This window comes from Neoarius graeffei, chromosome 20, assembly GCF_027579695.1.
Source record: "Neoarius graeffei isolate fNeoGra1 chromosome 20, fNeoGra1.pri, whole genome shotgun sequence".
In the NCBI taxonomy this organism is placed as follows: Eukaryota; Metazoa; Chordata; class Actinopteri; order Siluriformes; family Ariidae; genus Neoarius; species Neoarius graeffei.
The window spans coordinates 58699316-58760263 of NC_083588.1; the positions used below are offsets into that span (position 1 = coordinate 58699316).

The 60948-nt window shown below is 41.9% G+C and overlaps 1 protein-coding gene across 2 annotated transcripts; it reads left to right on the plus strand.

Annotated features, from left to right (window-relative positions):
- Positions 1-5672: 5672 nt before the first annotated feature.
- Positions 5673-60446, plus strand: tubg1 (tubulin, gamma 1). 2 transcript variants are annotated; one of them, XM_060902075.1, is made up of 11 exons: positions 5673-5824; positions 12112-12224; positions 12999-13166; positions 13273-13341; positions 17637-17716; positions 20507-20633; positions 30683-30769; positions 51666-51815; positions 57588-57740; positions 57941-58102; positions 59168-60446. In XM_060902075.1, exons 1-11 carry the CDS (start codon positions 5776-5778, stop codon positions 59363-59365), a joined length of 1356 nt encoding a protein of 451 aa, XP_060758058.1. In that variant the 5' UTR covers positions 5673-5775; the 3' UTR covers positions 59366-60446. The 2 variants fall into 2 exon arrangements, with proteins under 2 accessions (XP_060758058.1, XP_060758057.1); XM_060902074.1 differs by lacking the exon at positions 5673-5824 and adding an exon at positions 9634-11678.
- The last annotated feature ends 502 nt before the right edge of the window (positions 60447-60948 follow it).

Consider the following 60948-nt stretch of genomic DNA (forward strand, 5'->3'; position numbering starts at 1 on the left):
GGAGGCGTCCCGCACGCGACGTCACGAAAACCAATGTTTGCCGGGAAATCCAAATGCCAAGTTTTTTTCAGAGGCGGACCAATTCACCTCAAATGGCTTGATTTCAACTGAATTTTTCTGGTATTGCGCAAGGTAAAAAGAAATTGCACAAAATGCAAAATGTGACAGATATTTGACCTAAGTTTAATATAAAATAGGAGAATTACATTGATCCTGCTCCTGAATTTACCCGTGATATGCACTTTAACATCTTTCAGGATTGATCCCGGATATTTCTCTCGTCTCAGATGCCGATCCAATGCTACCTGCATTACTTTAAGAGAGTCTGGTTCGGAGTTTTCCCCATTTTCTTTCCTCACTTCTGCATAAAACTGCGATAGCACCTTGTCTAACTCACAGCATTCATACGCCACTAGAGAGTCATTTATTTGTCTTTCTGCGGCCCATTTCTTCAACACGGAAAGCCAAAAAATTTGTACTTTTTTTGGTATTTTCATTTTTACTTGCAGCTTTCAATTGGTTTATCATTTCTTCGTCAAATATAGCGAAACGCGGCATTGCTGAGTCAGCAGTCTCAGCCATTTTGTTGACAAAATTTGCTCATTTTTGTAACCGTAACCAAGCGATGAACTAGCCAATAGCATTTCAGAAACGACCCCGTGTTAAGGAAAAAAAGCCCTCCTTGACTGACCAATCAGAATTGAGTAATTTGGCCCTATGTATAATAAATTAATTTAGCACCACGTGGCCCTAAATTCTCTGCTATTTTTTCTTGCTTCACCGTGACACAATACAAGATACTACATCATGCATCACATAGTGGTGGGCTTTCCCTGTTCCCGCAAAGCATTCTTGGATACAGTTTTGAAACAGGAGAGAAAATGGAGCTCGTGAGTGTGCGAAACGTGAAAGACCGACTACAGTAATGGAAAGAAAGCGAGAAGAAAAGATGTTACGTTATCTACGAAGGAAAGGAAACGCAGGACCAAACTAATAAATATCGGCGCTCAGCGAGCACCTCGGTGTGATCAGCTGTTCGGGGGGCGGCACGATGGTGTAGTGGTTAGCACTGTCGCCTCACAGCAAGAAGGTCCGGGTTCGAGCCCCGTGGCCGGCGAGGGCCTTTCTGTGTGGAGTTTGCATGTTCTCCCCATGTCTGCGTGGGTTTTCTCCGGGTGCTCCGGTTTCCCCCACAGTCCAAAGACATGCAGGTTAGGTTAACTGGTGACTCTAAATTGACCGTAGGTGTGAATGTGAGTGTGAATGGTTGTCTGTGTCTATGTGTCAGCCCTGTGATGACCTGGCGACTTGTCCAGGGTGGACCCCGCCTTTCGCCCGTAGTCAGCTGGGATAGGCTCCAGCTTGCCTGCGACCCTGTAGAACAGGATAAAGCGGCTACAGATAATGGATGGATGGATGGATGGATGGATGATGTAACAGTCAGTGCACGGTCAAAGGTAAACCTGTAGATGGCAGCAATGCAACACTGGATGCCAGCTGCCGTAAAACCCAAAAGAAGGAGAAGAACAAGAAGAAGATGGCGCCAAAAGGTAAACCTGCGCATGCGCACACGGACTGCTTCTGTCTGCTTGACTGCACGAAGCGAGCAATTTCATGCACGTTATTTGCTCAGGAACCAAATTAAATAACTAAATAACAGAATGGCCTTTTTTTTTAAAAAAATATATAGATATTACAGAAATAAACATCTATCACAATGACCAAATTTCAGAGGGAACTAAATTTCACCGGTTTTATTAAATTAAAAGGCTGTCTACTTTTAAGGCCCATCTATTCATACTTGCAACAGCCCATTAAAAAAGGTCCCCAGTTATTTTGGCTCAGCTATTCTATTAGAATTTATTAATCTATTGTAAAGTGTATTGGAAAACATCATCGTTGTTGTAATGGGATGCAACATCATTCCCTGTTACAGATGGGAGCCCAGGAATTAAAGCTAGATGGCCTTTCGATTTCATAAAATTGGTGAAATTTATTTCCCTCTGAAATGTGGTCATTGTGATACATGTTTATTTCTGTAATATCTCACAAAATATCAGGCCATTCTGTAGCTGGGAAGTTATTTAATTTGAGGGGATTAAAGCAAATAATGTGCATGAAATCACCCGCTTCGCGCAGTCAAGCAGACAGAGGAAGTCCGTGCGTGTGCGCATGCGCAGGTTTACCTTTGAGCGTGCACTGACAGTTCCATCATTCTGTCGCTAAACGAACAGCTGATCACACCGAGGTGCTCGCTGAGCACCGATATTTATTAGTTTGGTCCTGCGTTTCCTTTCCTTCGTATAGAACATAACGTCTGTTCTTCTCGCTTTCTTTCTGTTACTGTAGTCAGTCTTTCACGTTTCATTCGCACACTCACGAGCTCCATTTTTCTCTCCTGTTTTAAATTTCTATCCTCCAGTGCTTTGTGCAAAACGGGAAAAGCCCACCACGTGATATGACGTACTTTTTTTAAAATGGGTCATGTCGAAGCAGACGGGAATGGTGGAGAATTTAGAGACATGCACCCCTAAATTCATGAATTGTTATTAAAAACAGAAAAGGTAATAAAATTCGAGGTATATGATTCATGTTCAGTAGCTTTCGGTCCACTAAACAAAAATCGCTGGGTTTCAAGGAAAATAATTTTTATAACTTAAACTGGAAAAATCTGAAAGGCAGTCTACCTTTAAATAAATGCAATTTAAATTTTTGTTTTTAATTGTAGGTATTGTACTTAAAAAACTGTATGGATGTGCCAGAACCCAACATAAAACCATGCATGCAGGGCGTTCTCAGTCAAAAGTTTGGATTGATGATCCAAAAGTAGAGTCTGGTTGATTAACACAAGAACTTATTGCCATGTTTGTGTACAGCAAACAAGCAAGTTATTAAAACCAAGAAGTAAAGAAGTGGATATGAAACCGCTCAATGGGATAGAGCTATACACGTTAACAAAGAAGGATTTTTTTTCTACAAGTTGGAAAATTATCCATCCGTTGAGTTCCCCGACATCTCAAACTATCTGGTGCTGCAGACATCGTTCTACACGGATACACAGATGAAAACCTGGAAGAGCATGGAGGAGAACAACTTGTTATATGTGGCTAGATAGATAGATAGATAGATAGATAGATAGATAGATAGATAGATAGATAGATAGATAGATAGATAGATAGAGTGCCTTGCAAAAGTATTCATACCCCTTGAACTTTTTCACATTTTTCCACCTTCTAACCACGAACTTAAAAGTTTTTATTGAGATTTTATGTGATAGACCAACACAGAGTAGCACATAATTGTGAAGTGAAACGAAAATGATAAATGGTCTTCAAAATTTTAAATAAATAAAAATGCGATGTGCATTAGTATTCAGCCCCCCTGCGTCAATACTTTGTAGAGCCACCTTCTGCTGCAATTACAGCTGCAAGTCTTTTGTGGTATGTCTCTACCAGCTTTGCACATCTAGACACTGAAATTTTTGCCCATTCTTCTTTGCAAAATAGCTCAAGCTCAGCCAGATTGGATGGAGAGCGTCTGTGAACAGCAATTTTCAAGTCTTGCCACAGATGCTCAATGGAATTTAGGTCTGGACTTTGACTGGGCCATTCTAACACATGAATATTCTTTGATCTAAACCATTCCATTGTAGCTCTGGCTGTATGTTTAGGGTCACTGTCTTGCTGGAAGGTGAATCTCCTTCCCAGTCTCAAGTCTTTTGCAGCCTCCAACAGGTTTTCTTCCAGGATTGCCCTGTATTTAGCTCCATCCATCTTCCCATCAACTCTGACCAGCTTCCCTGTCCCTGCTGAAGAAAAGCATCCCCATAGCATGATGCTGCCACCACCATGTTTCACAGTGGGGATGGTGTGTGCAGGGTGATGAGCAGTGTTAGTTTTCCGCCACACATAGCGCTTTGCATTTAGGCCAAAAAGTTCAACTTTGATCTCATCTGACCAAAGCACCTTCTTCCACATGTTTGCTGTGTCCCCTACATGGCTTCTTATGCCTGTCTTTCAACAATGGCTTTCTTCTTGCCACTCTTCCAAAAAGGCCAGATTTGTGGAGTGTACGACTTATAGTTGTCCTGTGCACAGATTCTCCCACCTGAGCTGTGGATTTCTGCAGCTCCTCCAGAGTGATCATGGGCCTCTCGGCTGCTTCTCTGACCAGTGCTCTCCTTGCTCGCTCTGTCAGTTTAGGTGGACGGCCATGTCTTGGTAGGTCTGCAGTTGTGCCATACTTTTTCCATTTTTGAATGATGGATTGAACAGTGCTTCTTGAGATGTTCAGAGCTTGGGATATTTTTTTTATAACCTAACCCTGCTTTAAACTTCTCCAGAACTTTATCCCTGACCTGTCTGGTGAGTTCTTTGGTCTTCATGATGCTGTTTGTTCTTCAGTGTTCTCTAACAAACCACTGAGGCCTTCACAGAACAAGTGTATTTATGCTGAGAGTAAATTACACACAGTAGGACTCTATTAACTAATGAGATGACTTCTGAAGGCAATTGATTGCACTGGATTGTATTTAGAGGTATCAGAGTACAGGGGGCTGAATACTAATGCACACCAGATTATTCAGATTTTTATTTGTTTAAAATTTTGAAGACCATTTACCATTTTTGTTTCACTTCACAATTATGTGCTACTCTGTGTTGGTCTATCACATAAAATCTCAATAAAAAACTTTTAAGTTCGTGGTTGTAAGGTGGAAAAATGTGACAAAGTTCAAGGGGTATGAATACTTTTGCAAGGCACGATAGATAGATAGATAGATAGATAGATAGATAGATAGATAGATAGATAGAAAAGATGGCAGACAAACAAAGATAGATAGATAGATAGATAGATAGATAGATAGATCGATCTAGTGTAAACTTAGTTTATGGAAGACATTTATGAAATATATATATATGAGTGATTCCACGCTTATGGGTACTGAAATGGGGACATGAACTTATTCACCTAAAACCATTTCTTTTTTTACCATCAGGTCACAAAACATGTAATCTTTAATGAATGATATGTTAAAAGATAACTTTAATTTTCTGAGATGTAATAAAAACATATTTATATGCCAAAGTCAAGCCTATGAGTTCCAAAATGATGTCTGTTACATTACTTCTGTTACGATTGTCCATCTCGCGTCTGTCACAAATTAATTACAATCTAGCTCTATACCATGTTAATCTTATTGAAAGAATGTGTATGTTTATTCTACTACACATGTTTATTAATTATATTTGCTAAAACATCACCTTCCTATGTTTCAAAAAGTAATTCTACATTGTTAAAATTGAGAATATATATGTCCACAACACTTCTGTTACGTTCCGACTTTGGCATATAAATATGTTTTTATTACATCTCAGAAAATTAAAGTTATCTTTTAACATATCATTCATTAAAGATTACATGTTTTGTGACCTGATGGTAAAAAAATAAATGGTTTTAGGTGAATTTTTAAAAATAAGTTAATGTCCCCATTTCAGTACCCATAAGCGTGGAATCACTCATATATATATATATATATATATATATATATATATATATATATATAATTTTTTTACTGAACATAATGGCCTCCATGGCAACGTAACAGTCGCTGCGCATGCGCAGTAAGCACTAAAAAAGTGGCAGTTGTACTTTGGCGCATGCGCAGTGGGTTCCACCGTTATGCGGTATTTTGTGTGTTGAAGCGGGAAGGTTCAGTGGCGGAGCTGACGGCGCCTCTCTAAACATTATTCCACAGGATTTACCCACAAACACAGCATGCCTCGGGAGATTATCACGCTGCAGCTGGGCCAGTGTGGGAACCAGAGTAAGATCAACAGCACAGAGCGGTTCGGTCAGATCACTTCAGTTAGTCAGCTAGCATTACCGGTCCTAGCGGTGTTAGCATAGCACAGCAGAATACAACTCAAGTGTACTGACTCTGTATGGTTTAAATCAGCTGCTGTGAAGTCACTGACACTGAGTTCTGATTTTTGCATCCCTATACAGAGGAGTGTAAACGGCTTAGCTTTCAGTTAGCTTAGCAACTTCGAAGAATCTCTAACCAGTAGTCTGGCGCATGCGCAGTTAAGGCTACTGTTTACATGCACAATTTCTTATTAGGCAAATATAACATGCAAACAAAACAATGAGCATCTCAGTTCTGTATTTTACTCAAAATAGATAAAATAATCCCTCTATTAATGCTGAGAGCTTTACTGTATCGCGTTCTTTAATATGAAATCAGTTTGACTGATTTGTTTTTGAACCAAATGGCAGAATTAAACAGGACGTTCAGTAAGAAATGGAGACATCTTCAACTCTGAAGCCTATAAAATGTTTGTTTATTTTAATAAATAAACAATATAAATGGTATATTTTTTTGCAAAGGATTGCAAATTAGTTGTCGTGTACACATGGAGTACAAAATAATGGTGTAAAGTTAATTTCAAATAAAGTTAAAACTGTTTAGTAGGAAGTAGTGTAGTATAGTATTGGGTGTCTGTTGATGCCATCTGCAGTCTCCGCTGTTGTCGGAGCCTCCTCTCCCCCTTCCTCGGCTTCCCCAACGACGGCCTTGGTGGTGGACCACCGGCCGGCATGGTCTGAGGCCGCCGTCTGCGGGGTTGAAGTCACCTGCCTTCAGGTCGCGCTTGCACACGTCCTTGTAGCGTAGTGCGGGTCGTCCTGTGGGTCTGGAGCCTGTGGCCAGCTCACCATACAGCATGTCCTTTGGGATGCGGCTGACGTGGCCTAGCCAGCGCAAGCATCTCTGCATCAGCATGGCAAACATGCTGGGCATCCCTGCCTTGGCCAGGACATCGGCGTTGGTGACACGGTCCTGCCAGGTGATGCCCAGAAGTCTTCTGAGACAGCGCATGTGGAAGGCGTTCAGTCTGCGTTCTTGGCAGGAGTAAAGGGTCCATGCTTCGCTTCCATACAGGAGAGTGCTCAGCACGCAGGCCTGATACACTCTCGTTTTGGTGTTGGTCGTGAGCATGGTGCACTACGTTCACACTGCAAGGCTTAATGCTCAATTCTGATTTTTTTGTGAAATCCGATTTTTTTTTGTGAGGTCGTTCACATTAACAAATATATGCGACTTGTATGTGATCCTCAGTATGAACGAAAAGCGACCTAAAAGTGTTCCGCATGCGCATTGCAGGATACAACGACGTCACACGCAGTGAGCATGGCCAGTGTTTACGGAAGTAACCTAAAGTTTCCTGTGTATGACAGTAGCCAGCATGGAGTACCTGGCGATGATGCAGTTGTTGTTGCAACGGAAGAGGGCAAGGGTTTTGTCTCGGGCGTTCTGCGGGGTAGTGACTGCAACCTCCGTTCAAAGGAACATCAAAGCCGTGTTGTAACTTTTTTTGAGAGACCCCGCCGCCTACTTCAGCGCAGAATAGTGACGTTTGTGGCTTGTTGATGACGTGTAAGTCGGATGAATGCGACCTGGCGGTTCAGACTGAAGTCGCATATGAAAAGATCGGATAGGAATCGGAATTAGGACCACATATCCAAACGGCCTGGGTCGGATTTGAAAAAATCGGATCTGTGTCGTTCATATTGTCAATAAAAGATCGGATACAGGTCACATATGGGCGAAAAAATCAGATTTGAGTCACTTCAGCCTGCAGTGTGAACGTAGTGGTGGTGTCCCAGACTCTCTTCGCAAGACGGGCCATTGCTGTTACTGCTTTGCCGATCCGCACGCTCAGCTCGGTGTCGAGAGAGAGGTTGCTGGAGATGGTGGAGCCCAGATAGGTGAACCTATCCACCACTTTGAGGGTGTGGTTGCCGATGGTGATATGGGGAGCTCTGCTGACGTCCTGGCCCATGATGTTGGTCTTCTTCAGGCTTATAGTGAGCCCGAACTCATTGCAGGCGTCTGCGAAGCGGGTGATGAGTCACTGTAGCGCTTCTGCGGTGAAGGCGGCATCGTCTGCGAAGATGAGGACCTTCCGCACCTTCGTCTTTGCTCGGAGGCATGCCGGGTTGAAGAGGCCCCCGTCACTCCTGGTGTGGAGGAAGATGCCGTCTTCGGACTGTCGGAAGGCGTGGCACAACAGCAGGGAGAAGAACACGCCAAAGAGCTAACTAGCTAGTCATTAGATATTAGTGTTAAAAAAAAATCCCTTCCAGTCATTATCGAATTCTCATTCTATTGATATTTTGAAACGAAGACTGGCGTGAATAGTATTTTTCCAGCTTCGATTATTTGCTGCGGTTTTAAGAATACACGTTCTTGAGTATTGAAATAATTTATGTTTCATAATTGGTAGTAACGAGTATGTTTGTAACAACAGCTCAGAATCTATTCCGTAGGTGATCGTGGTGAATTAGTCGTGTGTACAGAGTATAGTTTTCAAAATTAAGCGTGTCTTCATGTGTTAAATAATACTTTTCTTTTTGATTAGTTTCATAAGCTTGTGTACGCAGCGAGACGAGACACTTAAGTCGATATGACTTCAGTGTCGTTATAAACGCTGTAGCTGGCGAACATCGTCTAATTCCTATCTGACTGAACTGGGAACTCGGTTAAATAGAAGAATAATCGTGAAGTCAATCTTTTTGTGTGTCTGGGTCACGATACGCTCCTAGTGAATTAAAATGCCAAGCAGCACAAATTCTTCTTTCGGTAATTCCACTCGGATGAGCTTTTGTTGTGATGGCAGTCATTTAAAATGCCTAAATACGCTGACTTGACTAGTTTTTAGAGGAACGTTTGATATTAAACCGTCCTCCTTTGGATCTGATTCTGTGTGACGTGCATATAAACAGAGATTGTATACGGCCTGGCCAGTTGACGGAGAAGCTTTAATCGGATTGGTGGAAAATATTTACCTGTGTTAATGTCGTAGGTCGCGTTTACCGACAATTGTCCGTCATTGACGGATTTTTTTTTTTAGCTATGACGGAAAAATCTGAAGGCCGTCGGTCATTTTGACGGATGTTTACCGTTACCATTACCAATAACAATAATAGCCTAATAATAAAACATAATGAAACACACAATTGAAATGATTGGCAAGTTGTGGCAGAGTTTTCTTACATACAGTATACGTAGTCTTCACTGCCGTCACTTTCAATCTGAGCCGACGTTGCGGCAGTCTTGATGTTCAGTGCATAGGCTGCTCATGTATAGACCCTTTTCAGTCACGTGACCTTCGTAAACGCGACCACCATTTTGGACATGTAGTGGACTTCGGCTCGAATCAGTTTGAATGCGAGGAAGGCGACAAACGAAAAACATAAAAGAAAAAGGAGCGAGATGCAGAAAACACCTTCACTATCCAGCGACGTAGGGCATTTACAGGGCGAGCAGAGGGAGAGGTATTTGCAAAAATTGAGGTTAGCAGGCTTAGAGAACGACGTTGACCTGCTTCCACCAGGATTGTTCACTGACGTACGCTCCGGCTTGCTCCCCCTCAAATTAAGCAGCGTGCTCCGGCTTGCTCCCGGAGTGCTCCGGCCGAGGTTCCGGAGCTCCGGAACCTCGGCCGGAGCACTCCGGGAGCAAGCCGGAGCGCGCTGCTTAATTTGAGGGGGAGCAAGCCGGAGCGCGCTCCGGAACCTCAGACGTCGGCTCCGGCAGCTATTTACACTGGATCGGGTGTAAATAGCTGCCGGATCATAATTACAGTAAACTAGTAAATCCAGTAAAGGAAAAACTTGAGACTGAAAGGTTTTAACAGTCATCCAAATGACTGAACGTAAGCATTGCTACAGTAACATACCAGCTATGATGTTGTTGACATTAGCTAGTCAACAATAGCTACTACAGAAGAACAAAGAGGTTACAATGGGTTATTTTAGCCTATTTGGTTACACACTCGCCGCCACAGAATGTTAACAGCAATGTAATGCCTTTTCTGGCTAATTTTATTCGTCTTACCTCCAACAAAGTGGTCACTACACAAGCGTTGGTATGCCAAGGGCTGCCAATCTTTCCCGTTAATGGCCGCTGTCCATCTTCTCCGTCGGGATCCGATAAAATGATAACCCTTGCCTTGTTTGTTGACGGTTACTACATCCAGGTGCACAACAATATAGTGGCATGATGGAAGTCTTGCTGAAAGTAAAAACTTTCTTTGCTGCCGTTCCTCAATGTTGGCTGTGGTAAACTACTGGTAGTACACGTCCAAAATGGCGGCCGCGTTTGTCGTGACGTCACGTGAAAAGGGTCCATCCCCCCATCGCGCTCCTGACCGCGCTCTGACTTTTCTAACCACTAGCACAGTGAGCTGTGTTAATGTTTCCCTTCTCTGCAGAAGACACGTCATTTTTGCGATTAAAAAAAGAGATGCATTGGGTTGTTTGTGTCGTTTCCCTGCCTGTACGATAGCGCTCATTTAGGCTGGTTGTTTTCTTGTTTTTAAAATGAAACAAATGTCGATTTATTGTATTCTTCCCCAGCAAGCTTAGGAACATCACTGCTCGAATATCTGCTAAACTATCATTTTAATGAGAGCACGGGTAGACAAACTAACATTTAAACATAACTTCGTTTTATTTAAGACCTTCCGTGTCAGGTTCCAGGCTCCGCCGAGCCGAGGCTCTTGCCGGCTTCTGATCACTTCCCTGGGAGAAATGTTTCCCGACTTCAGAACTTTGGCTGAAGTGGTGCTGGTTATTCCAGTCTCCAGTGTCGCAGCAGAGCGCGGGTTCAGCCTTCAGAATAAAATTAAAACGTCAATGAGAAGTCGTCTGTCCGAGGCAAAGACGCAAAATTTAATGACAATTGCCTCGGCAGCAGTCTCCATTGACGACTTGGATTATGCACAAGCGAGCTGCCAATTTAAATCCATGCGGGCCAGAAGGAAGGTTTGAGCTCACGCAAACAAGTCAAATTAGATTGTCACTTAAATCGTTGTAGTGGACTGTTCATATTTTAACTGCAATTGTCTTGCTACGTTGTAAAATAACATTGTTCATATGCTCGTTAAGGCACAACAGCCGCAATGTTTTTAGCGGAGGGAAAATGGGTTCACAAGTGACCGAACGTCAGAATCTCTGTTCATCTTTTTGCATCATAAATACATAAATAAATGATTAAATAATACAAGCTTGTTCTGTGAATTAATTTTTAAATGAAAATGAGTCCATGAAAAAACAAGTTATTTAAATATATAGCATTTATAGCCTATATACATTGTCATTTAAAAGTTAAAATAAAATGACAGATAATAATGGACAATGACGGAATTTTTACGACCCTGTCCGTCAAAATGACGGACAATGAAAAAGTCTAACGCAACCACTGGTTAACAGTGATAGGAATAACGGTGTTAGAAATAAACGGCGTTACTAACGGCGTTACTTTTTTTAGTAACGAGTAATCTAACTAATTACTTTTTACATCGTTATAACGCCGTTCCCGTTACTTACAATAAAATACTATGCGTTACTTTATTAAAGCTGTTCTCATCTGGCACGCTGCTCGCTCAGGCTTTCTTGCTTTCTTTACTCTGCTTTAGTGTGGGGCGGGGAGACGCGAGACAACGGCACAGTAAGCCAATCAGAGTAGATTTGGACAACATACGTAGGTAGGCCACGCCTACTGCACTACTGTGCGCTCTTTCAATCAGAAGACACAGCGATGGCGAGCGGTCAGCCCAACACTGCGCTTTCACACTGGAAATACAGCCATTACTTTTCATTACTTGAAATAAAAGGCAAGAGTGTTTACGTGCAATGCACATTATGTCGAGGAACAAAGCGTTTGTCCTCGTCAGTGGCCAGTAATTAGTAACATTAATTTTAATAACTACAAAAATATATTACATTTGATAGATGTCTTATCTCACATTGTCCCACAAAAATATTAATATAGTGTAGATAACATTACTAATTGGTGCTGTTAAGTGTCCATTTCAGTCATTAAACACATTTAACATTCACTTTTATTATGATTACACTAATTGAATTTGATTTTTTTGAGGGGTAACAAAATGTAACGGAATAATTACTTTCCCTGGTAATTAGTTACTTTTATGACAAAGTAACTCCGTTACTAACTCAGTTACTTTTTGGGAAAAGTAACTAGTAACTATAACTAATTACTTTTTGAAAGTAACGTGCCCAACACTGCTGGTTAATGTGTTACAGTTGGTTTTGAGTTCTGGAAGCAGCTGTGTGCTGAGCATGGCATCAGCCCAGAGGGCATCGTGGAGGAATTTGCCACCGAGGGCACGGACCGGAAAGATGTGTTCTTCTACCAGGTAACAAAATTCACACAGAGGTTTCAAATCTCTAGTTCGGATTATGAGTTTCATCGGCATGTTTCTGTACACTATCTGGTCAAAAGTATATGGAGCAGGAAAACGCTGGAGATGGTGTGCTAGTGGGCCAGCAGATGGCGCTGGACTCCAAGTGTTCACCAGGTAAAACGTAGACGCATGATCTATCACAACCCAGGGGTGACAGCGGCATGGGAATCAAACTTAAAGGTTCTGACTGCAAAGTTGAATTCTGGGCAAAATGTTCTAATTCTATCGCTGTTGGAGTTGCGAGACGTTTCGCTGCCGCACACACACTGTGTATCCTGCGTGAAAACGTTTTGCCGAGATAAGAATGCGTCCCGCGTTTTACGATTCCGGAGATTGCCGAAGCAAGCGAGCAACAATATCACGTGACCACCGTCGGGCGTGTCTGTTTGACCTAGATAAGGGAAACTTGAATCCTTCTAAGTCCTGGATTTACCTTTCATCCTCGTTACACGAGCCGGTGAGATATTTGCGTATTTAAATACAATCGGAATAAATACTTGGGTCAATAAAACCGCAGTCCGATTCTAGCGTCCTGACAAGCTACAACATGTGAGGAAAATAATTTCTCCATGCTGTACATGTAGATGAGACGATTTCTTTCTGAAGATTCTTGACCACGCCATTTCCGTGATCTGAAATGAAATTAAATGAAATGATTTCGACCCAAGGGATTTAACGGAAATAAGGTTTCTAAAGCTTTTCTCTGTGCCGCGTCTCCCCCTGCAGGCGGACGACGAGCACTACATCCCCCGAGCCGTGCTCCTGGACCTGGAACCTCGAGTCATCCATACCATCCTGAACTCACCCTACGCTAACCTGTACAACCCCGAGAACATCTACCTGTCGGAGCACGGAGGAGGAGCAGGAAATAACTGGGCCAGCGGCTTCTCTCAGGTTTGAGAACCTCATCTCGCACTGCACTTTAATTAGTCGTGTGTGCATGTCCTGGATAAGCACTTAAGTTTAGCGTCGAAAGATTTTTTTTGTTTGTTTGTTTCAGGGGGAGAAGATTCACGAAGACATCTTTGACATCATTGATCGAGAAGCAGATGGCAGTGACAGTCTGGAGGTGAGGTTCTTGGTGTGTTGGTGGGAAAAGCACACACGTGCGTGATTTTTATTTTATTCATAAGCATCAGTTTTAAAATGATTTTAGGAAGGAAAGAAATTTTCGGAATTAGTTTGTCAGCATGTTGGCTAGGTTGATTGATTTTGTTTTATGCAACATGCAATATTAAGCCAATAGTGAATGAGCATTATTTCTAATAATAATAGTATCGAGTTTGCTGAATTTTTTTCTTTCATGTCGTTTCACATTCAGATGAACGAGCACTTTTGTTTCGCTCCAACACTTCTAAAACAATCAATGAAACCTTCACTACATCATCATCGAGAGTTCGCTTGTTCGAATCTTGATGCAACAACCGTCCAATCAGAATACATACCTGCAAACTCGTCACCTTTCGGCGAAATTTGCCGTTTTGATCCCAAAATAGGTCACTTGTGTGAATCGTGTAGATCCGAAGAGTTTTTTTGGGGGGGCGCGCGAGGCTACGTTGCCGAACATTTGGTTTCAAAGTACTACTACTTCAAAGTACTACGACTACTTTTCTCCTCACACCCACATTCAGACCATTTCCGCCTTCTTCATACTTCAGACGTCTCTCTGATTGGATGACATTCCAACGAGCCAATAGAGATCTTGCAGTCACGTGACCGGAAAGTACACAACCGCCATCTTGTCGGTCAAAAACACCGCTGAATACTGCTGCACTCGTGTACAGAATGGATCAGTTTCAACCGACGGACTACACGGCTCATTTTTCTAATGAACAGATAACTAGATATATGTCTAAAATAAACGATCTACAGATTTGTGACCCTTATGGCTTACCGGACGGAGTTTTCACGACCGGATTTTGAACTGCCAGCGGAATACCCGGACGTGTATGATTACCTCATCAACTTTCCCCTCGCTGTTCAGTGGTGAAGCGCTGCGTGCTTATAAACTTCTGCACAGTTATCTTTCCAGAAATTCAGGATCTGTCAGCGACTCAGACGTAGCATCTTGTAAACAAGAAAATGATCCTCACTGGATGGGTATAATTACCTCATTAACTTTCCCTCGCTGTTCAGTGGTGAAGCACTGCGTGCCTATAAATCTCTGGACAGTTATCTTTACAGAAATTCAGGATTTGTCAGCGACTCAGATGTAGCATCTTGTAAACAAGAATCCTCATTGGATGGGTAAGTCACTTAAGTATTGAGTATAGCACTGACCAGCCGATTATAGAATAGAATAAGGTAATTCCAGCTGTTATTCCAAATCGTCCGTCTTGCTTACATGGATCTGGCGTTGGAGAGGTAGAGGCTTGGCAGTGGAGATTTGAGTGGCTGTTTTCTGAGCTTAGTCAACAGGCCGGCTCTGCCTGCAGCCTCGCTTTTTGCTTCCGCTCCCGGCGCCACCTCCTTCGCTTTGCTTCCGATAACAATCCACGGAGACCCCGCTGGTCTCGCTATCTCGTCCGGAATGTTTTTTTTTTTTCTCGTCCGGAATGTTGTGCATGTGATGGAAATCGCTACAAACCGTCGTTTTCTGCTGGAAACCAATGTCCAGTAAGTCCATACGGTTGTAGTGGATATTGAAGTCCGGTGCAGACGAACAACACGCAAAAATACACACAAAAAACATAAAAAACGTGCACAGGTAGGGAGAGCTTGTAGCCGCAGCTGTTGTAGTAGAATTGTATATAGTAGGGTTTTCCAGAAGAAAAGGTAGAAGTAAAAGTAGAACCAGAAGTAGAAGTAGAAGGCGGAATATGGCGTTTGACCGACAAGATGGTGTCTGTCACAATCTGGATCGGCTGTGACGTCACATGCAAGTGCTCCATAGTCTTACAGAATGCTGGACAGTATCTGCCAATTGTAACTGAATAGAGGCGGGGTTTTCTTGAATACGGGTGTGTATAGGAGGATGGCAGAGATCATCCAAACGCAATGCAGAACGGGACAGAGTCTTGAAAACAGCTCACAGAATCATATTTTCTGATTTTTTCCGGAACTCTATATTACATCTGGAGACGGAAAAACATTTTTAGTATGCGGAGAAAGCTGTGTTACGATGAGTGCGATTTAAAGAGGCTTTAGGGTGGTTTTTTTTGGTACCTGTGATTTGCTGGTTTGTGAGTCGCGTTTTTATGACGCAAGGGGCGGGGCTGTTACGTTTGAACTGAACGCGCGACACGGAAGATGTTTCTGTGGGCTGAAACAAAACAGAAAAAAATGTCAAATCAGTTTGAATAAAGTCTTTTTTTTGTTGAACATAAGGATCTATAAACGCGTGTTTTGGGTAAGAGAAATCATTTTTATGTGAAACTATTGGTGGGATTGTCAAAATTATAACGTAATGTGTGTTGATCTCGGTTGTATTCAGAGAACCAGTTAGTTGTGCGTGCGTGTGAGTGTGAGAGAGAGAGAGTGTGAGTGAGAGTGTGTGAGTGAGTGAAAGAGAGAGATATTCTCTCTCTCTCACTCACTCTCACTCGCACCATAAATTTGGCAGCACTGAAGGAAAGGAGGGCTGAATTTGGTGTCCAGCCATCTACCAGTGCTGCTGGTAATAGGGCAGAGGTGGTGAAGAAGGATAGCATGGCGCGAAAGAGGCACATGGCAGAGCAGCATAAACGTGCCCTTGAACGGCTTGTTCGGGCCAAAAGGTCTAAAAAATGATAAACTGGTCTGCTGAAGAAAGTTTCCAGTGTCACACTTCAAAAATTACTTTTTTAAATTCAAATTTTACTTTTTATACTTTTCCTTCCTTAATGGTAATGTAATGACGTATCAGATGCAAAACTGAAAATTGCAAAGCTAAAAATGAATAAATCTTGTCTTTGTTTTAAATGTTGTCTTTTCCCTTTATTTTCCTTGATCGCGTGCTGTTTAAGGGGGCCGGGGGGTTACCGGTGGTTTGTCACCTTTTTCAACCCTCATGAGTTTGCAGGTATGAGAATAGCTGGGCTGTCTGAGTGGGAGGGGCATACTCTCTCTCTGCCCTGTGAATCGCGCCGACACTCGCCAGTCATGGCCATCTATGAGCTCGTGTATGAGGAAGAGGGCCGATAGAGCTTTCCTCTGTGTGTGTGTGTTACAGTGCACTGTAACGCAACATGAGCAGCATGTCAAACAGGTGTGCCACTCAGATTTGAACTGAATCTAGAAAAAAAAAATCAGATTTTTTTTTTCCTGCTTTATTTTGTACCATGCTTTAATTTAAAGTCTAATGAAATTCCAGTTACACAAAATGCACAGTACGGGTCAGATCCAGTTTCTTAAATTCAGGTCCAAATTTTAATTTCAGCCCAGCCTTCGGACCGATCCGATCGTTAAATTAATCTGTCGTTCAACTGTCACGAAACAGTCGAGCGCCTCATATGTATGATGCAATATTATATGACGTTTATGTACGCATCGATATACAGTTTGAATAAAATAACGCGTTAAAATGAAAAGCGCAACGGCTTAAGTTGCATACAAGACAAACGGGCAACCAATGAAAATGGAGAAGAGGCGGGGCTTAAATACAGCCTGTCGTGAAGCGCAGTTTTGAGATTTACTAGTTAAAGTTCTCCCCGCGATTAATTCGACCTGTTGAATCAAATTTGTGTGTACAAATTTTTTTTTTTAAATGATCATGTGATCAGTTTTGCTTGGATATTTCTCCTTTTTTTTTTTTCCCCTTCCCATTGTAAACCTGGATTTGAAGTTCATCTGAAGAACTTCCTCATTAGCCATCAGCCTCATTAGCGATGATAATCGAGCCATTGTTTTTCTCCCCCCTCCCCCCACTCTTCAGTCATTAGTTTGTCATGAGGTCTGGCTTGGATTGGCGTGTTCTGAAGTGCGATTTAAAAAAAAAAAGGGCATCCCGATCACCTCCAGATGGAGCAGAAACGTGTCTTATCCCTGCTTTTTAGCATTGCGTCTCTGTGCCGAGCTGGAAGACGCACGGTCTTTATCTTGCTGCTGTTTCGGAGCACGTGTACACAGCGAGGGGGTTATTTCACGGCTTTTTATGTCGTCTTAGTTGGCAAGCGGGAAACGTCCCTCCCTGTAAAACAACAGAGACCCTGCTTTCGTCTGCTTTTTTTCTTTTTTGCTATTACCCTGTCACTTGATTCCCTAACATTATAGCTGTGTGTGTGTGTGGTAAGGCTAAGTAATCTTTATGCGAATTGTGTGTGCGTGCGTGCACCCTACCACCTAAAATAGTCCTTATGGTCTGAGACAGTGGTATACAGTATGCAGCTACACACACACACACACACACACACACACACACTAACTGTTGTGCTATTTGTGTTTCAGGGATTTGTACTGTGTCACTCCATCGCTGGAGGCACAGGGTCTGGTCTCGGCTCTTACCTGTTGGAAAAACTCAACGACAGGTTACCACACACACACACACACACACACACACACACACACACACACTCACTCCATCTCACTTATTCATTCTCATTGTCGTACTGTAACTCGACACCGCTGCTTCGGTTTCCACCCTGCACATTGTCAGTATCCAGGCAAATATAATGAGAAGCTGTCAGTGTAATAACCTGTTTTTTAAAATTTTTTAAAAATATAGCAGCATCACACGCGCATAACTTTAGCACGCACAGGTCTACGCTTTTAACTATAGCGTCCGAACAGAGGCGCAAATCTCCTCCTACTGATGGTGTAAAAGATACAGGAGATGTGATCGATGTCACCAGAGCTTTCATTCGGACCCACACAGGTAATATAAAGCACGTTGTTCCTTTCGTTTGGTGGGTAAATTGTTTTATTTAAAAAAAAAAAAGTATGTAGTACACCAAACTTTAGACAGCTTTAAAAAAAAAACGCAAAATGTTGGGCGTCGTCATCGGTTTAGATTTGAGCACGTGTGTTCTTTCCATTCAGTTATTACACACCTGGGCAATTCTTCAGCAGACAGAGCAAAATTATGAGATTATTACGATTGCCTTAACTTTTCAGGGCTCTTAATGCTAAAAGTAGCTTAACTCGGAGAGAGAGTGTTCATTGTGATGCTCGCTCCACCATTTAACGATGATCTTTGTGCTACGATGCTTTTGGGAACCCCAACCCAGATCAGTGATGCTGCTAAAGCGTGGAATCCAAGGCAAAATGGACTGGAAAAATCATCACCCCGGTTATAGCAATGTCTTTTCAGAGAATGAATTTTAAGAAATGAAAGTTTGGGGGATTTTTATTTATTTTTTTTTCTGACGTAATTCCATTGCATTTTCTTTCTTCAGAAAGATTTTGTGCTTAAAAGATACCCCATACAGTGTGTGATTTTTATTTAGTACCATTAGCTTGTGTACTACAACTTAAAAAATAATTTAAAAAAAATAAAGTTACCACATTTTGTTGTGAATGTAATTCCGTTACCGAAGAACTACCCACCTCTGTAAATGAAACGTACGCTCTTTTTAAAGTACTTGTATTCCTTGACCGTTTACTCAATCCGGTGTTGAATTTTCTACAACAGCAGCTCAGAAACTAGTAACGCAAATCACAAACCATTCTATAGTAACACTTCCTTCATACGCAGGGACTTGTATAGAGGAGGCACCACGTACAGTCATCATCGAAGACTAATAATGAATTGTAAAACGTTGCATGGAAGGAAGGAATCTCCAGTGTCAATACTTCGTAGCAAAGACCTTCTGATTATTATTCCTGGTTTCTCTCTGAGAGAAGCACGAGTTGGGCTAGTGGATAGCATGTACGCCTCTCAATTGGGAGATCGCTAGTTCTACTCGCGGTCGGGTCATACCAAAGACAGTCATAAAAACGGTACCTACTCCCGTCTGGTAAGGCACGCTGCAATACAGATGTCACAGGGGAGTCGAACTCTTGCGGTTGCCAGAGGACCCGCCCCTCACTGTAACCCTAGCTGTATAGGCGAGAGGCCGAGGGCTATAGAAACAGAAATTGGCACCATCTGATTTTAGACTTTAGTCTCCGAGAGGAAAAAAAAAGAGATGCTTGTGACGGAACGACTGTTTATAGCTGCTATAACGTATGTGAGAACAACAATACCGTATATGTAACTATAAACGAATAAGAAACCGTCGTCGTTGACGTTGCTCTGGCGTACGATGTCCGTGTATTGGTGTGTGCTGTTGCAGGAAGATAATCACTTCCAGGTGGTAAGTGACTGATTTGCGTCAGGTTATATCACGCGGACTTGTTGATTATTTTCTCGTAACAGCATGATCATGGTGCAAAATTTAAGACATGCCTGATTAGACACGGTGCTAGTAATGTTCTTGTTCAGGGTTAGATCTTAACACTAGCCCGCTAGCCCGTGGCTAGTGCAGATAGCCACGGGCTAGTGCAAAATCTCTGCTACTAGCCCGTGTTGGCTAGTGCAATAACTTGACATGGGTGTGGCCATCTTGAATCACGCAAAATCTGCAAAATGAACTGAAATGAACGCAAAATGAACTGGTGACTTACTTTCACTTAGTGAATAATCCCACCCTTAAAGGGAAAATAATTGTGATATTTCTTCAAGTGTTGTGGTTTGTACTTAACAAACAGAAATTAATTTTACTTGTAACTCTCAGTTGACTGCCATCATGTACTTGTATCTTCCTATGTTGCCATTAGATCTCATTTATGTTTGTTACCCTGACAGTATTGCTACATGTATGTGCACAATTAATGAATATTTTTTGTATGGAATGTTTACTTGTACAAGAATTAGTCATGTTCTTTTCTAGTCCAAGATAAGTTTATGATTTCAGTTCTAGTCCATTTCTATAAGAATTTGCTATGTTTTTTTTTCCAGTCTAAGGCAACTGAATGATTTCAGTTCTAGTCCATTTTGCGAGATTACTACATGTACTAGTCTACTTAACTGTAAGCAATGACTACCTCTTTTATACTTCAAAGTGACAATTATGGTTTGAAACACAAAGTCACATATGAGAACCATAATGGATTGAATAAAGTACTGGTTTTGTTACACTGAATTGGGAGCTTCTGTTGTTTCAACTTGTTCATTGTTTAGTATTTAAAATTCTTTCAATTGTCACAGGAATTGGGCTTAAAATAGCGGGCTAGTGCAACACTCTGCGGGCTAGTGCAATTTGCAAGCCATTAGCCCGGCTGGCTAGTGCAGAAAAACCTTAAGATCTAACCCTGTTGTTTCTCTCGCGCTCTCTCAGATATCCTAAGAAGCTGGTGCAGACGTACTCTGTGTTTCCGAACCAGGATGAGATGAGTGATGTGGTGGTGCAGCCCTACAACTCTCTGCTCACCCTCAAGAGACTGACGCAGAATGCTGACTGCGTGGTGAGCGCACACACACTCACCGGCCGGCCACTTTATTCCATCCATCCATCCATCCATCCATCCATCCATCCATCCATCCATCCATCCATCCATCCATCCATCCATCCATCCATCCATCCATCCATCCATCCATCCATCCATCCATCCATCCATCCATCCATCCATCCATCCATCCATCCATCCATCCATCCATCCATCCATCCATCCATCCATCCATCCATCCATCCATCCATCCATCCATCCATCCATCCATCCATCCATCCATCCATCCATCCATCCATCCATCCATCCATCCATCCATCCATCCATCCATCCATCCATCCATCCATCCATCCATCCATCCATCCATCCATCCATCCATCCATCCATCCATCCATCCATCCATCCATCCATCCATCCATCCATCCATCCATCCATCCATCCATCCATCCATCCATCCATCCATCCATCCATCCATCCATCCATCCATCCATCCATCCATCCATCCATCCATCCATCCATCCATCCATCCATCCATCCATCCATCCATCGTCTGATGCAGTTCTCGAAGCAGCACGATGCATCAAATCATAGCTCCAAATCAAGAGCTTCAGTTAATGTTCAGACATCAGAACGGGAAAAATAATTGCAGTCTCAAAGTGTGACTGACTTTCACTGTGGCATGGGTGTTTGGTTTGAGTGTTTCAGAAACAGCTACGCAGAATGGTGCGAAAAACAAAAAATATGTGAGAGACCGTTCTGTGGGTGGAAACAAACGCCTTGTTGATCAGAGAGGTCCGAGGGAACTGGCCAGATTGGTTCAAGCTTTGCCGCCAGGAAGGATATAATAACTCATAGCAACTCTTTACAACTGTGGTGAGCAGAAAAGCATCTCAGCATGCAACAGCAGAACGACACATTGGGTTTCTCGCTCTCTGTAGCCAAGAACAGGGCTCTTAGAATCAAGAGCAAGTTCCTATTAAAGTGGCCAAAGTCAACATAATGTGAAAGTGTGCTGAGCTCACAGTGAGTAGAACAGGGCGTCTGTCTTCTCCACCGCACACCCAGCTAACTGCACATTTCCTCTCTCGGCACCCGCAGTTACTCGATCCTGCCCTCGGAACAGACCTCGCTTTCTTCCCTCTTCACTTCCGTTACCCAAAAACGGCACAGAAAATAGGAGGAGAGGAAGACGGTTATAACGTTGTATCGTTCTCCTTACCACTTTTCCCCCCACGTTCATAATCGCTCACTTCCTGAACACACAAAGCCAACAGTCTGCAGGTTCAGGGTCAGAGGGGAAAAAAAAAAAAGTCATATTTCTCCCCTTGAGGTTAAACGTTTAGAGAGGGAATAAAGACGATGACCGGAATGAAACGATGGATTTGATTTATTATAAGAGGAGATAATGGTGTTGTCCTGATGACTATAGAACTATAAAGAGTAAATTGAAATAATCCTGTACTTAGTCTGTATTGAGATTATATGATTTGTTGGATGATATGAGGTTAGGTTATAATTAAGTTATTCCACGAAATCAGGTCATACATGAGCTGATAGCTGACGAGGCGCGTAGCACCGAGTCGGTTATAAGCAGTGTACATGGATTAAAGTTTTCCGTCGTGTGACGGATTTCCGTCAACTGAACTCTCCCAAGGCCAAACGTGAGGTCGGTGCTGATCCGAGGAGAATTAAAATGACGGGTGGTTGGGTAGAGATTGGGTTATAACACTGATGTGTTGCAACACCATCAACTATCAGCAGGGTTTATTTAACTTTTTTGTGTTTGAGCCATGCTTTGTGTCGTTCATTTCCTATGTTTGATCATGTTTAAACGTTCGCTGTCTACGGTGCGGCATTAAAAAAACATGCGCTGTCAAAATTGGCAAAATACATTCCCGCGTGCTTGTGTCTGACCATTTCTGTTTTGTATTAAATTAAATCTTGCCAAAATGACTTAGTTCAAACCTGGACATATAGAAATAGAGCATGTTAAAAATAAAAAAAACGAAAAAATAAACCCCGGAAAGCCCGCTCCTCTGTTTCAGCCAGACTTGAAGACCCGACGGTGCAATGCTTGCAGGCTGTCAGAAGTAATTAGACCTAAATTTATAGCTAACAGGGCAGCACGGTGGTGTAGTGGTTAGCGCTGTCGCCTCACAGCAAGAAGGTCCTGGGTTCGAGCCCCGTGGCCGGCGAGGGCCTTTCTGTGTGGAGTTTGCATGTTCTCCCCGTGTCCGCGTGGGTTTCCTCCGGGTGCTCCGGTTTCCCCCACAGTCCAAAGACATGCAGGTTAGGTTAACTGGTGACTCTAAATTGAGCGTAGGTGTGAATGTGAGTGTGAATGGTTGTCTGTGTCTATGTGTCAGCCCTGTGATGACCTGGCGACTTGTCCAGGGTGTACCCCGCCTTTCGCCCGTAGTCAGCTGGGATAGGCTCCAGCTTGCCTGCGACCCTGTAGAACAGGATAAAGCGGCTACAGATAATGAGATGAGATGAGAAATCAGCAGACGCCCCAACAATTATTATTTTCGTTAGGTCAATGTGTAAGGTATGTTAGAACCAGGGCTTTGAACCGGTTCAAGGAACGAAAACGAAAACCGGGAACTTTTTCTATTTCACATGGAACAGAAACGAAACCAGAAACTTTATTATTTTTTATGTTCCGGAACAGAAACGCTTATTAAAAATAATGGTAACCGGTTAATACCGGTTTTTATTTCATTCCTCAAAGTTTCCGTAGCCTACAAATAAAAAGTCATTCTTCTCCTGCGCAAGTTTCTATGACCCGCTGGGGTTCACTTCCTGTGTGACGTTCGCTGACTGAATGGAGAGAGCGGGAGGGTGGACTACTATCACGTCTCCACATCTTAAATAAGAGGTAAATATTGCAGTCTATCGTTATTCAAAAACGTCGATTTCAAACACGATATCAATATATTTGTCCATGTTAATGAGAGGCTCGCGAACATTAAATAATGTTTAACCTCTGTTAGCCTATCAATGCATAGGGCCTGACTAGCCTTTGGTAACACACTAAACGAATTATCTTTCATTTTTGGCACTTTTTCTATTTGTGTAGATGGGAAGACATACTGAGAATCCAAATCGGCAACATTTGAAGTAATAATTGTTTTGAATTATTTCTTGTCTTATTTAATGAAGAACAGAGACATCATTTTATAGCCATTTGTTAAACAGCTGACAGGGAACGTAATTAACCGTTCCGGGAACGAAATTTTTTTGTTCTAACCGGTTCGGGAACGTCTATTTAATGGTGGAACCCAAAACCGGAAACGTTAAAATTCCGTTTCTGTTCGGAACGAACCAATAGGAAAAAAATTCTGGTTCAAAGCCCTGGTTAGAACCGTGCCTTATAGCCTACGTTATATCACAATTTAAAGGACGTTTGAGGAGTTGGAGGCTGCGAGCGCAATGATGTTCCGACATGCGCTGAACTTTATTCCCTGAAAATCATACACCAGCGTTCAATGCCCCAAACAGTCAAAATGTCTAGAAGACTACGGTTAAATAATAATCATAGCCTACTAAGTTAAATTACGTCAAAACATCTGTTTCTGGCCGATGAAATGATGGAGGAAAATGAGAACGAATGCAAAGTAGATAGCAGCCAACTTCACGCGATCTTTTAGGGAACTTAACACTCGTGTTGGCCACAATATTTCTCTTAATAAAATCTTGAATTGTTTTTGAAGTCGTATTCAACACAAAGTAAGGTCAAATTTTAATTTTAATTTAAGCAAAGATCCAAACTTTTTTCTATATTGACGTCGAGCACAGAGGAGCATGTCATTCTGCTTTCGGTTTCGGCAGCGTGGATGCGCTTTACATGAAAGAAGGCACTGATGTGTCTGCCATCGATAAAGGTGTAAAACACAAGTGGAGGTGGGCTTGGCTGTACGAAACAGGTGAAAACGGAAAGCCATTTAGTTCATGGTGCAAAAAACTAAACATTCCAGGCGCTTGCATTTGTGTGGTTTGCCACAAAAAAATAATATACGGAAGCAATGGAAAGAAAGTGCAGTAAATTGAATATATTAATCCATTAATTAGTTGATAATAAAATGATCAGTTCTAAGTTAACCATTCTCAGAATTTCATCGAAATCCACCCATAAACACCCCCCCCCCCCCAGTAAATTTTCAGTCAAATAAATTTTTTTTTTTTTGCTTTAATCCATGAGTGTACGACGAGATTGAGTGGAATAGCTGTTTTATTCTATCCACATTCACTGGATTTTGAGAAACGGAGCATTTTTATTTTTTTGCAAATTCAATGAATTTAAAAACTTTATATGAAGCATTCTTGAAAAAAAAAAACGTTCTTACCATCGAATACTTTTCATTCCATATGTTGTTGCCCTTTTGAGGTTTTGTTTTCGAGTATTTTTATTTCGTCCTCGGTTGGATCAGCAACACACACCGGCAGTTTGTCTTTCTCTACTCAAGGTATATGAGCTGATATCCTAGTAGTAAAGTAGCCAATCAGAGCGCGCAACTGTTATATCCACATTCACTGGATCTGAACAATGTCCATTTCATTTGATGCTTCAGTTTTTACTGAATATTTGGAGTCATCTCGAAAAAAAAAATTGATTCAATCCTAATTTATATTGAACTTTTTTTTTTAAGGCTTTTATCTTACTCATGCTTGTACCTCACTGTTTTTTTTTTTTTTAATCATTATTTTTAAATTTATTCATTTATTTTTACACCCTTGATGATGATGGTGTAGTTTCTACAACAGCATTACGTTCCACCTTCTATAGTGAGCATCTAAGCAGAATAGAAAACGTTCAGGTTGGATGATTTGGCCTGTATGTTGCAGGGGGAAAGTTTTTTTTCTTTTTTTCCTTCGGAAACAGGAGTTGCTAGAGAACCCCTCTGCATTTTCTTGAAGTACGTTAGAGTTAGGGTTAAGGTCAAACTATCGAGAAGGAACGTGAAAGTAGCGCCAAATAAAATAAATCGGCACCATGGGGGCTCCGGTAATTTAATATTCCAATGAATAAATTAATAAGTTAATTTAATGATAAGGCGACGTTGCAGCATCGTAGTGATGTTTGCTAGAGTGTCGCATTGATGTTAATGTTCACTCAGTGGCAGCGCAGCCTTTTATTTATAGACTAAAAGTAAATTTAAAGGAGATACGCAGAACCATGGCCTCACTTTTTGCCTTGAGACCTCAAGAATGGCACAGGAATAGTTTTAAGCGTTAACAATAAATCTAATATAGTAATTTTTACGATTAAAGTGATTTATGTAGGTAGCGGTCTGAGTGAATGACCTTGACATCTATGACGTCACAGCAGGAAGGCTATCGGTCTCATCGCCGTTTCTGCTATACTAAAACAGAGTTTTAAAGTCATTTTGAGCTAATTTATCGCCATGCCACGTAGATGTGTTGCTGGCGGGTGCAGCAATACGACAGAAGGTGGATTTACGTTGCATTCAAGGCCCAAGAATGTTCAAAGTGCAAAGATTTGGACGCGTTTTGCGAGAAGTTCACGGGCACATTGGGCGCCTACGAAGTGGTCTCTCCTCTGCTCTGCACATTTTACTGAAGACTCGTACGAGACCTCTGATCTGTTGAGGAGTGTTGGGTCTAAGCCCGTATTGAAAGAGGGTGCAGTACTAACAATTAAAGTAAAATAAAACTATAAGAAAAGGAAAGCGAGTTCAGTTGCACCAGTTCTCCCGGAGTGTGAGCCGAGGGTTGTTGCTAAAACCCGGGATGGGACATGATATATTATCGCTCGGGCAGTGACCTCTCCATGGTTGTTGCTAAAACCTGTGACGTCCCATCCTGGGTTTTAGTAATTGCCTGAGCCGAGCAGTAATGGCGGAGTACTCAGTATGGAGAATGAGTGGACCAACCGTCTGATTTCTCCGCTGGATATGCTTGCCTCCGCAGCATCTTACGTGGAAGAAGCGAATGAACGGAGAACTGAACGAACAACTGAAAGTCAGATTGTTTCAAAACCAGGGCTTTGAACCGGTTCAAGGAACGAAAACCGGGAACTTTTTCTATTTCACATGGAACAGAAACAAAACCAGAAACTTTATTATTTTTTATGTTCCGGAACAGAAACGCTTATTAAAAATAATGGTAACCGGTTAATACCGGTTTTTATTTCATTCCTCAAAGTTTCCGTAGCCTACAAATAAAAAAGCCATTCTTCTCCTTCGTAAGTTTCTATGACCCGCTGGGGTTCACTTCCTGTGTGACGTTCGCTGACTGAATGGAGAGAGCGGGAAGGTGGACTACTATCACGTCTCCATGTGATGATAAGTGAGTAAGTGCATTACTGAGTGTCTGAGCAAAGAAGAGCCTGAACGATGCAACCTCCCTATTGGCTGTTTTGTAAAAATGTATCAATTGTTGCCCTTCCCACGGGAATCATCGCGGGCTCGAGAGACGAGACCTGACGAGTTAGTTCGTTGGTAGCAGAACAAAATGTCTGGACACAAATCGGGTTTTCAGAAAAGGAAAGAAAATAAACGGAGGGTTGAAAATACAAAAAAGGAGGCAGAAAATGCAAAACGAGTTTTAAGGTAGGACAAATGGTTACTTTTTAAGGCAGCCCGCCGTGGCTGCCTGCAGGCTTATTTATTATAGCCCATTTAGTTAAAATAGTTGATATAAAATGTTTATAGTTATAGTTATGTGATGGTTGTCCTGATTTAGACTGGTGTTTTTTTTGGGGGGGGGTTGCGCAATGTTGCACCCGGGTCCAGATTAGGGCAGAACCGGCCCTGGCTACATTTCAGGTGTAGTTTGTTTTATGTATGTATGTACTTGCATAGATGTGTACTTGGTCTTCCAATATGGCAAAATCTCGCGGCGCGGTGACGTCATGCGGTAGCCCTCCATAGGGCCTGACTAGCCTTTGGTAACACACTAAACGAATTCTCTTTCATTTTTGGCACTTTTTCTGTTTGTGTAGATGGGAAGACATACTGAGAATCCAAATCGCCAACATTTGAAATAATAATTGGTTTGAATTACTTCTTGCCTTATTTAATGAAGGTTGTAATAGAATTAGCCTACATTTGGCTTAAGCTGGATGAGACAGAGGCATAACTTTATAGCCATTTGTTAAACCGCTGACAGGGAACGTAATTAACCGTTCCGGGAACTAAATTTTTTTGTTCTAACCGGTTCGGGAACGTCTATTTAATGGTGGAACCCAAAACCGGAAACGTTAAAATTCCGTTTCTGTTCGGAACGAACCAATAGGAAAAAAATTCTGGTTCAAAGCCCTGATCAAAACAATCGGCCACAAGATCGGCCTTCAAGAAGCGAGAACACAGACGGGTAAGCTCCGACTCTCGTTTGGATTAAAAAAAACAACAAAAACAACACGTTGTTTACCTGCATTTAGATTAATCCATGTAACTTGTATTGTGTGTTTAAGTTACTGGTATAAGATTATTTAATTTGCTTCAGAATGTGATTGTCTCAGTTCATCTGATTATTTAATGAGCCTTTTACATTTTATCAGTGAAAATGCATGCATGTACGTGTATGTTGCATAAGTTACAACACCCATCCTGTTTTAATGGGAGTCAACCCACAATCATTGAAGTCAAATCAGTCTTAGTTGAGCAAGTCAGTTACGGTATTTCTTACTTTCAGCATAAATTTTTATTTATATGACTTTGGTCTATAGCTGTCAAAGGTCTTGGCGTTAAAACCGGTTATCGCAGTGACGTCACGCACTCAGGGCTGGCTGGCTCAGCGGGGCAGCTCGAACGCCAACTTTGCAGTTGATTTTAACTCTCAAAAAAAAAAATGTTTATATATATATAATATATTTTTTTTTCCCATTTATGCAGCATACAAGGGTCAAGGATGGAGATACTATCCACTCAGAAATTTATTTAAAAATAAAGATTCTGTGTATCTGCTTTTAAATAGGTTTATTCAGTTGCGTGCAAAGTTTTTGCCACGTTGCTTTAAAAGGTGTGGTTTTTTTTTGGTGATCTTATGGCGTATTCACACCTACGTTGTTTGGTCCGGACCAAACGAACCAAATTTCCCTTGGTCCGGACCTTTTGGGTCGGTCTGAATACAAACCACCGAACTCTGGTCCGGACCAAACAAGCGGACCGAGACCGAGCTGCAAGGTCGGACTCTGTCCGGACCAAGGCAATCCTGGTGCAGATCTTTTGGAGGTGTGAAAGCAGACCGGACCTAATCCGACAGTTTTGCTTTTTTGTACCTCGGGAGCTTCCGTCGTTTGTCGAGCATTATGGGAAACAGAGTCTTGACACTCCACCGCAAAGTGCAAACACTGTTTCGGTTGTCAAGGGAACCTTACAACAGTCGTTCAGTCATTCAGACCAGTGGTAGGCTAGACTACAGAGTACAAAAAATGAGTAGGGGGCAAACGTGGGCCGAGGAAGAAACGCATACCCTTGTGGATATATGGGCAGATGTCCACATATCTGAGCTTTTGGAGAGAACGCACACAAATGCCGACGTGTTTGCTGTATTCAGTGAGAAAATGAAGAAGGGGTTCACGCGCTCCCCAGAACAATGTCGGCTAAAAGTAAAGAAACTCCGTCAGACCTACATTAAAATCAGGGACATCCTTTCAAAAAGTGGCGGCACTAGCGACGCAAAAAAGAAATTCATCTATTACGATGGATAAGGCGAATATCCCGACAAATACCTCCTCCGTCTTGCATGAAGAGCCAGAACTGTCACAACATGATGTGCGCTCATCAGCGCTATCCTCCGTAGCCGCCTTGCCCTTTGTCGTCGTCGTTGATAAATTACTTGTACAACAGCATAGTAATCGCACAATTGTGAAAACAGTAAAAACTGGAAAAAACATATAGCTTTGATGACATTAAAAAGAATAACAGCACGGAAAGCCTCCATGACTACTTTTGAACTTAACGCTTTGTGCGCGTGTCGTCTCTGACCAATAGCTGAACGACCTCAGGGCGCGTGGCTTTGTTGACAGATTTTGGTCCGCTTACTAAAATGTAGTGTGAAAGCGAACCGCACCAAAATGAAAAAATAAAAAAAACATTTGGTTCGGACCAAAGCAAGTGAACTATCGAACTATCCTGGTCTGAATACACCCTTAATTTAAGCATAATGATTTCCACATACATCAGACTGTTTAAAATCTTAAGTAAGCCATTTTGTGTTTGTGTACATTATTCACATTACATTACTCAAAACCCATGACTCATTTTATTACAGCTGCAAATGAATTTTCCTCAGGCCAGACCCGGTTGGGGCGGAGCTTGCAGGATCGAACAGTGCTGATTGGGCAAACCCAAGTGTCATTAGAATCAGCAGTTCTTACTGACAAGTGTAGCTGTATAAGTGACAGGAGTGCGTTTTGTCTCTACAACTAATTAGTGTCTTTTTTTTTTTTTTTTTTATATAATATTGTGAAAATATCATATTGCAAATCCAATCCAGAAGAACGCCGCTTCAGTCTTCCTGAAACGGTGTAACCACTAGGCAGGTTGTACGTCCTTGATTCCAAAAAGATCAGGTTTCTTTGCGAAACGCGGTCAGGAGCACGTCCTCATCCTTGAAAACATTCCTTAAGGCTGTATAAACGTGTTTTCGAAGCTGTAGCGTTGTGCTTATTTTCTTTGCTGTGTGCTTGTATTCAAATCAAAACCACGCACAGAAGCAACTGTCAGGGACTAGCTAACGTGATTAGCCAGGGTTTGACGGCTGCGTTAGCTTTATTGAATCAGGCGCGGCTGCACGCCAGTGTAGACTCCTCCTCAGGCAGATTGAATTAGCGCAGGAACTAACGAGGCTGATGAAGTTTTACTACCGAGGAGCACTCGGAGACAGGGTGTTCTTCCTCTCTTTATTTCCACATGTCTCCAATTATTATTACTCCATCACGTCTTCAGGTCAGCAGTGCACAGTGAAGATGGTTCGGGGGGGGGGAGCCTGGAATATAATACAAGCGTTTTAGAAATGAATTAGGAGAAAATTCCCACGTCTGTGTTTGAAAGTTTAACATTCATATAACAGTCGGTGTTTTCTTTCTCTCTCTCTCTCAGGTGGTGCTGGATAACACGGCTCTCAACAGGATTGCCACAGACAGACTGCACATCCAGAACCCTTCGTTCTCTCAGATCAACCAACTGGTGAGACACGTCAAGCAAATCCACCTCTGTCGAAACCAGAGTTTCCGACCCATCTTCCCTCAGGCCCTGGTCACACGACAGCTCGCGATGGGTTTAATTTGCGAATACTTGGTGGTGATAAATCAACAGCATCGCCACCAGTCGTGCGATACACGGCGATTTGTTCTCCGAGCTTCGAGTTGTTTTTTGGTGCGTCTCCACCTCACGGGTGGTCAAAAAATTTCAATGCGTGGACTGAAATTTGGTGGCGAGTGCTTGCAGATGGGGTTTTTAACACTTCCCGAAGCTCGGGGAACCTTCTTCGAGCCTCTTGAGATGGTATTTGTCTCGAGTCCACGTCCCCAATAACCTTTGGGACCCAGTCGTTACGGGAAACGCCTGATGCTGATTTGGGCGCAATCAGCATGCGCGTATAAGGATGCTGTTTTCACAGACTGTGCGACGTATTCTGTCAGGTATGTGGCAGGAGACGGATGCAAGTCCAGGAAGCGAGTGTTTATTAGCAGGCGTGATATTTGCAAAAACAAAACGCTAATGAAAGCAGTCATAAAAATGGCTAGAAACAAACATAACAATAACGCTTCACAACTCCCCTGAAAAGAGCGTCCTTATATGTGCGTGCTGATTGCACTCAAATCAGCATCAGGTGTTTCCCATAATGACCAGGTCCAAAGAGCGCGCGCTCCGCGCCAGACTCAAGCGTGACAGTCAAGTGTTCACCTGCTGTACGACCACAACTTTTAGTTCGCCTGTATATCGCCTCCAAAAGGCCTCATTTTCATCGATAAAGCATCGTGAGCTGTAGTGTTACCGAAGCTTAAATATAACCAAGGAATAAAACATCAGGGCCGTCGTGTTATAAGAAAACAATCTCCAAAAGAGGCATGTTGTGAAGTATTACTTCCTTTTATATCCCTATCGCTGCTTTTCATCCATTTATAGTTACTAATGTTGTGAAACGATCAAGAAAGAAGTTCATACCGGTTGTACAACAGTTGGTTCTGGTTCTAATTTGATTTGACGAGCTGCGTTTTTCAGACTGCTTATATCTAGCGTAATCCATCAGTCCTGTCGAAAGCATTACTCCAGTAGAGTTAGCGACCTCATCAATGGACATGCTAAATGAGACACTTTTCATACATACAACATATCCGTAGCTACACGTCAGCTAGCCGATTTTTTTTTTTTTTTTTTTTATAAGCTGTTCTGATATTCGGTAAAGATATTTGTGCGAAATTAATTTTCGCTGTTAGTTAATTAACTAACAGCTTCTCTGTGTAACATGACTTGTTACAGAGTAACACTTGCCAGAAAAGTGCAATCTCTTCTGTCTGCAATAACCCTCACTGCAGAACCAAAAGTCCACAGGGTGGAGTCGGACCTCATCTAGCTCCGCCTACCTTGGAGGGAGTTTGGTGGATTCGAGCCAAGTCCTGTGGGTGGATTGTGTTTCCAGCTGGATAAGTGTTTGTTTGTTTGTGTTGTACAGCATTGTGTGGGTTATGTTTCGGATTATAGTTGGACTTGGATCAGATCCAGTTCCACCCTCTGGGCTTGTGGTTCTGCAGTACAGACTTCACTTCGCTTCTCTTCTCTTTTCCCTTCCGTCCTTTCTTGTTTGTGAAACTTACCTGGCTCATTGATGCTCGACATCATTAAATGTTTAGAAATTTTAAAAATGACGGCGCTTCTTGCGGTGAGGTTTATGCAATTTTTAATCAGAAATTTTGTACCTCTTTAGTTTACGATGTTTACGGCATCTACAGCCGTTTCCATGCGCTGCCCTCTAGTGGATGTATTGCTTATAATCCGTGCCACGATGCGTGGGAGTATGCGGGCAGTGACGGTTACATCGTTTGTAACAGACCTGTTTCTTTTCGTACGCAGTGGGAGCACTTACTTTCACCATATACGGTTGTGGTCAGAAGTTTACATACAGTGACATGAATGTCATCTTGGACATGAACGTCATGGCAGTATTTGGACTTTCAGTAACTTATTTGAACTGTTCTGTTTCTGTGGCAGAATGATTGTCCAGCATACAGGTTTAATAAAAAAAAACACTAGAATTTGGTGCACAAGTTTTAATTTTCTTTGAGTTTTCTGAAATCAACACAGGGTCAAAAATATACATACAGCACACCTAATATTTGGGTAAAATGTCTCTTTGCAAGATTCTCCTTGACCAAACATTTTTGTTTACCATGAACAAGCTTCTGGCAGAATTCTGGTTGGATGTTTCATGACTCTTCATGGTAGAATTGGTAGAGTTCAGTTAAATTTGCTTTCTTTTTTTCTTGGCATGAACTCAACTTATAAGCACGGTCCATATATTTTCACTCGGGTTGAAGTCGGGACTTGTTTTAAGCTGAATGTTAGCCTGCTTTATCCTCCACAACCAGCGCTGATGCGTGTTTGGATTCGTTGTCCTGTTGTAACTCCCAAGTCGTGTTCAAGTTTCTGATGGTTTATGCTGAAGAATTCTGAGGTAGTCCTCCTCCTTCATTATTCCATCCACTTTGTGCACTGAACCAGTTCCACTGGCTATAAAACAGCCCCAGAGCATGATGATCCTACCACCACCAACTGGTACAGTGTCCCTCTGTACATGGTGGTCATTGTGGCCAAATAACTCAATCTTTGTCTCATCCGACCATACAGCTTTCCTCCAGAAGGCTTTTTCTTTGATCTTGTGGTGAGCTTCAAGCTTGAAGGGGTCAGTTTTGGAGCAGGGGGTTATTTCTTGGATAGCAGCCTCTTAGTCGATGGTGATCTGAACTGTAGACAGTAATCCATCAGCTTCCAGTTCATGGCAGGGCTGTGCCATGGTGGTTCCTAGGTTGTTCCTGACCATCCGAACCAATTTCCTTTCAGCTGAGAGCGACAGTTTGGGTTTTCTTGAAGCAAAGTGACTACACTTCACAATAACTTGGATACGATTGTTTGAAGTGATCTTGGAATTTGCAGTTGTTTAGAAATGGCTCCAAGAGACATTCTGGAGTTGTGTATATCTGTGATCCTCTTTCTCAGATCTGCACTAAGCTCCTTGGACTTTCCCATTTTACCGCGTGTTAGTCAATCCAATGAGTGCTGTAAACAAACCCTTTTTATGAAGGCACAGAGAAGCTACCAGCTGTAGTCAATCATGATCTCTGACAGGAAGTTAAGAGACCTCGGCCTTGGCAAGATAAGGGACATTTTGGAAGTTTTAGCACCTTGGAATTAATCATCTGAGTGAGAGTATGTAAATTTTTGACCCTGTGTTAATTTCAGAAAACCCAAAGAAAATTAACTTGTGCACCAAATTCTAGTGTATTTTTTATTTTTTATGAAAGCTGTATGCTGTATAATCATTCTGCCAAAGAAAAAGAACAGTTCAAAGAAATTACTGAAAGCCCAATACTGCCATGACATTCATATCCAAGATGACGTTCACGTCACTGTATGCGAACTTCTGACCACAACTGTAGCAATTCTTATTTGTTAACGCTTTTTCAGTGTTTTCCCCAGAAAAAAACGAAAGCCCTAAATTCTGTCGTGATAATAGACAGACAATTGATGGTGCGAAGCGAAACTAGGGGGGTGCGGGGGCATGGCCCCTCCGGAAAATGTTTTGAAAATAGATGCTCTCCGGTGCATTTTCAGGGTCTCTGAGAGGTTTTAGATCCACGGTTGATTATAGGATCGATTTTACCAGTGTTTCAGTGATTTCTGACCTAAATAGTATTAATGTCAACACGTGAAATTTCACCTTAAAGTTCAACATGCAAGTTAAACTGTTTTGTTATAGATTACTGAGGTCTATGATAGATTGAAAATCTACGGGGATCCCTTAATTATCTCTGATCAAGTAGCGTTGTAACCAAAATGTGCATGAAAATATGAGCAGTGGTTTGGTCCATCTTCTGCAATCCAATGAAGAGAATCGATCATCATGACCTCCTGTTGATCACAAAGGGATCTGAACCTAAGACCTGCCACCTTAAAATAAGCTGCTGTATTACTGTAACTGTCATGATTTAGGATGTTTCTGATGCAATTACCGTAATGTATGTATAACCAAGATACATAGAAAAGAAAAGTAAAGCGACTGCATATTATAAAGTTTAAATTTTGGCACTTTATTAAATGGACTATAGGGCTCAATTCTTTTTTTTTTTTTTCACCAGCCAGCCGGACTAGTTACCTTCCAAAGTAACTCGCCAAACAGAAAATCAACTAGCCAAAATTTGTTCATGTATGAATTTTACTTTGTCAAAAATAACACAAAAGAGAGTACCGTAGTTACCATTGTTCATGACTAATGTGCATTTATTTCAAGACCCGAGTATTTTGATACTGTTGTTAAATACATAAATGAGAACAACACAGAGCACCATAATATCTCATCTCATCTCATTATCTCTAGCCGCTTTATCCTTCTACAGGGTCGCAGGCAAGCTGGAGCCTATCCCAGCTGACTACGGGCGAAAGGCGGGGTACACCCTGGACAAGTCGCCAGGTCATCACAGGGCTGACACATAGACACAGACAACCATTCACACTCACATTCACACCTACGCTCAATTTAGAGTCACCAGTTAACCTAACCTGCATGTCTTTGGACTGTGGGGGAAACCGGAGCACCCGGAGGAAACCCACGCGGACACGGGGAGAACATGCAAACTCCACACAGAAAGGCCCTCGCCGGCCCCGGGGCTCGAACCCGGACCTTCTTGCTGTGAGGCGACAGCGCTAACCACTACACCACCGTGCCGCCCGCACCATAATATAACATCAACAAATAATATATTGGAAAACTTGGCAACTTGGTGTATGAGTATTATATACTTACTATCATGACTACAGCACCCAAAATATGTCCAACATGCTTTCTGTATTTAACCATTTATGAGAGAGAAAGCATTAGGAGCTTCATATTGACTAGGAATCAACTTGAGAATTTATTATTCCATAAAAATCGTATCGCAGCCAAGGCCTACCCTGCTCCCACGTTTGTTTCTCCTCTCCAGACTGAGGTCGCTTTGTCCCCGTCTCTGGCGGTTTCTGTACACCTTTCAGAAAATTCCACATCGCACCGTAGCTTTGGTAGATGTAAATGTAAACAACAACAAAAACACGTGTTTAAATGGGCGATAATGTGGCCACATCTATTGAATTTGAGAACGTGATGTGGCAGCGGGGGCGTGGCCAAGCGGTGGTCTGTGAATGGAGGGTGGAGTCAGGGAAGGTAAGTGGTGGAATCATTGCACCTGATGGGGATTAACCTGTATTTGTGTGTCTTCCCCAGTGACTGCGCCCTTTAAAAGGAGAGGAGAGCAGAGAAAAGGAGCTCTCTCTCCCCAACCAGAACACGTGTGCGCGCGCGGGGCTGGGAAGTGATAAAAGGCTGAAAAGCTAGCAATAAATAGTTCACTGAGAACTCAGTTCTGGCCTGCCGTGCTTCTGTGCTCCACCCACCTGGTCCAATACTACACGTGATTACCGCGATATTCAACGAGATGCGTTATATGCATGCGCAGTAGTGAAAAAACCGACAGCCTGACTCGTACACGATATGATTCGGAATTCTTCGGTATTTTCCGTCCTGCCAATAAACACATCGATTAACACAGACACGGCACGCGCTTAATATGTGGCGGCTTTAGTTGACGGTGTGTCTGAATCTTTGCTTCATATATTTTCTTTTTTTTTTATTATTTTCAACTAGTGACAGGAATTACCCGCCAAATGACGAATTAAGTCGCCTCGGGCGACCGGACCACCGCGAATTTCAAGCCCTGGACTAGATTAAGGTTAAAACATATATATTTTTTAACAATCTTTATTTAGTTTTCATAGTTGTCAATACAAGACAACCTCCTCAAAAGTATTGGAAAAAAAACAACCCAAAAGACAATAACAAGATACAGTAAGCCCTCAGTATTCGCGGGGGTTAAGGACCGAACATGGCCGCGAATAAGCCAAAATCGCGAATACTTGTAAAACCCCCCCCCCAAAAAAACTGCTCACAAATGCTTATTTTGATGTCTAAAACACTCCCTATACCCTAGGCTATACTGCCGCAAAACTCTTCCCTTCCTTTAGCATATCGAGAAGTCCTACCTTCTCCTGCAGCGTCATTACCTTCTTCTGGCGCTTAGGTTCCTTGGCAGGAGCCTTAGAAGATGCAGAACGTTTAGGAGCCATTGTAGGGCGTAAAAATTATTCAAAAATACCAAGAACGCACAACACGTGAACAAGTCTGAACTACGGGAACCGCGAGACTGTACTGTACAATGCGCTCATTCGTATCAGCCAATGAGCAGCAGCCCGCCATTCAAACTTCAGCCAATAGCGAGCGAGCATTCGGCTCCGAGAATGTAGCAGTGCGTAAACGTTCGATATGTTCGCCGCAAATGACCGCGAATCGCTGAGATTTCCACGAATGTATAGGAGATATGTTCTATATAAAATCCCGCGAATATGTGAATTCGCGAATACTGAACCGCGAATAGGCGGGGGTCTACTGTATAAACAAAAACGGAGCCTGTGTGAGATTGTATTAGTAAATGTTACTGACATCTGATTAATCATGTCTTCCCTTATATGTCAACCATTTCCCACACCTTTTTATATAAACATCTTTCATTTTCAACTTGTATGTGAGATGCTCCATCACCAATATATCATCTATGATTGTCATCCACTGTTTGTAACTTGGAGTGTCAGACTTGAGCCAATTCTTAGTAATTGTCTTCTTCCCGGCCACCAGAAGAATCCTGACCAAATATCGGTCACTTTCATGCACCGTGCCCTCCAAATGACCCAGGTACAAAACAAGACAGGGTTTAGGTATCATTTATCCCAAAACATCACAGAAGGTTAAAACATATTAAAGGAAAATAACTTAATTCATACATTTAAGTTTGCAGAAAGATTATGTACTTATAAACACACTCATGAAGAGAATTTAAGTGTTAAATGTAGCATAATTTCGAATAATAACGATAAGCATATTTGGCAGCGTGATGTCACTGTGAGCCTTTAACGAAAGAATAACCCAGAGCTGCCTTTTGTTAAATGGATCCCAGTGATTTTGGATCACGCTGCTAAAAATGCTTAAGATTTGAAATGATGCTCTTTTTTTTTTGGGCTTTTTTCACCTTTATTGGATAGGACAGTGTAGAGACAGGAAATGAGCGGGAGAGAGAGACGGGGAGGGATCGGGAAATGACCTCGGGTCGGAATCGAACCCGGGTCCCCAGATTTATGGTATGGCGCCTTATCCACCTGAGCCACGACAACCCCGAAATTATGCTATATTTGACACATTTGGGCAACTTCACTTCGTGAGAGTGTTTATAAGTACGTAATCTTTCTGCAAACCCAAACTAATTAATTAAGTTTTCTACTCCTTTAAAGCAGATTAATTCTCCTCGGCTTTTGCTTGGCCCAATGTCGGGCGACTCTCTCATAGTCCATCTCGCTGTCATCCATGCTGATGTGGATCAAATTGTCCAGCGAGTCTTCTCCTAGCTTGTTAAAATCAGTCGGCTTTGTCCGTCTGGTGCGGGACAACATCGGCAGCCAGTGAGATCGCTTATAATGAATCGGAAAATTCCGGGATGTCTGACGTTTTCTTTCGATATTTTTATTGGACGGTTTGAACACGTGATCTTGACACAGCCAACAGATTAGTTTGTTTACGTCATACCACGCGGACATATTACTTTGACAGAATCAACACAAACACTGAGCGCTTGTTTAACACAAATATCAATCAGTATGTAAATGGGTCTGTTATTTGCTCTCCTATGTATCGAGTTACTTGTGGGTAGGAAATTTAACGTATCGGTATAAATCTAAGCATATCGGGTTTTAACTAAAGCGACCAAGCGTATCAAACGCTTTGGGGAAAACCATGCTTTTTAAAAAAAGTTTTTTTTTATTATACCCCTGCTCCGAGTGAGGGCATACACTGGTTTACCTCTGTCCATCCATCCATATCTCTGTATTTCCGTCTGTCCGAAATAAGAAATTTTATTTAATATATGAGCATTTTGATAATTAATAAAACTTGCGTTTAATGTGAATTTAGTTTGTCATTTTTGTTGATCATAAATTATAACCATACCCTTGAATGTAGAATGTGATTTTTTTATTTTGAATTCAAACAATACTCCTATTGATTTGAAACATATTTTCATGTAAATATATAAAAAAGACAGATTTTTTTTTTTTTTTTTATCGACTACAGCTCAGATTGCAGGAAAAGTGGTTTGTAAGGCCTTATTTTTCAAAATTTTCCTGGGGGGGTATCCCTCCCAGACCCCCGGCTTCGGGCGCCATCTTGTTTTCTGCTTTTTTGGTGACCACCCACTCTCATCCCTGCGTTTTCAAGTTTGTCACACATCGACTTCCTGTTTACCGACAAGGTATTTATGAAACATACTTATATAGCGTGGATTTCTGACGCTATTTCAAAATGATAGTTTGCCAGGGTGCTGTTTGAAATCCCTGGAGAGAGTCACTGCTCTTTGCGTTCTCGTTTCCGGGTTCATTATTTGTTGAAGTCAAAACCCGTCTGAGGTTATATGGACCATCTGGCATTTAAGTCCCTGTGAATGAGCCGTTTCTATAGAAACTATAACGTGTTAGAATTAACATACAACCTGTGATTATCCTCGCAGAGCTGCTGTCAGAGAAAATTAATCAACACCTTCTGACATTCAACAGTGGTGTAAATAACCAAAGCCATGTTTCTGACCAGCCCTGTAAGACTCCAGAGTAACAGAGCGGGGTGGGGTGGGGCGGGTGGATGGGGGGGACGTTTCTGAATCAGTTTTATTTCAGTCCAGCGATCTGAGATAAATTGATGGCAGACACGCAAGAAAGACATGTGAAACCGGTTATGTGAGCGTGAATCAGTCTCAGAAAAATGTCTTTTGTGTTCAAGGAGCAGAAGTTCATATCCGTGAAATTGTGTTCTTTTCCGTGTATTAATCGTGGGCTCTGACTGCAGCATTGCTCACCTAGTTAAAGTCTCGTTTTGTTCGAACGGCGGCTGCTGATCTTGGCGGTGTAGGCGGGCTGCTGGCGCGGGCTGCTGGCACGTCCCGCCGCGCTGCCTGCTCAAGTTCACATCCTCACAGGGAATTCTTCCCGAAAGCAGCAAAATCATGACACTTTGATAATGGCGACTTAAATAACAGACTTATTGTCAGCTCAGAGGAAACTTCTTTACACAAGCACTGAAAGATGAATAATTCATATTTCTGTTTTATAATCAACAAGCACATTCTGGCTATGCATTATTCAACAACTACAGTGAGACTAATGAGACTTTTGTGTAGTTGTATAGAGTGAGGAATGTCCGTGTGGGCTAGACCACAGATCCCTGCATTCTCACGCATCAGTAATGCCTGTAAAACCACCACTTGGCCATTTTTCCCTCCTTTCAGGACGCTTTTTAATAGATTCAGTTTCAGTGTTTGTCATGACTACAAACGCTGTTGTTGGGAATTTTTTTTTCTCAACAAAGACAGCAAAAACGTATTGAATGCATCCGAGCAGAATATTCAGTGGCGGCTCCAGAGATTTTTTTTTTTTTTCTTAGGGTGGCAAAGGAGGGGCATAGGTTCCAGGAGGGGGGCATAGGTTGTTAATGCAGCAGTTTATGCAAATCGTAGAAGTCATTTTTACTTGCGCTCAAGAAAGACTCACAATCAAGTCATCTTGTCAAATATGTATTGAGCTATTGTACCATCAAGGAAAACGGATTCAACCATCTTTTCTGAAAGTATATTCCCAAGCAATGAATGGAACTATTCTGCCCGAGCGATGTATCAAAAAATAGACAGATAGCTAACTAAAGCTTCTATGCTAGCGGAGCAAGACTAGCGTGCTAGTCTAGTTGCTGACCGACCAATATAAAAAATATTGATGATAAAGATAGCTGGGCTAAAAGAATAATTGAGTACCAAAATGCATTTAACATGGGGGCGTCGTGGCTCGGGTGGATGGGGCGCCGTGCCGGGGACCCGGGTTTGATTCTGGCCCGAGGTCATTTCCCAATCCCTCCCCGTCTCTCTCCTGCTCGTTTCCTGTCTCTGCACTGTCCTGTTCAGTGGAGGTGGAAAAAGCCCCCAAAAAAATCTTAAAAAAAAAAAAATGCATTTAACATAAGGGGTGTTCACACGGCAACTTTTACTCCGGTGTAGCACCGGGGCTGCCCCGGTAGAGCGTTCACACGGTACAAAGTTATACCGGTGTAGCCCCTGAAAGCTGCTTAAACCGGTGCAAATCTAACCCTGCTCGGGAGGTGGTTTAAGAAATTTACTCCGGAGTAAATGCTAGTTTGCGGGGCAGCACCGATATAAAATGGGCCGTCTGAACGCTACAGGGGTAGACTCGCTACGCGTGAGGAGAGTTGATTACATACGGGCATTGCATAATTTGCATCCTGGTATTTTGCGCTTCCAAAATGGCGAATATCAACAGCAACAGAACTGCGTGTCTTCCAGTGTTGCCAGATTGGGTGGTTTTAAGTGCATTTTGGCGGATTTGAACATATTTTGGGCTGGAAACCGTCAGCAGTATCTGGCAACACTGGTGTCTTCATCCACGTTGTTTTCCCGGCGCTTGGTGATGCCATGACAACCGGGAAAAGGAAGTACATTTTCACGCATGCGCATATTTCATTTCCGCATTATTACTATCGTATAGCACGGTCGCAAAAACTGCCGTGTGAACGCAAGTGGGGCTGCACCGGTGCTAACACGCTTCTCTCTAGTAAGCAGGTTTGTGACGTGTGAACGCGCCACAAAACTTACACCGGTGTAAGATATATCGCAACAAAATACATCAGTGCAGCATCGATGCAAATATGTGCTGTGTGAACACCCCTATTGAAAGGACAAGACTGTGTTCTATCAGGCGAAAACAATTTGACCAACCTCTTTGCTCCAGCACGTCGCCTCATCAGAAGTCGAGCATTCAGAAGAATCATAACAGAAGAACGTCTCTCTCTGGGTGAAACCATTTCAAAATTCCGGGGGTGGGGTGGGGTGTGAAATAACGTAAATAACGGTAGGTAGAGTAGAGATGAGATGAGATGAGGGCTTAGTATCTCTGTAGATAGATGATTTAATTTCAAAAATGTGTTTTATTAAATAATTATTTTAAAATAGGGGGGCAACTGTGGTGGCAAGACATTTTTTTTTTTTTTTTTTTTTTTACAGTGGCAACTGCCACCTTTTGCCACCCCTTAAAACCGCACCTGAGAATATTTCGTGTGTTGGGCAGATTCTACCGTAACTGGATCCATTAACCACTTGCCCACAAAATAAGAAATTTTTCTTGTCCTTTTTTCAGTGAGGTAATATTTTCAAGATTGAAAATATGGTATTTAGTCTTCTAAAACAGCACGTCATTTAAAAATACACGGAGTATATCAATAAAAGATTTTTAAAGAATAAAGTTCTGTTTCTTTGACATATCTGACAGACATAACTCCCATTTTAAAAATCCCTTTCATTATCCCTGTTGCTATCGTCAGTGAATTTCTGTCAGATGACCTGATGATAGACTCAGCCATTATGGATCTTTTGGTAGTTATCGTGTGGAAGCAGGCTTTATCATTTTTGGGTGTCAACAGATAGAGTTGAAATAGATTAACAGCGAAAAAACTATTTCATTCACGAGAGAAGCCCACAGTTATTTTTAAAAAATGCTATCGTCAGTCTGTCAGTCAAATGCACCTGACGATAGCAAAATTCAAGCCCTCGCCACGCACATGTTGACTGACGCAAAGAGGAAATTCTACTGCGCATGATTTTTGTGACCGCAGACATTTACCGTATTTTCCGGACTATACGTCGCTCCGGAGTTTAAGTCGCATCAGCCAAAAAATGCATTATGAAGACGAAAAAAACATATATACGTCGCACCGGACTATAAGTCGCACTTTTTTGAAGGGTTATTCTATCCATAGAATCTGTGATTGTATCTGATAAGCGGCGCGTGGTTACTGCGCGACTGCATTGTTTATTTAATAAACGAACAGCTGAGCAGTGATAACGCGCCCTTTGCCCTGTAAGTAGCCTAGTCTGATTATTTTAAATATCTATCTTTAATACTATCACTATCGTTATTACTAAAAGCCTATATTATTATTATAACTAATATTAGTAGCCTATTACTGATGCATTAATCAGTTTGCGTTTAGAATATTTTTACCGGTAGGGCTTATTATCGCCCCATGGCTCTTTCATCTGTGTTATTAAAGCTGTAGTCATCATCGAGGAGTGTCATTCTTCATTTTTGTCGAATTTTATTTCATCAAATCAGAGGTCAAGTAGGCTATAGGTATATCATCTCCAAAGACAGGTACGGTAGTAAAAACAACCGTCTAGTGAAAAAAACAACAACAACCGCTTTTAAATCCCCTACTTAAATCCTTAAAATGAGTCATTTAACTCATGTCTTGTGTGATCTGATCTCCAATGGTGAAATAAACCGGTTGTGATGAGTACAGTCTGTTATTTTAGAAGATAAATGTAATATATAATTTAATATATAGACTAATAAAAATTAATATTTTATAATATAATATCACGACATATTACTGTCTGTAACTGTTTGTCACTAAAGCGTTTTCTAAGATCATAATGTCTGATATTATTATTATTATTATTATTATTATTATTATTATTTTACACACACAATAAGCGCATGTGCGTAAAGTTATAGTAAACCATCCCCCGCCTTTTTTTTTTTTTGAGTCGCCGGACCCACCCACCTCCTGCGTTCTGGGACCTCCCACTTCACAAATTAAGCACTGCCTAAAATCACTACATAACTTATTTAAATAACTATAGGCCTATCATTAATAATAAAACACAGGTCAATCAAGTTTATCAAGCTGATGATTTCACTCCAAATCAGCAAATCCATTGAATTCCTCATCCTCGGTGTCGCTTCTGAACAACTCTGCCTCCAGCGGCAGATGAAGCGCCGTTTCCTCTTCTTCTGCGTGGCTGTCGTCAGACTCAGCATCAGCTCCAGTTATTCCTCGGTGAAAAAAAACCAAAACATATACTCCGGTGCGACGTATATAAGTCGCATGGCCAGCCGAACCATGAAAAAAAGTGCGACTTATAGTCCGAAAAATACGGTACTTCCGGGCAAGACTTGGAGTTCTGACAGCTAGATTTCATCAAATAAATCAAGGTAAGATTTTCAGTCAGCTATCCTGACGATAGAAATTTTTGACGATAGAAACATTGAGAATATATTTGTGCATTCATATTTAAAATTTTCTGGAGGAAAACTATCGTAAGTTGAGATAAATCAGAGCCACTTGCGACCCTTTCAGCCGACAGGCCGTTTCAATGTGTTATTTCCCCGCAAAAGTGACACAGTCGTGTCTATCGTCACTGTTCTGACAATTATTGCTGATATTTCAATTTTGAAAATAAGTTTTATCTTTTTTATTTTATTATTTGGTTCTAGTGATGAGGTATTTAATATTATTACTAAATTTGTCAGATTAATAATGTAAGAAACAGTTTTGTTGCTATTGTCATCTAGAGTGTCTGTCAGAATATGATGGTAGACGTTAGTTTGTCTGTCAGATTTTGATGATAGAAACCGATGTGTTTCTATTGTCATTTAGCATGTCTGTCATGTCAGGCTTTTATTAATTAGTTACCAGGACTACTGTCCTAAAATTTACTGTGAATGTCCAAGACCCCAAATGCTACTAGAAAAACTTAATAGAATGATCAAAATAATCAATTCAGCAATTTAAGGAGATGGGACTTAACTGGCCTCTGTTATGGTAGAATCTGCCGTTGGGTTTCACAGATCTTCCTGTGAAGAAAAAAATGATCAGACCGTATGGTAATGTATATTAATAGTGGGTTAAGATCAAGGCTTTTTTTTTTTGGTCGTCATTTCAGCCATATGTAGTTAGTGCAGTACGCAGTTAAAACGAAACGACGTTTCTCCCGGACCATGATGTTACATGAAACATCCCAGGACTACAAATCTATAAATAGCAACATAAAGTGCAAGAGTGCAGCAAGTGCAAACATTGCAGACGTTAAACTACACACAGCTTAAAGTGCAGACAAGAAGGACGGTGCAAAAACGATTACGAGCACAGACGGGCAGTACCTGTTATTGTTGGCGTGCGTTTTGAGGCTGGTATATGTAAAAACAAATGAAATAGATGTAAACATTGTGTATCTGAGAACCATTGTGAAAAGCAATAGTGCATTATTGTTCATTGTGTATAGACTGCAGTGGGAGGGGTGTGTTTAACAGTCCGTGAGACAGTGTTTGTAGTCGAGTCACTAAACCTTGAGTCCAGTCTCGAGTCCGCAGTGTTCAAGTCCATCCATTATCTGTAGCCGCTTTATCCTGTTCTACAGGGTCGCAGGCAAGCTGGAGCCTATCCCAGCTGACTACGGGCGAAAGGCGGGGTACACCCTGGACAAGTCGCCAGGTCATCACAGGGCTGACACATAGACACAGACAACCATTCACACTCACATTCACACCTACGGTCAATTTAGAGTCACCAGTTAACCTAACCTGCATGTCTTTGGACTGTGGGGGAAACCGGAGCACCCGGAGGAAACCCACGGGGAGAACATGCAAACTCCACACAGAAAGGCCCCTGTCGGTCACTGGGCTCGAACCCGGACCTTCTTGCTGTGAGGCAACAGTGCTAACCACTACACCACCGTGCCACCTCAAATCCAAGTCATTAAAGAAAATTTCAAGTCGTCAGAGAGCAAAACTCCAACCGCACCATTTGACGGTGGCTGTTTCAGCACCATTAACGTTAGTTTGTTCCTGAACATGACGTATGAACAGGTGAATGTGCTTCTCTTTATCAGGGAGTGTTTAGTATTCTGTCCGAGATGGTTGGGAGACGGGCGTAAGTGCAGAAAGCGTGTTTATTAATACAAGCGAAGACACGTGAACAATCCAGAACGGCAAGCAAAATTGTAAAACGGGCAGTAGGTCGAGCGAGGCACAAACAGGTTATCGTAGACTCGGCAGAATCCAAGACGAGAAACAGGAAATCAGGAAACCAAACAAGGACATGAGGCTCAGTGATGTATCAGCAGTGTAACTCAATACTTCGCAAAGTGTGTTTTCAGTTTTTATATAGGCGCACTGATCGCACAGGATTAAGGCGCAGGTGCAAGTCGTTTACGGAGCGCGCCCGAGAGTCTATCTGATGCACGCACCAAGACACGCAGGTGTGAGGCTCTTGCACGAAATTAGTGCCAAAATTAATGTAGCTATATAAATATCTTACGCCAAGTTATTATGGCATGTTACAAAAAAATAAAGAAAAAATCCGAGTCCTCGTCTCCAATTTACAAATCGAGTCCTTAAAATTAGGGCACGAGTCCTGGACTCCAGTACTACAAGCCTGCTGTGTGTATCGGACCAGTCCCTGAGAGTTGAGGAGTCTGATGGCATGTGGAAAGAAACCGTTACGGAGCCTGTCTGTGAAGGCCCGAGAGCTTCGGTACCTTTTTCCAGACGGCGGGAGGGTGAAGAGGTTGTGCGAGAGGTGCGTGGGGTCATTCACAACGCTGGTGGCTTTTCAAATGCAGCGCGTGGTATAAATGTCCTTGATGGAGGGAAAAGAGACTCCAATGATCTTCTCAGCTGTCCTCACTATCAACTATAGGGTCTTGCGATCCGAGATGGTTCAGTTCCTAAACCAGACCGTGATGAATGCTTTCCGGAGAACATAGTGAGGATGGGTGATGGGTTTTCCTCAGCCTTCGTAGGAAGTAGAGGCGATGCTGGGTTTTCTCGGCTATGGGGCTGGTGTTGAAGGACCAGGTGAGGTTCTCTGCCAGATGAACACCAAGGAATTTGGTGCTCTTGGCGTTCTCCATGAATGAGCCATCGACGTACAGCAGAGAGTGGTCACGCCGTGTTCTTCTGAAGTCAACAACCATCTCTTTTAGTAGGAAGGGAGGAAAAAAACAGCGTAATTTTAGTTTTTTTTTTTTGGAAAGATCTAATAACAAGGTTGGAGGTACAAATGTTTGCTCCAAGCCTGTTTTTTCTTTCTTTCTAAAATTAAAAGGCTGGGGCTGGAAACAGTGCTCAGGTTGTTTAGACCCTTGTCCTGAAAGTGCGTCTCAGATCAGTGATTCTGAACAATTTATAACCATACAATTCTCGAATCTGATTGGTTGATTAGTTTTCTACAGCTGCAGGATGCTGTGAGATTTATCCACTCGTAGCGAGAGGGGGGGGAGAAGAAGCTCGTGACGGAACAGCCGTGAAAAACGCCCTCTTGGCTGTACATTCCAGCTACATGACCACAAATGAATACGCTCGAACAGGAAAGGAAAGTGCCTGATTTTTAACTTCTCGGTAATTAAGTCAGGTGTTTAGTTTAGCTGCAGGGCTCAGCGGTTTCCCCGAAGCTTTGGACAAAGCGTGTGTTTGGTGTCGCTCAGAAACCCGTCTCTCCTGTCTGCCTCCAGCCTTACAGGAGTATACCTCCAGTTTGGTATGCAACGGCAAATGAACACACCCTCGTGACTAAGACGGTGCACAGAGAGGTTAAACGTATAATTAGCTTGCACTTTTTTTTTTTTTTTTAATAATAAAAATTTATATTCACACCAGTCATTGGTTGGAAGTTTGTGACACGGAGAAATCTTTGTTCCAGGCATTACTTCTGAAGCCTGGTTCTTTTTAAATGGTGTTTTAAATAGACTTTTTGTTCTCAGGTGTGGTCTTTGTCCTGCAACAATCAATAACTGGGTGTTGAACATTATGTCCTGTCGCGTAATCTTTTTCTTATACATCACAGCAGTTTGCAAACAATTACATTTATTACTTCGGGAACATTTCAGACTGTTTGATAATCAGGGTTAACGTTTCAGGTCCAGAAATCCAACCTCGGATTTTTGTGTTTCTCTGCTGCCGAAAACGACCTTGAAATGACCCGCGCAGAATTTCAGAGCTACAGGTCGTACACCGCGGTGAAGAGACGGCATGTGTGTAGTGTATTTTTCTAAAACTCCTCCACCTTTCTTATAGTTCACAGGAGTGAGGGATACAAAGTGGGAAAACTGTTGATGTATGTTAAGTACATCCTGTGCAGCGATGGTGGTGACCTGTAATAACAACTCAAGTGGGGACGATCCTCGTGTCTTTCCAGAGAGGACACTTTTTTTTTTTTGACAGACTCACATTTCAACCACATGTGAAGCTCCGCTGCAAATCAAATGCGTCTCGCATCTGTTTCAAGTCCTGTGTGGGTTTTTTTTTTAAGTTGTGCAACAACAGAATACAGGATTTTGCTTCACAAAAGAGAATTTTTCTTTAAAAATCGCTTCCAACTTCATGTGGTGAATGAGTTCCAGAGAGGACATTTTTGACGGATAAAGGATCCCGTCAGAGGAACTTGGTTTACAAAAAAAAAAAAATGTAACTTCCACTTAAATATCTTTCTATTGTGAATGAAAGTGCCGTATATGTCGGAAAGTAAAACAGAGTTGGTGCTTTAAAAAAAAAAAAATTCTGAATTTAACCAGTAAAATCTAAGTGTAATTCAATGAAATGAGCATTTTATTTATTAATATTAGTGCTGTCAAGCGATTAAAATATTTAATCGTGATTAATGTCGCGACTGTCATAGTTAACTCGCGATTAATCGCAATTTAATCGCACATTTTTGTCACATGAAAAAACCTTGTAATTCTCTTATCAGCATAAAAAAGTGAATGGGCTTGCTCACCGTTTGAACTACGGGGGTACTCGGGGGATCCGAGATCCCCTGAAACAGACATGAGATCCCTTGAAAACATGATTTCGGAAATGTTGGGGGGTCTCTAAAATATTGGCAAAATGATGTTTATTGACATAGAAATCGTGTGTAACGGGAAGCATTTGCATATCCGAAGTGAGCGCGCGATGGAGATCCGCGCTCTGAGACAAGCGCAAGCACCCCCCCCCAAGGGAAAAAAGGGACCCCCCGAAAATATCGGCATAGTTCGAACACTGGTTGTACCAATGTTTTTTTTATTTTTTTATTTTTTTATTTTTATTGCAGAGCATAACACGTCTTGTCACAGCCACTGCAAAGTGGGGCTGGAGCCACCAATGGGAAAACGAAACCTAAGCCGAGCACCGTGGCTCTTTGGGGGAGGGCAGAGGACTCTGGCTGTGCGGGGCGTGGCATTACAGTCTAGCTGCTATCGTTTTTCTAAGCAAAGTCTCTGTTCCAAGTTCCTGGCAGTTTCAAAAGCTTATGAAAAACCTACATCATGTCACAGAGCATTAATCTCGCGATAAAAAAATTATCGCCGTTAAAATTGAGTCAATTTAACGCGGTAATAACACGACATTTTTGACAGCACTAATTAATATTAAAATGTATTAATAGATTTTTAAATTTAGTGATTGAAATCGCAGCCCACAATTATGATGGTTATTATATCGAAGTGTAGCTTCAACCTCCAACTTTGAGCCGAACTGGTGATTGTCAAAGTATGAAATGGTCGACTCTCCATCAGCATCGGCCTTACAGGCTTCAGGATGAGATAAACCAGTAGATGGTGGTGTGTTTGAGCTTTTTTTTTTTTGACCCATAAAATAATCAGTTTTTATAAAAATGGTCATTTTGTCAATATCGACACCAGCATTGGTGTGTTTCATCACAGTACAGTCGTATCATTTAGTTTACAGCTCAAAAAACACGTGTGCTGTATCTCTCTAATCTTCCTATTTATTTATTCATTTTGTTTGATTGAAGCTTACTTCTTTTAGTTACAATAGTGTTTGTAATTAGTTTTTTTGCGACGTTTGTAATATACTGGATATACACTACCGTTCAAAAGTTTGGGGTCACCCAGACAATTTTGTGTTTTCCATGAAAAGTCACACTTTTATTTCCCACCATAAGTTGTAAAATGAATAGAAAATATAGTCAAGACATTTTTCTGGCCATTTTGAGCATTTAATCGACCCCACAAATGTGATGCTCCAGAAACTCAATCTGCTCAAAGGAAGGTCAGTTTTATAGCTTCTCTAAAGAGCTCAACTGTTTTCAGCTGTGCTAACATGATTGTACAAGGGTTTTCTAATCATCCATTAGCCTTCTGAGGCAATGAGCAAACACATTGTACCATTAGAACACTGGAGTGAGAGTTGCTGGAAATGGGCCTCTATACACCTATGGAGATATTGCACCAAAAACCAGACATTTGCAGCTAGAATAGTCATTTAGCACATTAGCAATGTATAGAGTGGATTTCTGATTAGTTTAAAGTGATCTTCATTGAAAAGAACAGTGCTTTTCTTTCAGAAATAAGGACATTTCAAAGTGACCCCAAACTTTTGAACGGTAGTGTATTAGCATTGGTGTTCTTCAAAAAGACAACCATGATTGTGAAACGGCCCAAAGCGTGGTTATCGTAGCCGTTCTGTTAAAGTCTGATCATTCTCCTCTGACCGTTCTCATTGACGAGGCGTTTCCTGTAAACATAACTGAATATTGATTGATTTGATTTGATTGATTGATTGATTGTCTCTTTTGGTATATGGTCTCGAGACCTTTCTATATTGAAATTCCCGGCATGTTCTGAAATGCTCAAACTGTTCACCGAGATCACCCCATTCTCGTTCAATGTGAATATTAATCGAAGCTCTTGACCTGTATCTTGCATGAGTTTATGCCATGCGCTGCTGCCACCTGATTGGTTGGTTAGACGTGGACAAATATCAGGTGTACAAATGTAATACGTTGTGGCTGGTGAGTGTATAATTAACAGGAAAGAATTTGGAATTTCTATGAATTACACTGGGGAACACAATTTTTGTTGAGTTAGGTCTGACAGCTGTTTTTGGGTGCAGAATCCAAAACCGATCTCAGTTTTTCTCTATCACGTCAAGTTTTTGAACTATAGGATCCCCGTTTTCTTAAAAAATATGAAGAATACTGTACTTAACAGATATGTGCTTGTTTTATAAAAATTTACAAATATTGACATGCAATGAAATATGAAAGAAACGGGCATGACTGCCATGTTTATTTAACACTATGTTTTTACAAAGGATATGGCTACTGTAATTATAATTGTGTGCAAGTAGTTAAGATAAAAATTTACGTTTATAGCTCTTTCTGGAGGGTTCAACTTGAGGACTATCGCGTTTGATGCTCCAACAATAGTCAGCCATCATATGTACATCCCATCTACCCTGATAACGTTCTTCCATAACCTTCAAATAGTCTTACTACAGCTAATCAGTGGAATTTTGCTTATCTGGAGGGTAAGCTGTGGAGAAAAAACTTGATGTGCTAGAAAAAAACTGACTGCAATTTTGGAGTCAGCATGCCAATTTTAGTTTTAATCAGCATAAAAATCTAACTCAACAGAAAATGTTTTTCAAATTGTTCCCCAGTGTTATCCAGGGTGGCATGGCGGTGTAGCGGTTAGCACTGTCACCTTACACCCAGAAGGTTCTGGGCTCAAGCCCAGGAGGCCTTTCTGTGTGGAGTTTGCATGTTCTCTCCGTGTCTGTGTGGGTTTCTTCCGGGTACTCCAGTTTCCCCGACAGTCCAAAGACATGCAGGTTGGGCTAATTGGTGGCTGTGATGATCTGGCGACTTGTCCAGGGTGTACCCCGCCTCTCGCACGTAGTCAGCTGGGATAGGCTCCAGCTCGCGTGCGACCCTGTAGGACAGGATAAGCGGCTACGGATAACGGACGGATGGAGGAGTTATCCGATTCAGTTTGCATATTTTGTCTTGGAAATTTTAAAAGCCCTAAACAGGCCACACCCACAAGATACAAACTGATGTAGCTTGGCGCTTGCTAGCGTGTAGCTTTCTTTTAACACTTGTTTGTTCCTCTTCCAGGTCTCCACCATCATGTCTGCCAGCACAACAACGCTGCGTTACCCTGGATACATGAACAACGATCTGATCGGTCTGATTGCGTCGCTCATCCCCACTCCCCGCCTCCACTTCCTCATGACTGGTTACACACCGCTGACCACTGATCAGTCTGTAAGTAGTGATTTGGACATGCGTAAGAGCTGTAAAGACACTTTGTGGATCACCGAGGACATGATGGAACAATGGGCAATAAAAAGTACACGCTGTACGATTGGAACGTTGTTGTAGCTACATTGAGTTTATGTAACTAGGTTTAATGGAGGTTACACATCCTCACACACAGGTGTGTAGGGAAAACAAAGTGTGTCCATAAAACATAATAATAATAATTTTGCAGGATGGATGAGGTCACTTTTTAACCAATGTGAGTCATGTGCCTCATCGAGCTGGTGTTAATTGAAGCCTTGGCTAAAATCGAGGCGTATCCTGACAGTCTGATGACTCGGTCGCATCCTCGCTAGTGGACAAATACACTTGCAAAATTTTTCTGCTTTTTAGTTTTCTGTCCACGCTGGAAATGGAAACCGTATTCAAACCATGATGAACACTTGGGGGTGTGCTGTTACGGGAAACTAATCAATAACGTGGTGGTGGCGTGAACAGCACCTTCCATGGTGTTTTATTGCTTTTGTACCACAGCAGTTTGCCAAATATTACATTTTGTTATTAATTAAAGAACAGTGCGATTGAGATGCTTTTCTGCTCACCATGGCTGCAAAAAGAGCTATTTGAGACGTCCTAGCACTTCCTAGCATGCTTAATGCTAACTGTATAAAGTGTGTGCAATCTGCAACTGCTGACTCTTTCACCATACTGGGTGATTGGTTTTGCTTCTGCACTATGCTACGGTTTCACTAGGATATTGCAATATCTGTGGGGGGGGAGTCCATACAGAGATGTAAATGAGCGCCAGTGACCGGCGGTTTTCTCCGCCTACACAGACGGTCTGCGCCGGCTACTCGATCCCGGGGGTGGGGGGGAAAGCCTTTCAATGTTCAAGCGATTTTATATCGTCTCCGCTAGCCATAATTTGTTGCAAATGCAATTATTTCACCACGAAATTGTCTTCGATTCAGGTCTCGCACAACTGGAAGCGACGCCATATTGGTTGATCGATTTCTCACGCTCTGATTGGCTGAGCCGGACCACGTGACCACACCGTAGCAGACGGTAAAGACGCAGTTGGTGGTGGTTGTAGATGATTTCACTCGGTAGTCGCAGAATGCCATCGAAAAAGAAACTAAAACCTTCCGTGGGCCAAATAAATATAAAGTTTGGGGTTTTTTTTGCAGGTTTGTACATATAAATTGTAATTAATATTTATCGAGTATTAATCTAAGAATTGTTGTTTTCATATCCAGAGTGCCTGAGTTCCCATAGAGCTATCTGGTCCCTTAGCGAAGGCTTCATAGTTATAAAGTGCAAGTGCAAATAACTAGCGCTGTCAAAAATGTCGCGTTATTAACGCGTTAACTTGACTCAATTTTAACGGCGATAATTTTTTTATCGCGAGATTAACGCTCTGTGACATGATGTAGGTCAGGGGTGTCCAAACTGATCCATAAAGGGCCGTGTGGCTGCAGGTTTTCATTCCAGCCATGCAGCAGCACACCTAATTTGGCATATTCAGTCAACTGACACACCCACCCTTTTATCAAGGGTGGGTGTGGCTGCAAGTATTTGACTGTGTGCAGACAGTTCAGTTGATTGAATGAGCCAAGTCAGGTGTGCTGCTGCATGGCTGGAATGAAAACCTGCAGCCACACGGCCCTTTATGGATCAGTTTGGACACCCCTGATGTAGGTTTTTCATAAGCTTTTGAAACTGCCAGGAACTTGGAACAGAGACTTTGCTTAGAAAAACGATAGCAGCTAGACTGTAATGCCACGCCCCGCACAGCCAGAGTCCTCTGCCCTCCCCCGAAGAGCCACGGTGCTCGGCTTAGGTTTCGTTTTCCCATCGGCGGCTCCAGCCCCACTTTGCAGTGGCTGTGACAAGACGTGTTATGCTCTGCAATAAAAAAAAAAAAAAACATTGGTACAACCAGTGTTCGAACTATGCCGATATTTTCAGGGGGTCCCTTTTTTTCCCTTGGGGGGGGTGCTTGCGCTTGTCTCAGAGCGCGGCTCTCCATCGCGCTCTCACTTCAGATATGCAAATGCTTCCCGTTACACACGATTTCTATGTCAATAAACATCATTTTGCCAATATTTTAGAGACCCCCCAACATTTCCCAAATCATGTTTTCAAGGGATCTCATGTCTGTTTCAGGGGATCTCGGATCCCCCGAGTACCCTCGTAGTTCGAACGGTGAGCAAGCCCATTCACTTTTTTATGCTGATAAGAGAATTACAATGGTTTTTCATGTGACAAAAATGTGCGATTAAATTGCGATTAATCGCGAGTTAACTATGACAGTCGCGACATTAATCGCGATTAAATATTTTAATCGCTTGACAGCACTACAAATAACTGTGTGCAAATATTTATGCTGAAATTAAAACTATACAATACACACAACCCCAGCAGAAGCACCACAAGTACGTTACACATGCACCACAAGTACATTACACACGCAACACACAAGCTCAGTGTGTAGTTATGTTACAGAGCCAGGCAGCGTACTACAGTGGGGAACTGAGAAAGCCAAACACACACACACACACACACACACACACACACCCCTGGAGAGACATTTCATACAGATTTTACAAGTATTTTACAGTGGAACGGTGAGTAATTTAATAAGAGATACTTTTAATGATCCTTTGCAGGAAATTAGATTGTTACAGCGGCAAAGACACAAACACTTTAACAATCAGTCCCACATGCACACACAGTCCATATTACATAAACACAGACATATTGCTAAAAAAGTGTATCGACAATGAGCATAAGTGCTGGCAGTACATCTAAGTCTAAAACAATGACAAAAATTTAATAAGTAAATAAATAGAGGATTTAAAAACCGAGAGCATGTGGATAAAAGGACCAGCTGAAAATGCACCAGATGGCATGTAAATTTCAAAATCTTCTGCAGGGGGCCCGCCCCCAGAACCCCCAAGCATTAGACTGTCGCGGCTTTGCCCCCACAAATTCCAGAGCCACCTACTGCTTTTTTTTTTTTTTTTAATAGCCGGCTGCTTCAGATTTTCTGGAGAACCCTGGCAGTATCCTCTACAGAATGTCTCTGCAGGGAAATGCTCGCGTATAAAACCCATCAGTGGACAAATTTTGCTGCTCTTGATTTCTGCTGCTTGTTTGATGACGTGAAACCATTTGAGGTAATGAAATCACGGCTCGATATTAAGTTTTAAACCCACTTGCCCTGGGGGCCAAGTGGGGGTAAATTTCCACTTGCCCAACCCCCCAAATATTATCACTTCCCCCTGTTTTGCGAGCACTACCGCTTTTTTAAAATTTATTTATTTATTTATTTTAGGAAAACCATAGAATAATTGTGAATTGCAAGATAAAATGAAGATCAGATGTTGAGTTGAAGTTTGGTTATTGGTTATTTTTTTTTGTAACAGACAATAACAATTTTATCCAAAATAGTTTTTCCTGACTTGGTCAATTTTTTTCCATTTCACACTCATGCAGCTGTTGTAAAGTTCAGTGTGTTTGTGTAGAACTCTCTCAGACTGTCAGTTCATTACTCGATAATGTAGAAATCATAAAATAGAAATCTATAACAAAGTTTGTATGAAGAAAACAATAGGGTGCTAAGACTTTTGAACAGTACTGTGTTTGAGAATATTTATATATGTTTTTTTTTTATTTTTTTAAATAAATCCTCCATGTAGGTTTCCAAAAAAATAAAAATCCCCGCGCTGCGTCATGACAGACAGGCTAATGTTTGAGTTTAAAATTTAGTGTGCAGGTTGTGGGTGTTTTATACAGATCTGGCAACCTGTAACTGAATCAGTGCAGACCGTCTGTCATGACGCAGTGCAGGTTTTTTTTTTTTATGTATAAATGTTTTGCACAGGACTGTGTTCCTCTGATAACAGAAACAAAGCTCCAGCTCTCTCTGCTCTTAATCTGTTCTGTTCTTTCAGGATTTATCGCGCACGTCGCTCCTTGTTGAGTTTTTTTTATGCCCGAGTTATTTGAAATCAGTCTGGGTTTTCTGTGTTGAATAAGGAAGCGGCTTCGCCTTTAAGAAAATCAAACACTTTCATGAAGGCGCTAACTCGAATGCGAGCAGAAAAAAAAAATAAAACGAGATTCTTAAGCAAACTCTTCCATCCTCACTTCTGACTTACTGTTTTTGTAAAATACATTTTAAATACAATCGTGAATTTCTCTGGAGTTTTCAGGCTGATCTCCTCTCTTGGTGTTCTTTAACCACTCATTTCCTCGTTGTTCTTGAAGCATTTGCTTCTATTTGTTAACGTTTTTCTTGATAAGGGGGAGACGGTAATGCCTTTTATCCATTTCTCTGTTTGAACAAGCAAAAACAGCACAAAAATTAACTATATTGAAGACAGATTAAGCCTTGCTTGCATGAAAGACGGTGTCTGTCTGACCCCAGCTGTAATTATCACGTGATTGGTGACCTCATGAACACGGGGTCTAATAAACAGTACCATACTACAACAGCGGGGGTATATAAAATAACTTGCAAAGCAGTAAATGAAACCGAGATGAAGAAAACAGCCGAGACATAATGGCGGATACGTAGTGAGGGACGCTTTTAGGAACCGAAATAAAAGTATAGATGAAAGTCTTCCGGATTTATCCAGATATCTGACAAAATTCTTGAAAATCTCTGGTTTTCCGAATGGAGAAATTTATTTTTCGGATTTTTCACATTCCGTTTCATAGAAATTTGGTTTTGTGATCGCGCAGCTTGTTTACGTTCAGCGACAGGGCGCCGCCATTTTTGTGGTCTCGCAATGCTTGCTGGTGTGTACGAGACCTTATATGCTTATATACATACCTCATGTCATGTGAACAAGATTTTATCGCGATCTCGTGCTTTAGAAAACGCGGTCTTTCTTTCGTGTAACTATTTAATATCAGTTGAATTATTATTTTCTAAACATATATTCAGTATTGCACATAAGATGTGACAGCATCACTTTAAGTTTTGACATCCAATAGTGAAAACTCTGAATGTAGAACAATGCACTCCTGAAAATTACTCATTAACTAGGGGAATTAAATTTGATATTTTTATGTTAATCATTAATGTACATGAAAGAAAAAGGCTTAAAAGTTATAACTTGTTTTAGTGAAAATAAGTACTAAAATGCACTAGAATGCAGGGTTTTGCGTGGTGTTATTAAAATTTTTTCGGGGGACGTTGCGCCTGCCCTGATTAACTTTCAAAAGTTCAGGATTTTTTTTCTTTCCTCCACTTTCATCTCTATAAAAGATAAAAAATTCTAATTTTTGTGGCGCTAGTTCGTAATGTATGCTTGTTCCAACTTGCCTGGTTGAGCATGTCAGGGACGTATCCCACTTGCCTGAATGCATGTTTCACCTGCCCCGGGCAATCGGGCAGTCCTTAATGTCGATCCCTGGAAATAGAATGATGGAAAAAACACTCGCACTGGTCTTTTTTTGGGGAGCTGTTAAATTCTATTTATTTATTTATTTATAGTTGGCAGGGAAACAAAACCCTCAGAATTCTCCATCCGTCATTCCAAAACTTTTTGCTTCTCATTTGCATAAAGTCAAACTCCGCCCAGCTGTGTTGTCACTCAGCCTGCCCACTTAATGCTGCTTATGAATCCCTCTGCCTCTTTTGTTTTACCTTCTTTTTTTTTAAAGAGGCAAAAGAGAGAGAAGATTGATGATGATGATGATGATATTTCTACTGTTGTAGCAGCCTTGATGAGCTGAATTTGTATAATTTTATTTTGAACTCTGTAGGTAGCGAGTGTGAGGAAGACGACGGTCCTGGATGTGATGCGGAGACTCCTGCAGCCCAAGAACGTCATGGTGTCCACGGGCCGAGACCGACAGACCAACCACTGTTACATCGCCATCCTCAATATCATTCAGGGAGAGGTGGATCCTACACAGGTGGGTGTGAGAAAGATCAAAGCGCTGCATCGCTGTGGGTCTCAAGGGGGCGTGGCCTCAGTAGTGCTCTCTCTCTCTCTCTCTCTCTCTCTCTCACTTTTCTCTGGGTGATGGATTTGGATATAAGCTTCTCTATCTTTGTAATTTATATTGACTCTTCTTTTTTTTTTTTTTTCCTCCTCTGCGTTTTGATCCTTCAGGTCCACAAGAGCCTCCAGAGAATCCGAGAGAGGAAGTTGGCTAATTTTATCCCATGGGGTCCTGCTAGCATTCAGGTAGCACTCTCGCGCAAGTCCCCGTACCTTCCGTCAGCTCACCGCGTCAGCGGCCTCATGATGGCCAATCACACCAGCATCTCCTCGGTAAGCTCCGCCTGCTGCTCTGTGATGTCACTACCGTACAGTTGATCAAAAGGTCAGTAAATTTGAACCCGTATCAGCGAGGTAGTCTTTTGTTCCAGACTGGGACTTGGCTGAAGACTCGGGAACATCACGCTGAAGAAAACGCCCTCTTGGCTGTGCATTCCAGTTGTATAACCAGTCGTTACAGAGAAGTGCACGACACACCTTTCTCGCTGCTGGATGTGGAATTAGGCGAAGCATTTCGCTGCAGCGGTTTGTCCCTGAGGCAGTTCTGTTCCCGCCGTGTCATCAGGCGATGCATGACCTCATTCGGAAACTCCGTCTCTCCTGTCTCTGCTTTTAAACTTTCACAAGTCCAGTTCTGTCTTTTAACTAAATAGGAATGAAGTAGAGTTAAAATTAACAGACTGTCTGTCTGATGTCACATTAACTCAGGTTAAACTGGTGTGAACGTACACACACACACACACACACCCCAGCCACTTTAATAGGAACATCAAAATCAAGCAGGTCAAGAGTTTCAGTTAGCGTTCATCTCGAATATCAGTATGTGATCTCAGTGACCTCGACTGGAGCCTGGCTTCAGTATTTCAGAAGCCGCTCATCTCCTGGGAGTTTCCACACAACGGTTTATATGCGTTACATGGAATGGTGTGTGTGTGGGGGGGGGATCCAGTGAGCATCAGTTCTGCAAGCAGGAACACCTTGCTGATGAGAGCGATCCGATCTGATAACTCGAATGACCACTGTGTACAGCCGTGGTGAGCTGAAAAGTGTGTCGAAACTTGAGGAGCATGGGCTACAAGAGCAGAAAACCACGTCAGGTTCTCCTCCTGTCAACCAAGAACAGGAATCTGAGACTAAAGGGGCTCAGTGTGAAAGAGTGCGTGGTGCTTTTCCAATCTTCAGCGCTCCGGTTTCTTATTAAAGTGGCCAGTGTCTGGAGATAGTGATGTGGGAAGGGATTTAATACGTCACTGACCGAGGTGTTACTTTTATGATTGTGTTAATTTTAGTTATAATTGTGTTTTGTCCCCCCCCCCCTTTTCTTCTCTCACTCCTCAGCTGTTTGAGAGAACGTGCCGTCAGTACGACAAGTTACGCAAGCGTGAGGCTTTCCTCGAGCAGTTTCGGAAGGAGGACATGTTTAAGGACAATTTCGATGAGCTGGATGACTCGCGCGAGGTGGTGCAGCACCTGATCGATGAGTACAGCGCCGCTACACGGCCCGACTACATCTCCTGGGGCGCACAGGAACAGTAACACACATACACACTCTGAGGCCCTGGACTCAGTTGTTTATCTACATTTAATTGTTGGAGTGTGTGAACAAGATGTGTATACACGTATATCAGTATCTCTGTGTGTGTGTGTCTCTCTATCTCTCTCTCTCTCTCTCTCTGTCTCACTTGTTCTCTTGTGTGTATGTGTCTGTCTTGCTCTCGCTCACTTGCTCTGTGTGTCTTTCTCTTGTTAAAGCCTTTATCCATCGTACCTTCATTTCACCCCATGTACACGGTCACGACCACACGCGCGCATACAGAGTCCTGAGTAAGCAGATAAGGCAGGATGATCTCACAGGGACGGTGGTCTGAAAGCACTTCTCTAGAAAAAAAAAACAGGGACGAAAGGGTGGAGTGGAAAAATGATAAGCCTGACTGAGAGAAAAGGGCAAAGATAGAAAAGATCCACATGCACTTTGCCTGTTTTTCTCTCCTTGATGAAGTAATGCTGTGGTTTTCTGTTGTTTTTTTTTCCTCCTTTTTTCTTTTTTTTTTTAGGGATTGTTTGTTTAATTACCATTTAACTTCAGAGCTTTTAAGAAGACATTTAATCTCACTGATCATCAGGAATTAAACCACATCCATCTTTATCGCCTCAGTGGTTTCCAGAAGACGATCAGATCTTGGAGAGAATCCATTAAAATCAGTTCTTTAGTATTTATAATCCCGAGGCCATGCACTCGTCATGAGAGCTGATCTGAGAATAGTGTGTGTGTTAATAAATCCTGCATATTTCAGTGTTTAATCCCTTTGAACACACACACTGCAGCTCAGGAATGAGCTGATTAGTTGAATCAGGTGTGTTGGAGCAGGGAAACGAACGCTAATGTTCAGGACGGGGTTGTCCAGGACCAGGATTGGGAACAGTGCAGGTTTAAAAAAAACAATCTTTAGGAAATGTCACATGTTTTTCAGTGATAAATGTAAGGTTTCTATTTTTTGCCCTTCCTGTGGTCTGTGATATCAAACCTTGGGTTCTTGGAGCTGCTCTTTCTCTCCACCTGCGCTTTTATTTTACTGTAAATAGTTTGTTCACTTAAATAAATGATTTTCTAAGACGACATTTTGCTGTGTAATGATTCGCTTGTGTGTGTGTGTGTGTGTGTGTGTGTGCGCTTTCAACTTTATACCAATAAGAAATGCTAAAAGCCGAATTATATCCAGGCTTCCATGGAATTTATGCAAATTACTGTGACATTTTTAAGCTTAATGTGATTTTATGATTGTAATTAAAATAAATAAAAGCTTTTTTTTTTTAATTAATTAATTAATTAATTAATTAATTTATTTATTTTTTATTTTTTTTTTTTTGTTCCAGATGTTGTTTGTCACAAAGCTACCACGTCAGCATCTTTTATAAAAAAAACTATTGAAGTGGTTTTTGGAAAGTCGGGTCGCAAACATATCCAGAAAATGTATTAATAGATTTTTTAATTTAGTTAGTGATTGAAATTGCAGCCCACAATTATGATGGTTATTATATCAAAGTGTAGCTTCAACCTCCAACTTTGAGCCGAACTGGTGATTGTCAAAGTATGAAATGGTCGACTCTCCATCAGCATC

Excerpts from the sequence above, each read along its gene's own strand:
- tubg1 (XM_060902074.1), top strand. The coding sequence starts at position 11,603 with ATGGCGAGCGGTCAGCCCAACACTGCGCTTTCACACTGGAAATACAGC. Across the intron at positions 11,679-12,111 it reads TTCATTACTTGAAATAAAAG|TTGGTTTTGAGTTCTGGAAG; the intron begins GCAAGAGTGTTT and ends AATGTGTTACAG. Across the intron at positions 12,225-12,998 it reads AAGATGTGTTCTTCTACCAG|GCGGACGACGAGCACTACAT; the intron begins GTAACAAAATTC and ends CTCCCCCTGCAG.